At 48.7% G+C, this 71,654-nt stretch overlaps 1 protein-coding gene and 1 pseudogene across 3 annotated transcripts; one reads left to right on the top strand and one right to left on the bottom strand.

Moving 5' to 3' along the window:
- Window positions 1-25,667: 25,667 nt before the first annotated feature.
- On the top strand, window positions 25,668-71,301 carry LOC135919877 (FYVE and coiled-coil domain-containing protein 1-like). Of its 3 annotated transcripts, none has more exons than XM_065453867.2 (20): window positions 25,668-26,085; window positions 46,318-46,399; window positions 51,915-52,034; window positions 52,285-52,403; window positions 53,148-53,254; window positions 53,816-53,959; window positions 54,816-54,900; window positions 54,995-55,156; window positions 55,888-58,157; window positions 59,737-59,995; window positions 61,312-61,422; window positions 61,780-61,851; window positions 62,369-62,523; window positions 62,926-63,064; window positions 63,503-63,576; window positions 64,016-64,182; window positions 64,512-64,611; window positions 66,473-66,812; window positions 67,964-68,136; window positions 70,879-71,301. In XM_065453867.2, exons 2-20 carry the CDS (start codon window positions 46,354-46,356, stop codon window positions 70,955-70,957), a joined length of 4,722 nt encoding a protein of 1,573 aa, XP_065309939.2. In that variant the 5' UTR covers window positions 25,668-26,085; window positions 46,318-46,353; the 3' UTR covers window positions 70,958-71,301. The 3 variants fall into 3 exon arrangements, with proteins under 3 accessions (XP_065309939.2, XP_065309938.2, XP_065309940.2); XM_065453866.2 differs by having other exon boundaries at window positions 61,282-61,422; XM_065453868.2 differs by lacking the exon at window positions 61,312-61,422.
- Window positions 44,152-44,331, bottom strand: LOC135919881 (U2 spliceosomal RNA; annotated as a pseudogene).
- Window positions 71,302-71,654: the final 353 nt, after the last annotated feature.

The raw sequence follows: 71,654 nt of genomic DNA, 5'->3' as shown, positions 1-71,654 counted from the left end.
TGCACCAACTCTGCGTGGCGGGCTCCTGGCAGGCGTTCCGTTTTACCGCGCTCGCGCCCTAACCGCAATAGACCGAGGTATTTATTGTATACGGCGGGAGACGTGTTTTGCGGGGGCGGAAATCTTACAGCGACGAAATGTAAACAACCTTAAAGGACAGAGCATAGCGTATATTACCGTATATACCCATGGTTCGGTGCGCTCAAAATGCACGTGCGCCTGACCTGCCGCAGAGGGCAAAACAGGTGCTGCCGCGGACCTCACGTGATGGTCGAAAACAAGGGCCGCGAGTGTCTGCACCGGAAGGGGGCCACCGGCGAGATGCTAACTGCGCAGTGTTCGGGTCTTGCGGCAAGCATGCAAACAGACGTCGCCGGAGCCGAGCCAAACCGAGCATGAAAAAAAAAACAAGGAAGGCAAAGAATAACAATACGAATAAAAGGAGGCCGTTGGACAGCTAGGGAAAGCGCGTTCCTTCAGTATATATCGACCTGCGGAAGATAAAACTTGGAAGAAAACAAAGAAACATGAGAAGGAGCGCACAGTGGACGATCGGGCGAAAAATGGTGGACTCGTTGGTAAATTAATATATTACGAAGTAAATTCTTCTGTTTCGCGTGTTTTCCTATCTATAATTCGCACTCTTGTATACGAAGCACCTCCTTCTCCCCCCTCTCCCCCACCCAATAACAGCCATCTTTACGAAAATGTTGATATATAAAGCGCACGTCTTATACAAAGCTACACACTTTGAACAGAGATACTAATCAGTTTTAGAATCGCGTTTATCGCCTTACTTTATGCAGGGTAAAGGGACTTACAACTGATTTTTAAGGACCTAGTTTTTCATGACGCAACGCAAAGATTACCCTTGGTAATGTTTATATCTGCATCGGTTACTTCCAAAAGCGCGCGGATATTTAATAAACAGGATTTTTCGATCAGAGCTGCCTCTAGAAAAGTAAGAGTCCCTCCTCCAGCAACGCTGTGAGGTGAGAGTGATGTTGATAGCCCGCCTCACGAGTTCAGAAAGCCACCCATTATTCCGCTTTCAGAGGAGTGAGTATAACTGTGGTTAACCACCTACAGTTTGACCTCTTCAACCGCTTTTGAAAATAAAAACCTGGTGCAATAAGTTCGCGTTGTTGTACAGACATTTCTTACCCTTGTACGGCGTCCTTCCCAGTGGCGTAGCAACAGGGGGGGGCCGGGGGGCCGTGGGCCCCGGGTGCAAGGAGTCGGGCGGGGGGGGGGGGGGGGGGAGAGTGTCATATACGCCTGAAGACACCCCTCTTTCCACCGGCTTGACTGGGCGCAAATAGCAAAAAATGCTCCGGTATCCAGTAGCCCGAGCTCATGTACCCGATGGGTTGCGCCGCAATATTTTCGGTTGCAGCTCTATCAACACCCCACGAAATAATTGCACGAATGTGCGGGCTAAAAAATTTACTTCGCCAAATGGTCGCTGAACTACTCGCCTTAGCGGAACGTTTCATGTGGGGTGCGCTCGTAATTGTATAAAAAAGATTAATTTGTAATAATATTGCCCGATATTCTATGACGTTACTTGTCTTTGTGATTACTAGGTACTCGGTAGCGTATTCTAGGTACTCGGTAGCGACCGGATTTATAGTTCAAAATGCGCTTGACCGACCTGGGACCATATTTCCAGCACAAATAATTTTTACCAAAAATTATCCTCAGGTCAAGAAACTGCAGTTGATGGTCCTTGCCGTGCTGCCTCAATAACGTTAAAATTTCATCAACACCTTCGGCATGAATGTCTCCGGTAAAAAAATATAACGAAATCATCAACATAGCGAAAAACCCTATTGGAAAGTTTAGCAAGGTGGGCCTCTAATTGCCTATCAACACAACCTAGAAAAATGTCGCTAATGATAGGAGCTACGCACGAGCCAATGCATACCGCCGATTTTTGTATATACAGGCCCCCTTTCCTGTGGCGCGACTGCCTCGCTTATCCGGAGATTGCGAGAGGCAGCGCGTGGGTGATGCGTGGGCGCCATTCACAGCAGTCGCCGCAGACAGACGTCTGCTCATGCAGCGCTGTTTCCATGTATGGTACTGGTGGACGCACTCGCCGCGTGCCATCAAGGGCGAAATGTAGTCTGGCCTAACGCGCGCGCGCAGTTAAGCAGCGCCGGTGAAAAGCGCGTAGTCTGCAATCCGGCGTCACGGCTTAGCCGGCCTGCCCAGCTGCGTCTCGTGAGCTCAACGCTGCCGGCGAGCAGATAGAGCATGTTCTATTTCACGCGGCTGCCGCTAGATCAGAATGCACTGCGCGCTGCAGTGGCAGTGGGCAGAAGGGAAAATTCAGCGTGCGGTGCTCGTACTGAAAGCGCGGCTGGGGTTTTTACAACATCCCTGGGTGATGAGAGCGCGTGTGAGGATGCACTGGTTCAGTGCCTGCTCGAAGCAATTCGCAACCACCCATGTGTCTACGATGTGAAACGCATTGACTACCGCGACACAGAGCGGAAGAGCAGCGCGTGGAGGCGACGATGGCGCGCTCTCCTGGCGCCATCTCGTAGCGGTCGTGGCCTCGTAGCCCGTCTTGCACGGTACTGCGCTTCTCACACTTTCGCCATACCTCCTCCCCACCGCCTTCCGCCTCACGCTTTCACCTCCTCCTCCGCTTTCCTCCTCGCCCTCTCATCCTCCGCTATGTGCGTTCGCTCGGTTGGAGGGACGCCGACGCTCAACGCAGGAACGGGCGCCTAGGAGACGCGTTCGAAAACACCGCAACAGACACAAAATGGAAAACATGCGATGTCGACGGCTGTCTACCGTATATTTAGTGCAAGAGCAATTAGCCAACCCATAATAATTTATCTACATGCTCTTTGTTGCGCGTAGCGTTAGTACCCCGCCAATACTGGGCTTCTAAATAAATGTGATCGTTAACTACTTCAACCTTTTGCGCTTAGACACTCACAGTGAAAGCAGGCGGCAGAAAACTGCTTAGTTTAAAAGCGTCTCAAACTCGACATCGCAACAGTTTCTTATGCGTTATTAGCAAACACGTCAACAGCACAGTTTTAGGCGTACATTTACTCTACATTAAGATGTTAGCCTAAAAGATATGAAGTGAGGCCAAGAAACATTAATGCTCAGTCTGCATATTGAACTTTCCCGCAACACTAAATCTATACAACTGTGAAAGTTGCGAAATAACCAGAACAAGCATGGAGGCTTTTTACAGTAGCGTACGTTTGCGGTGAGCGTTTCGATTTGGCTCCATCGACGGTGTATGCGTGTCGATCGGATTCAAAAAAATCAAATCCGACGCGGCCTATTCCAATACATACTTTTCTGAGATAACCGTTGGACCGATTTTAAATAAGTTTACTGTATTTTAGAGATAAAGTTAGTTGTAGTGACTGTTGGAAGCGTCATTTCGATTTATGGCTTGAATTTTATTGAAATAGTTTTCGACAGTTCGAAAAATATAGAAGCACGAAGTTTACCATTAATAGCTCTCCGTCAAAAACAGTTATCGAGGTTCTCTGAACGGAATCCATTACATCGTTCAAAGCGGACAAATCCGATATGTCAATTTATATTTTACGTGAATTTGTTACGTTTGATACAAGCGTTTTGCAAAAGCTGCATTTACACATTACAAATTTTTTTTTAAGATTCACGAGTAACATATCAATTTTGTCCGCTTTAAATGTACTACAATATGAAATTCACAGGATTGTGATATCATTTTTTCAATGTGGATTTACGGAGTTGTGAACTTCCTATTTTTGTTGTCTGAAAATTTGCGATAATTGCCAACTTTCGGTAAAATATTGGCAACCTAAATCAAAAATTCCACACCAACAGTCACTAGATTTTAAGCTTTTATTTTAAATGCAACAAACCTCGTCAAGTTTGGTGCCGTGGTTGCCGAGAAAAACGAATTCTCCTTTAACGACAATCGTCATCTGCCTTGCTTGCGTTTCCTTTCTTAAAAACTCGGTGCTAGCTGCTTTAATGTCGAGTATGCTGTGTCGCGCGCAAGCCTGATAACGCGCAAGCCGTTCGTGACCAGCAAGTACCGGGCTCGCAGCGTTGAAGAAAGGAAACGCAGGCAACACAGATGACAATTATCGTTGTGGGACAAGATAAGCCCCATAGGGTGTAATTTTTAAGAGTGAAAGGAAACGCGGGCAAGACAGACGACGATTACTGCTGTGAGGTAAGATAAGCCCCAAAGGGTGTAATTTTTGTTGAGAGCGCACGCACAATTAAACCCTTTTGGTCATATCTTGCCACACCACAATAATCGTCGTCTGTCGTGTCCGTATTTCCTTTCTTTAAAGCCGCGAGCCCGGTACTTCCAAGTCACGAACGACAGGCACGTTTTCAGCATGACAGAGCATTCTCGACAGGAAAGTAGCAAGCGCAGCGTTTTCAAAAAGGAAACGCAAGCAAGGCAGATGATTATCGTTGTGGGACAAATATACACCCCGAAGGGTGTACATTTGTTTAAGAGTGTAGGTTGCCCATACTAAAGCCTTTATGCGCGATGAAGTCGGGAAGGCGATATATATATATATATATAATGTTACGGTGAAGGGAAAGAAGACGCTGATTTAGACTAGAGGCAGACTAAATCTTGCAGTTTCCTGAACGCCATATACACCAGTTGTAAATATACTATATTTTACACTCGTGGGCCTGCTTTCTTCCTGCAACATTTTGGTGGAGGTGCGTATTTTTGTAAAAAAGACGTATTTTTATCTTGGGGACCACTACAGGCCTGGCCTTCTCTGCCCTGATTGAGAGGCTTACAACTTCCCCGATTCTGTCACACATTGACCTTTCTGCGCCCACTGAAGTACGAACTGACGCAAGTGGTCATGGCATCGGCACTGTCCTCGCTCAGCGTCAAGAGGACCAAGACCGTGTCATCGCTTACGCTAGCCGCCTTTTTTCCACGTCCGAGCGAAATTACTCCATTGCTGAGAGAATGTCTCACGCTCGTATGGGCGGTCGCCAAATTTCGACCGTACCTTTTCGGTCGGAGCTTCCGCGTCGTAAGCGATCATCACGCCCTCTGCTGGCTCTCCGCTTTGAAGGAACCAACTGTACCACTTGCACGTTGGGCATTGCGTCTACAAGAATATACATTTCTATTATGTATAATTCAGGGCGCCTGCATAAAGACGCTGACAGCCTGTCCCGCAATCCCGTGGATCAACCGGACGATAACGATGCAGTCTCGGACATCAGTGTTCTATCCCTCTCCGGCTTCCTCCATATTGGCGACGAGCAGCGCAAAGATCCTGTTCTTCGAACACTTATGGAACCCTTAAGCTCCTCACCCAATGACCCTTCCCTCCGTATGTTCGCCTTGCGCGATGGAACTTTATACCTCCGTAGCGTTCGTCCTGAAGGCCTGGAGCTCCTCCTAGTCGTTCCCAAGCACCTTCGACTCGCCGTGCCCCAGCAACTTCACGACGCTCCTACTGCTGGACATCTGGGTATCACTCGTACTTACGACCGCCTGCGGCGGCGCTTCTTCTGGCGCGGCATTTATCGCTCTGTGCACCGTTATGTCGCTTCTTGCGACCTGTGTCAGCGGCGGAAGACGCTTGCGATGCCTCCCTCCGGTTTGCTTCAACCAATTGATATCCCTACAGAGCCCTTCTTCCGTGTGGGCCTCGACCTCCTTGGCCCCTTTCCAATTTCCATCAAAGGAAACAAATGGATTGCTGTATCGACCGATTATGCCACGAGATATGCCATCGCACGAACGCTGCCAACCAGCTGCGCTACAGATGTCGGCGACTTCTTACTATGCGACGTCATCCTGCACCACGGCGCCCCTCGCCAGTTGCTGACCGATCGCGGCCGCTTCTTTCTATCGAAGGTCGTCGATTATCCGCTCCGCTCCTGTTCTACAGAACACCAACTTGCTACCGCGTACCACTCTCAAACGAACGACCTCACCGAGCGACTCAACCGCACACTAACTGAAATGCTGGCCATGTACGTTTCCGACGATCACCGCGACTTGGACTCACTTTACCATACATCACTTTGGCATACAACTCGTCCCGTCATGACACTGCCGGATTTTCACCATTTTACCTTTTGTATAGCCGCGACCCCACCTTGCCCTTTGACACGTTATTACCTTCCGCAGTACAATCACCCAGCACTGGTTACGCTTGCGATGCTATTGACTTAGCCGCCCAGGCCCGAGATGTCGCCCGTCATCGCCTCACAGTCTCGCAAGCTTCTCAAAAGCGACGCTGCGACCTTCGGCACCGAGACCACCATTTTTCACCTGGTTCCCTTGTCCTTTTCTGGACGCCCTCACGTCGCGTCGGCTTGTCGGAAAAAATTCTATCCCGTTATTCTGGTCCGTACCAGATCTGACGCCAACTGTCCGATGTGACATAGGAGATCGCCCCAGTCGGTCAGCCTTCAGTGCCTCCCAACGTCACCAGCGATGTTGTTCACGTCGCCAGGCTGAAGCCCTATGTCCCCCCATTAAGTGAGGCTTCATAACTTGCACCGGGACGGAGCTACCCCGCCGGGAGGGTGATGTTACGGTGAATGGAAGGAAGAAGTTGATTTAGACGAGAGGAGGACAGTTGCCTGAACGCCATATACACCAGTTGTAAATATACTATATTTTACACTCGTGAGCCTGCTTTCTTCCTGCAACAACATATACATATATATATATATATATATATATATATATATATATATATATATATATATATATATATATATATATATATATATATCGTTTGTTAAAAAAGAAGACATATATACCTCTCGAAAGCGACTTAGTGGAGCCCTAAATCCAGGCTCCACTGGCTTGAGCGGTCCGCCATGCATGGTCGAGGAGCGCTAGTTGCATGTCCCGATCCTCGCTGGCGAGCCAAGTCTCCCACTGCTCCCTTCCGGAAAGTTTGCCGGCTATTTTTGGTGTAATAATTTTGGGTGGCCTGTTTTGGCAATCCCACGTAATGTGGGCTAGAGTTGGCCGGCCTCCGCACCACGGGCAGCGAACGCTGTACAGCGTGGGGTGGATGGCATGTTTGAAATAAAGGTTTGGATATGTGTGTGGCTGTATTCGGCACCAGTCATAAGAGTTCCGCCTCGATAGGGCAGGGTGTGGTGGACTGTATTTTCGTCGCTCGCGCCGTTGATGCTCAAGGGTGTCTCGTGGTGAGAAGGGGTTTTCGTCAGAATCGTCGGCTGCTCGGTTGACAAAAGCACTAGCTGCACCGTCCGCTCTCTCATTGCCCTCGAGTCCTGCGTGACGCAGGCACCAGATGATCTTCTGGTTCTGCGTTAGTTTGGATCCTAATAGGTGAGCGGTGCTGTGTCGTAGCCTGCCGGTGGGGAAGAGTCTACATGCGCCTTGGGAATCTGTAAGAGTTATCGACGATTGTCCCAGAGCGTCCTTAGTTTTAATAGCTAGCGCGATGGCTGAAGCTTCTGCGGTATTCCCAGATGCAACTCGAGCCGTGCAACACGCTCTCACTCTGCGGCCGCTCCTACGACTGCGAGGGCGTACTTGTAAGTACCGCGTCGAGTGACAAATGTGTAGAACATATCGGATTTCCACCGAATTGCTACATTAACTTGCAAGCTCGAGCACTTCTACGACCCCGGTGGTATTTTGGACTCATGTCCTTGGAGACTGGGGCTATGGTGATCCTTTCACGAAGGACTTTATGCAGAGATTCCACTTCTTCCGCATACTGTGGACGAGTAGGGTAACCTACGCGGCAGAGTAATTTTCTGTCAGAGGAGGTTAAACTAAGCCTCTCCCGTTGAGATATGAGCGCCGCTGCCTGTAGCTCCTCGTAGTTACTGTGAATCCCGATGACCAGTAGGCGTTCAGTGGAGGTTCCCTGTGGTAGGCCCAGAGCCGCTTTGTACGACGTTCTGATCAGCGCATCTAGGGCCTTTAGTTCTGTTTTCGTGGGGTCCTGGAAAGGGAGGCTATATGTGAGACGACTTAGCGCAAAAGCCTGAACGAGCCGGTTCGTCTCTGTTTCCTTGAAACCTCTTTCGGTGATAGGTTACTCTGCGAATCATACGGGAGATCTGCTTCACCGTAGTCCTAAGGGTTTTAATGGTGTGGTCAGCTCGTTGATTGCTTTGCAGCCACAGTCCGGACTGGCATTTTGTGGACCTCCCTTATCTGGCTGTCTCCTAGAAAGAGGTTGACCGGCTCGTGAGTTTGACGGCCTCGACCTCGGATCCTGATAAATTCTGATTTATCGGGAGCGCAGCTCATTCCACTGCTGTGAGCGAAGGTTTCAATAGCGGTCGCTGCCGCTTGCAGGATTTCCTTTTGTCCTAAAGAGCCGCTGGTGGCTCATTCTTTCATCCTCCACGCTCGTTCGCTCGGTTACAGCGGAAACGCCGATGCTCGATGCAGCAACGGGCGCTTAAGAGCTGCGCTCTAAAAATACGGTCATGTCATCCGCATAGGTCCCTAAATTTCAAGATTCTTGTGTGTGTACAATGTCGTTTACGTCAGCTACGAACAGCAATGGGCCTAACCTAGAGCCCTGAGAAACGCCTTCTTGCATTTCCAGCTTAATTGAAGTTGCAGATTCTAATTGAACGCCAACTGTTCACGTTTACAAATGCCTTTGAATTGACTTTCCATGCTGTGCCACGTACTCCATATTTTTCCAATTTGTTTAACAAGATATCGTGGTTAATGCAGTCAACTGCTTTATTAGGATCTATGAACAATCCTAATGCAAAACATTTTTCTTCCATGTTGGCAATTAACACAAATTCACTAATTAAATTGTTTATCTTATTACCTTACAGCACATATTACCCATATATTGCACATATTGCACATATAGCACTAATTCTAGCCGAGGTGTTCGCAAGGCGGGTCCACTTGGAACTAGTTCTCAGGATGGCACCAGTTTCGCGATATTAATTTCCGAACTTTGCGGAGAAATGCACTGGCGTTCCAGTTACTTTTGTACTTTGATGCGTTAAGCGAACGTTGGCTAAGTAAGTGGAACGAAAGTGCATTTTTACCGCAAGTTTGATGGCGCATATCTCGTAAATGGTTTCATCCAGACAATTCTTTTCCACTGGACATGCCTTTCAGTTTCAACCGCTAGTAATTAGTTAAAGACTGGTGAATTTTGTTAATTAGACGATTATGCATTTCAATTTTTTATGCGAGTAATGTCCGCCTCTTCGAATATAGACCAACTCGTTGACTATATTTGTGCTATCTGCAGTAGGCAATGTTTTTTTTTAATTGAAAGTGTTCGCTGAAACACCCTGCATATAGTTATGAACGAGAAGAAAGGGGGTTACCCGAGGGGCACGATTTTTATCAATCATATCATAAGAAGCCAACAAACAAAGACACTGAGGACAACACAGGAGAAATTGCTTCTACTTACTAATTGAAATAAATAAATTATAAATTAATGGAAATGAAAGTGGCTGAAAAAATAACTTGCCACAGGTGGGGAACGATCCGACGTTTTCGCATTACGCATTCCATGCTCTACCAACTGAGCTACCGCGGCACTCACCTAGTGCTCTATCCATTAGGTATCAAACGTATTCGCAGCGTAAGAGAATCACTATGTTATCAAGCTCATTTCGTACCGTCTTCAGGGTCGGCCCAGTTTACTTAGTACACAACCATCGAGAGAGAGAGAGAGAGAGAGAGAACAAGCACCCTTTATTCGGGTAATGTTTAAGCGTTGTCTTCGGGAGGGTCTCCCCTTTCCAGGAAACCACTGGGTTTCGCCGCGTCGACGGCCCTCGCTACCATCTGACGCTGGCTTGCCAGGGTGAAACTGGCTAGGGTTGTAAGGCTCTCTCCCAAAACTCAGGCATGCGGTATGGGTTGGGTGTGCTAAAGGATGATTCTGTACAGCTCCCTGCAATGTGCTAAAGGGGGCCCTGTGATTCCACGAAAGGGGCAAAGTGCAGAGGACGTGTAGGAGGTGAAGTGGTAGTTTCTAGACGGTTGCCAAAAGCTTTTAGTTTACCGTGCTCTGAGAATGGTTAGCTTTTTATGCGGGGGTGGGAATAGTGAATGCTGCAACCTATAGCGTATGAAGATTTCCTGATAAGGGACTAGAGGGTGAAGTTGAGGGTGTCAGGGCTGCTTTGTGTCAGGGGCTCGATTAGCGAATCCTCGAGCCGTAAGGTTCGCCGTCTCGTTGCCTGGGATGTCAAGATTCGCTGGTGCCCACACGATCCTTATTTGTCTCTTAGGGAGGTCGCTCGGGAGCATTTGCCAGGAGGTTCGATATCGTGATCGGCCGAATTCGTATAACGGGAAAGGTTGTAACGTTTTATCGCCGGAGTACAATAAATGAGTCGCCGTCGACCATCATCGTCAAACCAATTTCATCGGCGTCATCGTCACCTCATCGTCGTTGTTGCGCCGTCAAGTTGCCGTTGTCGTCATGTGCACGTGCTCAAGTTACACAACACACAATTGTTCCCCTATACACGGATATCTCGCGCCACCTGATAACGCACTGCAGAACCAGAGATGATGCTTCGCATAACATTGACGCCCACAGCGCTGGAGACCTTCATAATTTTTATTCAGATTTTATCTGTTCCGACAGGATTTTTCGATTTTTTCCGTGCGTCCTCAAAGGCCGTGCCGCTTCTTCTCATGGGTCTTTGCGCCTGCGTCTTCAACCTGAGTCGTCATGGATTAGCACGCGGGACAACTGACCACAGTAGAGTCACCGCCGGAGCGCGCGAGCCCACATGAAGCGATAACTACACTAAAGAAATTGAATGTTCCCCAGCTTAAAATAAATTTCTTTTGTTCCTGCGCATCACTTTGGGACTTGAGTTTCTAAAATATGGTACATCGAATAGATACCGCCCATACCTATGCGTTTGCTATGCATATAGTATGTAGTGGAGGGTTTGGCGCGTTGGCGAAACTTGCGAGCGTCAGGGCGCGGAGTTCGCCTATGGTCAATGCGCTGAGTGGGCCATCTCACCGTAACGAGAGACATGACAAGGACGTGACACAACGCATGGAATAATCGCTGGCTTTCGTTTTTCATTCCATTCCCGTTTACAGATTAACGTTTCTGTTCTCGCTTTTCGTATTGGCTTCTGCTTATTTTTTTTGCTTCTTCCTTTCTTCTTTTCTTACATTCGATCGCGTTGTTTTCTTAGAAGCTGCAACTGCAACCGCAGCATCAGTAAGGAAATTTAGCTACCTGTGAAATCAACGATATGCTTCCCGCTCTATATTTTTCTGCATCAGTGTCCTTCGTTATTGCACGAAATGGAAGAGGTCCGACTCACATTCGCCGGGACTGCATTTCTCAACTTGGCATACGCTAAGAAAACTTTATGAGTGCACCGTCTGAACGAATGCACACGAAAATAATATATTTTGAAAGCACGAACGACTTTTTTGTTGTTGCTTCTTCTTCTTCCGCTGCTGCTTCTGCTTCTTTTTTCGTGCCAGCGACCAACGGCACCGTCATATCGTTGCGGGCTAACCCGGGTATTGTGCGTTGGCGCTGCCAGCTGATTGCGTGCGCCTTATCTGTGACCTCATCGCTGGGTATCGTTGCACGCGGCCGTGGTACGCGCAATGACCGGAGCGTCACTCGTGTATCGCGAAGCAAATACAAACGGGAAAGGAAGTATGAAAGGTAATGGCGGACACCGTCGCTACCGGCCAATTTCGTGATCTGGACAGATACAGACAGCAAGCGTGAGGAACTGAGGGCTTGCATCACCGTGCTCCTGCGCGAAGAGAGAAAGGAAGCGAAAGAAGGAGCGGACGACAGAGGGATGATGGTATTCCCCAGGTAATGCTTGGTAACACTTGGATAATTACCAAGATGGTATTTGGAGAATGTTTCCAAGACAGTGATACCACGATGTTCGCCTCGCTGAAAACGAGGTATGCTGAATCAGGAGTACGGTGAAAGATTAGGTGCCATCTTTTCCGAACACCGCGAACAATATACTCCATCTCACAAGCCGTTTGCTGCACCTCCGAAGGTACGAGGCGTGCACAGGCCATATCCCTGCGCAGCGGAAATTAGTTCCGGGCGCAACTGCCAGGTTATTGACAGGATTAGAGAGTTTTATTTTTGCTTGTTACATAATACGTCACCGGGATACGTGACACGTTAAAACCTCCACGCGTGCACTTCGAATACCATGAATTACTGTGGTGGCAAGCAGACGACGAGAATTACCTTCCTATTGGCTAAGGAATCTTACAGCTTCCACGGTGCTGCAGACGACTTGTGGGATGGAGTATCGACGAGGGATGACCAATGCTTCCATGTCATTTCAAGATACTTGCGGGACCGGCTCATTACCAAACCTAACAGCAAAAGAGCGCGCTCGAAGATCGTGGTACAGAGAAGACGGCATACAAAGCATGAACACACACAAAAAAAAAAGACGAGGAGAACAGCACAAACATCGACTGTGAAGTGAAATGTCTCACAGTAGTGGAAAAGGAGAAATGCATGGCAACACTCGATAAGCCTGTTACCTCTCATTTATGTTACAACCCCCCACCCCTTTTTGCTTCTTCTGTTGTTCCTTTATGCTGCGTGGTTTATGTCCGGCTGCAGTGTTGTGCAGTCTGTGCGTTTCGCGTGAACGCCGGCGTTCGCGTTGGTGCTGGTGAGTTGCAAGCAGAACCTGGGATGTCGTCTTTGCTGCAGGGAATAACTGTTCCGGAAATAATGGTAGACGCTTTTTCGTCCAAATATTCGGGTATTTTCGCGGCCAAGAAATGCGTGATTTTTTTTTCAAGCACAATCGTCACTGATTCACCTACGCTCCACCGCGCTAGCTTGTATGTTTGCAATGCCCAAACTTCGTTAGTGGAACTCGTTGGGTTTGTTTTTTTGTTTGTTTTCTTAAGTTTCCCGTATGACAAAAAATCATTTATTGCATGTTCTTTATTACATTAACAAATGTGTCAAATGGAACAACTGTGTTCCTTAGGCAGCGTTGCGCTGTCCATTGTTCTTCGTGGCCACTATCGACACGTGACACGCCTTTGTTTTGTTGTTGTTGTTGTTGTTGTTGTTGTTGTTGTTGTTGTTGTTGTTGTTGTTGTTGTTGTTGTTGTTGTTGTTGTTGTTGTTGTTGTTGTTGTTGTTGTTGTTGTTGTTGTTGTTGTTGTTGTTGTTGTTGTTGTTGTTGTTGTTGTTGTTGTTGTTGTTGTTCGTTCTCTCTCCGTCTCAATGGGATGATCAGGAATTACAACAAAGCCAAGCTGGCTATCGCCTGCCTTTTTTTCGGCGCCAGCTGCTCCCTTTCCCTCTTTAAGTGAAACATACATGCAGCGGACGAGAGACAGAGAGAGCATTTATTTTAATGACGCCAGAGGTCGGTCTCTGCTAGCACGCTCTAGACTGCGCCAGTTTCGGCAGCCCTGTTGGGTAACCTGGCTCGGTAGAGGGAGGATCGTCCAACGCCAAAGACGCACTTAGCTCACTTTGGTACTTCGCGTGTAAAACTATAAGGAGTCGCACTTAGCTCCCTTCCCCTGGTCTACTTCAACAAATAAGTCCATTTAAACATATTATTATCTCTACCTCTGCTCTGCAACTCGGTCATGGCGGCTGCCCGCGGCACGTCTCCCGTAGCAACCACGCGCTCTGTCCTCCTTGACCTCTCACTAGTGGCACGAGGGGCAGACGCAGTAGAGTTTTCAGATACCTTATACGCGCCATGTGACGACGTAACGAAGGGAGAGAGTTACGGAACATGTGTTGTATAACCTTAGTGCGCTGGAAGGACACGCAGAGTTGAGCTTCAGTAGACACTTAAGAGGAAGTACAGGTGAAGGTGAAATTACGATTTTCCGATAACGGAAACGTCAGTCCTACCACGTGAGAAGACTTAGCTGGCCAAAAAAGACATGTAAATGAATCACGAATGGCGACGCCATTTTCCAGTTCCCACGCCACGTCGTGAAGTTCTGACAGCGTCAATGTTTATTGAGAAAGAGGGGTCGTGTTCCGTTCTGAAGGTAAGAAGCAACCTATAACCAGATTTGAGTATTTCTCGAGTAACATAAGATGACCCCAAATTAATTTTTAAAATCTTTGAAGATCGTGACGTCGCAGTGACGTACATCCGCCGCTGGTTTTCACTGCGAAATAAAGGAGAGAAAGAAAGAAGACGGAAGTTGGCTATTTATATTTTCCTGACAATAGTCAACCATGGGCGCCAAAATATTGCAAGAAGAGTTCTGAAATAACACTTTGTCTAAACAAACATAGCGTTGCTTTTCAGCGCGTACCTTTAACAGACAAGATATACGCGCGACAACGATGAATGGCAAATAGAGAAAAGAAAGGATAGCGTGGCCCTCGCTCTACTTGACCTTGCATACGTAGTCTACAGATCAAGCTTTCGATCTAGACTTGAGGATCGCGAGCGTTATGATTAATTCTAAAGATTCAGCTGCTCGTAATCGTAGTGAGTCACGCGGACCAGAATTCCGTGGACTCGATTCTGCGCCCTTTGTTCCCCATTGTGCCGTCCTTTCACCGCAGGCTTACAATCCTATTTACGCCGAGTTCTGCAAAAGGACAATGGGATTATTCCTTTAGCGATTAGATTAGATAGCCTCCTCAAAGACGGGAGGCGTGCCAGGAACGAATGCCGGCTGACGTCACGGGCAACAACGGTGTGACAGGAGCCGCGTTCTCTTCTTTACAAACAGATGCGATATAAGGTCGAAAGCTTGTCGCTCAGCAACGCGAACCACGAACGACATTGGAAGGGGGCACGAACTCATGGGTCACACCGCTCGCCGAGAACCACGGCAAACTCGATAACGCGGTCGCTCATCGCGGACAGCAATTACAGGAACCCGTGACCTCGGTGGCCCAACTATTATCTTCCCTTAATCCTCCAAACAAACGAGGCGGGATTGCGGCCCTGCTTCTTACGATAAAAAAGAATTGCCATATCGCCCTCAAGTTACTGTAGTAACGAATGACTATGAAATACTAACAATTCAATGTAAGCTTGAGATGTTTCGTGTACTGAATCGCCCCCCAGGTTCCTGGTGTTCTATGAAGTTATTTTTTAATATGCTTGGCAATAACAGCTTACACCTGGTTTCTGCAGGAGAGTTCAATATTAATGTGACGGAACAAAGCAATGTCACCCGTGATCAAAACACCCTGTTAAATTTCACTCGATTTATTAACTTAATTACGGCGCCCACTCGTATTCCATGTTCCTCAGCATCGGCACTAGATCTTATTGTGACAGATATTGACAGCATAGTCTACAGCGCAGTTACTGTCATGTCCGGTATTAGTTACCACTGCCCTGTCTTTCTAAATTACCATAACGAACCACTAGATAGAAATTCGCGACTGTAGCAGCTCATTATACAACAGATTACAACTCAGAGTATTGAATTATTCAAAAACGACATAATGAATCAAATTTGACCGTCTGTAAACGAGAAGAAAACTGCAAATGACGCTTATGATGACTTCATTAAACTTTTTCTGCGCATCAACGCAAAACATTTTCCTTTCAAAGCTTTTAAACCTGTAAAAAAGGCCAAAAAACCTTGCGCCACCCGTGAGCATCTGAAAATGATAAAAAGTAAAAATATCTGTTATCATTCATTATTGCGCACACGCTCTATGTAAGTGTTGAAAGAATTTTAGGAACTTCGAAATGAATCAATGCCGAAATAAGACGCACTAAAGAAGCCTATTAGAGTCGTCTTCTTCAAAATGCTAGTCGACAACGATCTAACGCCGCATGGAAGCTCATCAATAATATACTTGGGCGTGAAAATAAAAACGCTCTGCCTTAATCCTTAACACTCGGTGGTCGCCATTTAACTGGCTCATCACACGCAAATCACTTCAGCAACCACATCTTAAACGCAGTGACTCCATGGAAGAAACATGTGGGCTTGGTTGCCGGATGCGGTAATATGAAGCAGAACATCTTTCTTGATCCAACAGATAAAAATGGAGCGCATCACACTTTTATGTGCTTAAATAATACTAAATCACTCGAGGCCGGTAATTTGCACATCTCTCCAATAAAGCACGTAATACACTTAATCACAGAAGTTCTCGCATATATATTTAACTTAATTATCGAATCTGGACTTTTTCCAAAAGCTATGAGAAGAGCTAGAGTGTCAGCCATTCTTCAGCCATAGTCCGTACATATATGTCAGCCATAAAGTCCGTACTTCGATTTCGTACAACCTATAAGTATCAAACTTTGGTATACAACGTCCCAACAACACTAAGCACATATGAAAACACAATCCGTTGGAGTTGCGTTTTCATGTGTGTACAAATAAACACATATACAAATAAACAAATAAACAGTGCTTTGACACTGTTTATTTGTACCGTGTACCCATTCCTAAGATAGCCATGCTAAAGGGCTGCAGTGCTTAAAAATAGATGAACGAATAAATTATGTAAGCAAATAGCAGGGCCTGCTGTCAACGAGAGTTCGCCACACTCATTTGGTGATGATGATGTTCTCTTTCTTCGGAATTCTGTGAAACTTGATGATGAAAGTTGATGTCCTTCCTCGGCGCGTGAAAAGCATTGAAAGAACACTGTGGTTCACGATCTGCGTAAGCACGGTTACTATTCGGAAGGCTTGAGCTAATAACGCTTCGGAAAGTGATCTGTTCGCTTGGCTTCGTTTGGCTTCGTTTTGTATGACATGCTGTCCAATACTGAAGTGAATTTCCTGGCCGCATTTCATTGATAATTCAATTCAGTTCCTCCATTGAAGAACACGTCCAGGAATTTCGGACATTGCCCCTTCGGCCCCACGCAGGAGCGTCTGCGTCAGCAGGCGTTTGGTGTGTTGCGATACCATGTACCCGAGCACACGAGGGTTGGCCCCTCCCCCGTGTAGCCGTGCGCGGCTTAGCCGTGTCTGCGGAAAGAGGGATCCTGGGCGTTGAGCTGATGTCGGGTGTTCGGACCTTCAAGGCCCCCCGGCGGAGTCAGCCCACCTCTTTGGCTTCTGTTTCACATCGACGGCACCTCCAGACTGATCCACCTGGAGGAAATCGGCAGTCGCCTCTTCCTGTCCTTCTCTTCACTCTTTATCTTTCTCTCTCACTCTGAATTCTTCCTGTCCTCTACTCACTTTTTACTTGTGATTTTTTGGGTGGCAAGGGTACCCCTTGTGTGGGTAGACAACCTCGGGTATACCATATTTGGTTATAGCAGTGGCGTACAGCTGGCGTTTGCAGGACCTTTCCGTTCCTGGACCTACAGCGTCCCCACGTTGGGCTCCATGGTGGTGGCAGGCGTTGCTGCCGAAAAATTCACCTCTGCTTATGGCAAATTCATTCCCTCCCCACTCCCTGATCGCCCTCAGAAACGAAGGCGCACCGAAAACGTTCTAAAGTTTTTCGCCATATATATTGAAAATTTCCCACGATTTCATGTAATACTCTCTGAGAAAACAAAAAAGGCAGCGAGAATGACCTCACCTTTTCTGGTTGCAAAAACACTGACTGAAGCTTTTGTTCCAGGTTATCAAGTATTTAACCTGGCAAGCGGTTATCTCCTTCTGGAACTCCGCGAAAAGAAAAAAACATGGAAAGCTGTCTAATCTGGCGTCATTCGGGGATGTCCCAGAGACAGTGACCCAGCACCACACTCTGAACACCACCCGTGGAGTCGTTTCCGATATTGATCTGATGGAGCTGGCTGAAGCTGAACTACTTGAAGGCTGGAGTGATCAGAATGTAATAAATGTCGAAAGATGAAGGCTGATGGCAAAGAGATCGAAACAATGCATTTAATTCAAACTTTTGAATTGAGTATGGTGGCTGCGACCATTAAGGCAGAGTACATAAAGATCCGGGTCAGATCGTACATCCCCAATTCACTCCGATGCTTCAATTTCCAAAGATTTGGGCGTAGTTCACAGAACTGCCGAGGACGCAAGACTTGCGCTAAATGTGGTGTCTAAGAACACCCATCTGACAAATGCAAGAGTGCTGGGGAGTGATGGGGAGCACGCCGCATACTCGAAGTCCTGCCCATCCGGAGAAAAGGGAAAGCAAATTGTAACAATGAAAGTAAAGTAAAACGTGTCACTCAAGTAAGCACGCAGGCAGGTAGCGTACCTGCCAAAGAACAGCTTTGCCGAAGTGGTGCGTCAGAGGGCAGCGCCACAACGGCCTCCAGTGGCTTTCCAGCCCACACACAGTGAGCCGGGACTGACGCCATCTGCCTCCCCCCCCCCTTCCCCACGGCGGCTGCAGCTGGGCTGCTCCGCCGTCCCAGAAGAAGGGGCCATCGACCTCCGGGCTGGTGGCCTCAAGGGTCTCGTGCCCTGAGAGGAGGCCTTCTCGTCAAACACAACGCTCGCAAAACGCGTGTTCAGCGCCTCTGAAGAGGTAATTGGCACAACACTCAACCAGAGGGCACCCTTAGCACCTAAAGAGCGATGCGGATCTCTCGACCGCCCCAAAAGCGACAAACTTTGCATCACGGCGGCAAACTTCTGCAAGCAAGCACTTACCCGAGCCCGCGGCGCTGCACACAATGTACCCCGAACGGTTCCCAAGCCCGGACTGCCCTCTGTGCGGTGATTATGTGGACTTCGAAAATGTTTCTGGGGCTGCGCCTCTGCCGGTCCACCTTTCACCCAAGAGGAAATTATGAAGCTAATTAGAGCCCAGGATCTGACCTCTCAAATCCTGGCAGTCCAGAGGGCTCGCGAGAGGGCCGTCAGGTTTCACCTGATGGTCCCCGAATGGGCATAGCCAGGTGACGTTGAGTTTGCTTGCGTCTATAGTGGACCAAATAAAGTTGTTTCACTCACTCACTCACGGCGGCCGGAAAGGTTTCTGTGAGCTAACTCGTCTCTCTTGAACAAATGTCACAAAAATCACTTTCACCATGTATACGCACAGATTACAGTGGAACGTCAGAGTATTCCTCCGCAACCTCGATGATGTTAGAGAAATCCTGCGCAGGTTTAATCCAAAGCTGCTGTGTGTTCAAGAGACAACCTTAAATCTACACAAACAAGCTTTCTCTGGCAAACGCCATTTTCCGGAAAATCCGAGATGACGCTCTCGTGTCGTCCGGTGGTGTAGGAATAGTTGAAGACAAGTCTGTAGCTTGTCAACATGTGGCCCTTCAACGGCTCTTGAGACAGTGTCAGTTCGATCAATTCTTATTAATAATTTGGTCACTGTACATTCCGTATATATACCCCCAAATATTCATCTCAATAAAACAGATTTTTTTATAAAATCAGTGATCAGCTGCCGGAACCAACCGTATACATACTTCTAGGTGACTTTAATCCTCACAACGTTCTGCGGGGTGATTCGCAATGTGACGCGAGATGTCTACTCATACAAAACTTCCTTGTGAACTCTTTAACACTGATGCGTGCCTGTTCAATAAGAAGTTACCAACATATTACAATCTTCATCATAATTCATATTCATCAACAGACCTGTCGATTGGCTGTGCCTCTTTTTTCCCTAATTTAGAATCGTTTGTCATCAAAAATCAATTTGGAAGTGACCACTTCCCCGTAACTCTAAACGTAGTGGCAGAACACGACTCTCCTCCGCATATCTGTCGCTGGAAACTAGCCTCGGTTGTTTACCAATATATTTACCACCACCAATATATTTAGGCTTCTGTCCAGCCGTGTTTCATCCACGTCTCAATATTGCCACATCCAATACGCGGCACGTAGAGGAAGACGAAGGTCTCGCACATTGCGGAAGAGAAGACGAAGTCCCTGCGCGATCGTTTTTCAGCTGGCCTGCAACTAAAGTGCCCTGCCCTGTTTTATCAGTCTCTGCTGCTTGTGAATCGTGGCACTGGTGGAGGCGCTGGGTAAATGTTTGGGTCGTCTGTCAACAGCCCCACATCAAACCCAGGACGTTTTCCGCGTGTCGAGACACCCATTCACCACGCCAGCCATCGCCTACTAGGCCTACGCCCAGAATTTGGCCCCTGCTAGGAACGCTGCCTGTTACCACGAGTGCCCAAACCATAGCAGAGCCAGGCCCTGCACAGGTGACTCTTTTAACTCCTCTATCTCCCATGAGTTTCCACGGCGATGCCTTCGAGGATGCAGAAGACTGGCTCTACGAGTACGAGCGCGTAGCCAAGTTTAATGAGTAGCATGCTGGACAGAAGCTATCCAGTGTGTATTTCTCTCTTGAATACGGAGCCCACACGTGGTTCGTAAATCGCGAGGGAATCTGTCCAAGCTGGGATGAGTTCTGCCGCCAGTTCCTCCATACGTTCGGCAGCACCGAAAGGCGAGACCACGCGCAGCGTCGTCTCGAATCACGGATTCAAAAGCTGAATGAAACTGTTGCCATGTTCGCTGAGGACATGGCTCGTCGTTGTCGTCGTGCAGACCCCGATATGCCCGAGGCAACAGATCTCAGCCACCTCATGCGCGTCGTAAAAGAGCAGCTGTTTGCCGGCTTTCTGCGGAACTCGCCGACGAGCGTCGATGAATTTAACAAAGAATCGACGGCCATAGAGCGCGCATTACACCTACGCAGTCACCAATATGATCACCTGACCAGCACTGGACCGGCAAGCGCCGCAGCAGTGACGGTCACAGACGAGAGTTCCTTGCGCCGGCTGATACGCGAAATTGTTCAGGAAGAAATTAAGAAGCTCACTGCCACACCAAATGAATGCACAGCTGCGTCGGTGGCTGAAGTTGTGGGCCAAGAAATAAACCAAGCGTTTGCAGCTCCCGAGCCAAATCCCCAGACGTGGCAGCCCAGCTACGCAGATGTTGTCCGTCGACCGCAACTTCCGATGCCGGCGAGGCAGTATCACCAGCAATCAGCACCGGCATCACCTTAGTACCATAGGGAACAACCGACGCGACCACCGCTTCACCGAACCGACATTTGGCGCACATCTGACTACAGGCCCTTGTGCTTCCACTGTTGGGAAACGGGCCACTTCTGCCGTCATTGGCCTTATCGTGTCGAAGGGTACCAAGCGTTTCCATCCACTGCTTGTCGTCGTGCTTTTGATGGCAGCCGAGCGAACATCGACGTGAATTCAACGAGCCAGCAAGCTGATTCTCCCGGTTACCGGTCGCGCTCCCCTTCTCCGGGACATCGTTTTCCAGCAGCAAGACGCAGTTCCACCGGCGTGGTCCGAGGGCGATCTTAAAGCCCACACCGGGGAAACTGAAGCCCGCGACATCAGGGGGGAAGGTTGCCGCACGTCGAAGGGCTGAAAATCCCCCATTGCCGTCGAACGAGAAGCCGATACAGCCGGATGATTTGACGAGATTGTTATCGCTGATGTTACTGTATCAATTGGCGACCACGACGTGACGGCGCTAGTAGACACTGGCGCGCACTTTTCGATCGTAACTGAAAAACTGGCGGACAGACTTCGCAAAGTGAAAATGGAAGGTCAGGGACATTAGAGGTGCTGGAGGCCAGCTACTGACACAGACTAGCAAGTGTACTGCAAGGGTCAGCATAAAGGATTCGTCATTCGTCACAAATTTTGTTATTCTTCCCGACTGCTGCAAAGATGTAATCTTAGGTATGGACTTCTTACGCGAGTACGGCACCGTCATCAACATACCAGAACGTGTACTAACCTTTTCTGTAGACGAAAGTGCAGAACTAAAACGCAAGTCTTTGATCATCATAGACGACGTGACCGTACCACCGTTATCTTGCCGTCTTGTCTCCGTCAGGTGAGACACAGAGTACGATGGGGAAGGTATTGCCGAGCAGATAATTACGCTTTTGCTCACTCAAGGTGTTGTCACACCCAGAAGTCTCGTCAAAGTAATGCATTGGCAAACAGAACTACTGCTGACAAACTTCAGCAAGCAACAAAGACACACAGCGAAAGATGCAGCAGTTGCTTACCTCGACGAGATTGCGGAATTTGGCGAATGCTTCGCATTACAACAAGGAGAGCAAGACGCTTCGGCACCGTTACCTGTTCTTGACGTGAGCGCGAGCTTATCACCAGCGGAAAGGCAGCGCCTTGTGAACCTGCTTGACCAGTTTCGCGATTGCTTCTCGTCCACATCCAGAGTTGGTCAGACGCCACTGACGAAGCACCGGATTATCACGGAGGATACAGTGAGACCGATCCGACAAAACCCGTACCGTGTAGCACCAAAAGAACGCGAAGCGATCCGAGAGCAAGTGAAGAAAATGCTCGACGACGACGTCATCCAACCATCAAAAAGCCCGTGGGCACGGCTGGTAGTGATGGTCAAAAAGAAAGACGGCAGTCTACGTTTTTGTGTCGGCTACCGTAAGCTGAACCGGGTGACAAAAAAAGACGTATACCTATTACCGCGTATCGACGATTCTCTCGACAGGCTGAGGCATTCCCGCTACTTCTCGTAGATGGACCTCAATAGTGGCTATTGGCAAATCGAAGTTGACGAGAGAGAAAGAGGAAAGACTGCTTTCGTAACGCCTGATGGGCTTTACGAATTAAAGGTCCTGCCTTTCGGTTTATGCTCAGCTCCAGCAACTCTTCAGCGACCCATGCATAAGTTCTGTCAGGCAAGTGGCAGACATGCCTAGTATACCTCGACGACGTCATAGCATTTTCGGAAACGTTCGAGGAGCACCTGAGATGGCTGCTGGCGGTTCTACAAGCGATACGGTCCGCCGGCTTAACACTGAAAGCAGAAAAGTGTCACTTTGGTTTCGAGGAACTCCAGTTCTTAGGTCATCTTGTGAGCCATCAAGGCGTCCGCTCTGACCTCGACAAGATCACGGCCGTCGCAAAGTTTCCATCGACTACAGACAAGAAGGCAGTGAGGCGTTTCCTAGGTTTCTGCTCGTGTTACCGAGGATTTATAGCCAATTTTTCACATATAGCTTCACAGTCAACGCGCCTTACAAGAGAAGATGTTGCCTTCGTATGGGGTGAAGGACAACAAGCAGCGTTTAATGATCTCCGACAGTGCCTGCAAATACCTCCTGTACTGGCTCACTTTGACGAGGACGCTTCTACCATGATTCATACGGACGCTAGCAACGTAGGTCTAGGCGCTGTGCTCGTGCAGTGGCAAGACTCAGCCGAGAGAGTCATTGCATGCGCAAGCAGGACGCTCTCACGTGCTGAGTCTAATTACTCAACCACAGAAAGGAAATGCCTTGCGGTGGTATGGGCAGTTATGAAGTTTCGCCCGTATCTCTATGGCCGTTCCTTCAGTGTTGTCAGCGATCATCGCTCACTTTGCTGGCTGACGAATTTGAGGGATCCGTCCAGTCGACTAGCGCGTTGGAGCCTAAGGCTTAAAGAATTCGATATGACAGTGGTGGACAAATCCGGACGAAAGCACTCCGACGCCTACTGCCTTTCAAGGTCACCAATTCAGCAGGAAGTCACAGAAGATGACGAAGACATAGCTTTTATAGGTGTTCTAGACACGGCCACTATTGCTCGTCAGCAGCGGGAAGACAGCGAACTGATTCCGCCTATTGATTTTTAGAAGGCCGGATTACAAGCGCGCCCAAAATATTCGCAAAAAGCTTGCCATCATTCTGCTTCCGTAATGATGTTCTCTACAAGAAGAACTTCGCTGCAAGCGGAACCAGCCGCCTACTTGTCGTCCCAACGTGCCTGCGTCAGCGTTTCAGTCGGGACTTTGTTCAGTTCGAGGCCCAAAAGACTTCAGCGGAAAGTCGCTGAGTGATGATGATAAGGACGATTACGCGTTCTGAACTTTTCTCTTTCCGGTGTTTTAAATGCTTAAAAAGTCGGCAGTCGGAATGTGAAAGGGGAGAACGACCCCCTGTTTTTCCGCTGTTAAAGGTCTCACGACTGTACTTTGCCTAAATAAAGCCAGGTGGCTCACTAATAGGTTGTTCGGCGTGGCCTCCTTGATGGCAATGGCGCTCCTTCTCCCGTATAGCGCTCTTGGAGGAAGCTCTTCAGTATGTTATTTAGAATTAGTGGCAAATGGAGGTACATATTGTCTCCCTTGAGGTAAAAGGTGGACGACGCATCGAATTCAGCCAGTGTACTTTTAGAAATTTTACCGCCGGCAATTTACGTCGCTAAATACTCACTAAAGAAGTCGCTAACACTTAAAAAAAGGCAAATTTGTCGTTAAGGTTACAAAAAGGTTCGCTAAATAACCGACACAGCCATAGAGTGGACGAACGTTAAAGAGTGGCGGAATTTGCCTCGTAGCAGACTGCAAAGCCAAACTCGTCTTGCTGTACCGCTATTTCTCTGTTTGAAAGCGCATCGTCCAAGGTGAAATCGCTGCATCCTCATAACCGAAGCACCATGCACTCCATGAAATATCCTTATCTGTCTTATTACGTCATGACACTTGTATATCTTGAGAACTTTAAACCACTTTCCGCGGAAAAAAAATGGCTGTGGCTTAGCTAAGGTTAAGTCCAGGATGCGAAGCATACTAGCCTTTATTTTAACGCGACAGCGTTAAGGAGCTCGTGTCGCAGAAAAGCCGGTGTCGTCGGCGTCGGCTCAGGCGTGCGGCGCTTGCTCAGGCGCACATTTCGTTGTCGCGCCGAACGCTGCGTTGCTCGACGCTCACCGCGTCCGATGCGGGGCGCGTAGTCGCTGCGCCGTAGCAAAGCCACCTAGAAACAGTCTCTGTAGCACGCCGCAACCTTCGCTTCTCATTCCAACGAGCAGCTCTGTCTCCAGGAGGCATCTCACCTCGTGAGTGTCTAGCAGAGGCAAGCGCCGCTGCTTATATACCGCCGCGACGCCGCGAGCGACGGCGCGAGTTGGAGCCCCGTTTCTCCTCTGTCGTGACGTCACGGTGTCACGTGGTCAGCCTTGAAGGTGTCGTTGGAGCCCCGTTTCTCCTCTGTCATGACGTCACGGTGTCACGTGGTATCGAAGGCGACACCGCCGCGCCTGAGGAGCTGGGTTGAGCCCTAGTAATATGCTTCGCATAAAAAAAACTAGCTACAAAATAGCGAGTTTTACATTAGGGGCACGCAAGCGTTGGGGCCTCCTGGCGCTTGGGGCCACGGTACGGCGCATGCGCAGACCCTTACGTAGGGGTCTATGCAAGCGCAGTGTCATGGCCCCAAGCGCCAGCGGGCCCCTATTCTAAAACTCGCTAATACATTACTTGGTTGCCGTGGGTCACTACTGCATTGAGATTACCAATGAGTAATTGCGGTAAACGAGGAAAACAATATCAAAATTTTAGCGCCGGTGCTGGTGGCCTTCTGATTTGCAGAAGGAAAAGAAAATGCAGGCGCCGGTGATTTTTACCCTCCTACTTTCGCGTGCTTGAGCAGAGCAGTTGGAACCAGTGACTAATCCGCGGTTGCGTCGTCGATGCGGGATCGGAAGCAGGACCATTGTTGCCACCTCTCTTCGCAATGACAATAATACCAGCAGCCGCGAGGGGAAGGGCAGGGATCGGCAGGAAGGGGCAAGAACTGCGCCTCGGGACGAAAGACAGCTGCACGCGAGCAGCTGACGTCACGGGCAGAAAAAAAAAGAACCAAATAATAAAGCTGAACGAGCACCGAGACCCTTGTGAGGGGGGGGGGGGGAGTGGCTGGGAGAGGGCGATTAGAGTGGCAGAGTAGTTTAGGGAAGGGGGATGGGAAGCGACGAACAAATAACAAGAATGAGGCGGCCGCGGCAGCAGCAAAAGCGCGCGGTAAGGCCCGGCCGCCTTGACGATAGAGAAAGGCTGCCGTCGGGAGGGAGAGATCTATTCCTGGATAGATTTCGTGTGGGTTCTTGGCCCGGGCCGCCGCCGTCGTCCCCCGGCCGAACTGCGCATGACGCAAGCACCCGCTGGCCCGTGTGACTGGCCCGCCGTGGGGCGCATCGCGGCTCACAAGAGAAGCACCGTCCACCCCGGAGCGGGCCACACTTTGCCGTTTGCTCGTGACCGGTGCGGTACTGCTCTATCGGGATCTCGTGCACCACTGATTTGAGCCCGCCCGGAAGGAACGTGGTCGAAGCCGCCCTGCAACACCGGTCGCGTGTGTAGCTCACCTCGAATCCGCGTGCTGCTCGCCGGCTGCGGATACCCTCGCACCTTCAGACGGTAAGCAACCTCGTGCAAAGCGCGACGGCGACCATCTTGGCTGCTCGCGGCCTCGCCTATGCCTGGTGGCGTTAGGGAAGCAGGAAACGGCCGCTCTCGCGGCTGACACCGTAAAGTTGTAATGGCACAGTGCACGCGGGAACTCGGGCGCATAGAGACACGCACGCCGTTCTTTCGTGTCTGGTGCCTGTGCTTCCGGCATGCGCTGCTGTTATACCTTACGTCGCCATGCGAATGATGCAACGCTGCACAACTCGCCCATCGATAGCTTGAGACTCAAGTCGGCTATGGGATTACGGTTCTATTAGCTTGGTCCACTCCGCCGTTAGCACCATCAAGGACGCCATTCTTTGTTATCCGCTGGGCAGTGTAGTCGTCTGAATAAGTGATCTTCACTGCGGCAGTGAGTGAAACTGTATTGTGCGCAGATCCATGGCTGCTTCGTCCCAAGCGACTGTGATCGGCATTGCCGACATTTTTGTTTTGAATGCAACACGTGTGCACTCGACTTTTGGGAAGGTTTTCACGCTTAATGTTAAAGAGAGCGTATGCCTTGATATCTGTAGCGTTCGTCCTATAGCATTCCGAGTTCTTGCAACAACCATTAGGCCTAATAAGCGACGCTCGAAAACTGCGCTCCTATGAACATTGATTAGTCACGCGATTTTAGCACTACGGGTGAAATGTTCTAAGAGCATTACGCCTACACTCACCTTTGTGATTGTCCGGGCAATCAATGAATGGACAAAGTTATCAAAGTTCGTAGAAATCCCACAATACTAGCGCTAAGGGCGGTTATCGAAAAGAGTTCATAGTAGGCCCATTGTCTTACAATGTGCATGTTCCACAAGTAGTTTGCTTTTGTTTACGTTCACGGTGTGGTATACAAATTGTTAGGTACAGAAGTCATTTCAGAAAGGAGCTTGCTGTTCGCAGTGCTGCGATTGCATTGTTTAGCGTTTATGCCTCGTCGTTAATGCAGTTTTAAACGTTTGATAACAGCTGATAACTCGACTGCACTAGAAGCGCACCACTAATCGCCAAGGAGCTCCGGCCTTTGTTTTCAGCAGCTTAAAGTGGCATCGTCCAGCTGCTAATCGCATCGGTTGCAATACAACAATCGGCCCACGCCCCCTTTGCGTGTCCGAATATTAGACCTTAAGGTTTCATTGTGCACTTGATAGGGTCGCATGTCAACGGTTCGCGTTGTTGCAACAGGTGCTGAAACAGGCAGGCAAGCGAATAGTTTGCGTGAAAACCCAGCGCGACGAAGACGAGGATAACAGATGAGGAACATATATAAGACTGCGGATGTTTCACCCTGTTTAACCGATAAGTTAATGTGGTTATCGGTCGTCTCGAATTCATACGTGACCCGCCGCGGTTGCTTCGCGTCTATGGCGTTTGTCTGCTAAGCACGAGGTCGCTGGATCGAATCCTGGCCACGGCGGCCGCATTTGGATGGGGCGAAATGCGAAAGAAACCCGTGTAGTTAGATTGAGGGGCACGTCAAAGAACCCCCAAGTGGTCGAAATTTCCGGAGTCCCCCACTACGGCGTGCCTCATAATCAGAAATTGGTTTTGGCACGTAAAACCCCATAATTTAAGTTTTAATTTATGCGTGTTCTATATTTCGTGAACGGGTGCGCTAAAATTCAGCTTTGTGACGTAGCACAGATAACGGCAGCAGATAGTTATTCGTTCTGGCCTGACAAAAGAGCGATCCGTCCCGTAGGTCGGCGCGTCCTATACATGCAATGCCTGCGGCTCGTGCTGAAGGTTTAGGTGAAAGGCGGACGCTCGTGTAGGACGCTCGACAATCTACAGCGCGCGTCATTTTCCGCGCGACCATTCTCTCTTAATCGCCGCGGATTCGCACTTTATCGCGGCAGTCACGCGCGCGCGCGATCTACAGAAAAGTGAGCCCGATAGCGCGAGCCTGTGTTATCTCCGACGCCGGCCTGTCTGTCCGTTCGCGTGGAGGGCCTGTGCCGCAGCATGGGCATCTACGCCGAGTTGTGCTCGACTTCTTTGCGTGCATCAGCGATTCGGTCGTGTGGCGTGATGACACCTCCCCCTTCCCCCCCCCCTCCCTTCCGCCGGGATAAGCTTTTGTTCTGCGGTCGCATTCGTGTGCCCGCACGGCCCGCTCCTCTTAAACCTAGTATCGCGTCCCGAGTTCAAACTAATTGACGTTAGGCGGGAGGCACTCGCCGAGTATATGGACGATAAAGCCGACGGCACTTGAGGCCTTTCTCATTGTTCCTTTGAGTAACGAACCCTGTGTGTTCCTGGAATGTGTATGTGTAGTAGCGAACGGGACCTTCTTACGGCAACTAGTATCTCTACATTACGAATGTTGTGGACGCGAACGACCTTCGCCGTCCCGCCAGTGGGGCCTAATATCGCCGCAAGGGGGTTTGGATTGCTGTTTGTTTCTGTCGCATTGCTATTGTTTGAGCCCGCTGCAAAGGGAAGGGCACCGGTTATCATCGTGTACCTGATTCTCCAACGTAATTTCCGAGGTATTTGCACCGAAGGAAAGTTCGTTGGCACTTCACGGCGGTGTATTCTGACACTTTGATGAGCGGTAATGATGAGCGTTGATGAGCGGTAAACGTGCACAATGAGCACTGCATGACTTTTAAACTGAGCGCGGTCGTTCTACAAGCACGCGTAAAAGCGTTATAGGGGTCTGCCGCTAGCGGATGTCACCGAATGCACAAACACCTAGATTTTTTTTTAAAGGCGCGGACAGTATGTGATTATTTGTCTCGATAGTTGACCTATAAGGCTAGATGAAGCAAAATAAATGCTAAGGAACCGGAGTACAGGTAATTCCCACGTATACAACTGCGTTAGCACTTGCCGCATGTGCGCATGACCCAATGACGCTTATAAAACGAAGTAATGTGTCTAAACTGTCGTATATGTATCTACGATGGTTATCTTCGATTCTTTGTCACTGTCCGCCAGTGAAATGCGACAACACAGGAGTCATTTATCACGTATACCCGGGCATTCCCAACGTTCCAACATGACTGAGCTTGTTCATTGAAACCCGGCCGCCAGCAAAGTGACAAAGGTGCAGAGGGGGAAAAAACACAAGTCGCTCTTTGTCTACGTATGTGTACGCGTTTGTTTTCCGTGTGTCCTTGCCACTTCAGTAGCACATTTCACAGATGTAGTTCGGCCAACCTCAACTATATCGTGCCAACCACAAATCTACTATCCCATCCAATCGCTACACGTTAACAATGAAACAGCCTAAGCACATAGAGAGGGACATGGCAGCATTGTTTGCCTTTCATCCTGTTTGCCACATTTATCGCTCCGTTTCCGTTCAGAACATGTACCAACTAGCCTAGCACCAGACGCTCCCTATTACTGGACTTCTAGGTCCCCTTCGGGCGTGAGTGCTTGGTTAACGGACACGCCAAGTAATTGGGCTCACGTCTCACTGGCGAAAAAAAAAAGTTCCCGCTGCATGCAGTTGTAAGCCCACGTGTCGGGTGCGACACTACGGTCCTCCTGCCTGCGAGAAGATTTCAAAAATACCCGTGTGTCTGTAACTGAGACGTGGGCCACTCGCGAGGTATGAGTCTTTGTCCTGGAAAACGTGGAGCAGCCCGTTCGCAGTATTGCGCGTTGGGACGACGCCAGCGGCAATCCTCTGGTCGGTGTCTACCGAGACCTGTTGCATTTTCGAACGCTGACGCTTCTCGGTCGTTTCACGTCGAGATGAGTTCTCTGGCTCCGTCGTCTGTAGGGACGCTGGTGAAACCTTCGGCGTCATCGTTACGTTCTCGTAGAACGCCAAAGCTCGAGGAAAAAAAAAAGAAACGTACGAGATCGGAGAAGGCATAGAGCTCAGTTAGACGCACGTGGTACTTCCGGTTCTGCTGCGCACGGCACCACTCCTGCATCGTGGAAAGGCGCCCCTTTTTATGCGAAGCATATTACGAGGGCTCAACCCAGCTCCTCAGGCGCGGCGGTGACCATGAAATCACGTGACACTGTGACGTCACGACAGAGAAGTGGCTTTGGCTCAACTCTTGCAAGACGGGCTGGGTGGGAATCGAACCAGGGTCTCCGGAGTGTGGGACGGAGACGCTACCACTGAGCCACGAGTACAACGCTTCAAAGCGGTACAAAAGCGCCTCTAGTGAATGCGGTGTTGCCTTAGAAACGCGCTGTTTCTAAGGCGTGCGTCTCTTGCTCAGGCGCACATTTCGTTGCCGCGCCGAACGCTGCTTTGCTCGACGCTCACCGCGTCCAATGCGGGGCGCGTAGTCGCTGCCCTGTAGCCCATTGTCTTACACCCCTTGGCGGGTCGACGGGAACGCTGTCGCGTTCCACTCTTGAAGGCGAAGAAGTAATGCATGAGTTGTTTCTTCGTCTAGCCGAACCAAATATAGCCAAGCAACAGCAGTTCACCAGGCTAAACAGTGGTTCAACAACTAAAATAAAGGCTAGTATGCTTCGCATCCTGGGCTTAACCTTACCTAAGCCACAGCCATTTTTTTCTAGTGACATGCCGCGCGCTTGTGCGACAAGTCGGGTTACACAAAAAAAGTGAAGGATTCAAGCCAAATATAAATTATTGCAGCTTCGCCTGACGCGCGAAGCGCACTGCCAGTGAAAGCAATGACGGCTTTTATATGCTCAGCCTTACCTGCACTGTACCAACCACGTGACCGACGCGTCTCCGGGTTCGGCCCACTTTTAGTATCTGCTCGAAACCGACCGAGCGGACACGCCAAATCCCGGGACGGAAAGCAAAAGAAAGTTTCGCTTTAATAAACAAATTATGCACTTGAAGATGGATTTGTTGTGGAGTTCTTAGGTACCGCGATGGGGATACTTGGCGCTTGTCGAGTTCCTTATCTCTTTGTGTCCGGGCGTCTTATTTCACGCTAGGCTGAATCAAGAACCTTCGATGGTTCTTGATTCAGCCGCGAGTCAGGCACTTTAAGGTGTGGTCAGCCGGCTTTCCTTTTCTCCGTCGACCAACACACACGCACGTACACACATAATCGTTCCTTGATCTTTTCAGTTCACATTTAGTTCAACATGCCCGTTGGTTAAGCGCAAGGTTTTGTTTCTGAAAACTGGCGCACGAAATTTTTTCTATTGAATTGTACATTCTCAACATGCCTACTAAAGTAATTCATTTGTACAGTTAACTCTACCTATTCTGTAAATTAATAATTGGCGATTATTACTTGATTAGCCAACACGTGTTCTGATGACCCACTTTAACGCGCAAAACGGGAACATTGACATTCGTTATGGTGTTGCAACTAGGTGCGCATATGTTGTCTCAATTCGCATTATTCTCTAAATTGCCTCTGTGTGGTTACTACGTTAAGAGCTAGATTTAGCTCATGGCTAACAGTGCCGGTGCCATTTTTAAAGTAGCTGCCCGCATGTTCGTTTATAGTAGACCAGTGCACTCCCCTTTCACTCTAGCCTGGCTCCCCACTCCCCTGTCGCTCGTGTTCTGATTGACCCGCAGCAGATGAAACTTCCTCTTTTACGGCGACGAAAATCAGTGTCACATTCACCAGCCCGACGAACCGGTTTTCGGCCAAGGTTTTTACACCTTTAGCTTTGCGTGATTCTTGATACGTTAAGAGGACACTTTAGCTCGGGCCCAACTCCTATGCTGCCTATTCAAATACATGTAAAACGCAGAAACTCTTTTCTGAGATAACCACTTGGCCAATTTCATCGACATTTGTTGCATTTGAGAGAGAAAGTTAAATTCTATTGACTGTTGGAAGCGGGCTTTCGATTTAGGACTTCAATTTTTTCAATGGAATTTTGGAAACTTCGTATCTTTGAAAAAAATATAAGCATGGAGTTTACAAATTTGTAGCTCTGCACCTAGAACAGATATCAGTTCCGTAAACTACCGCTATTAGAGCATCCAAAGCGCACGAATGTGATGTATCAATTTATACCTTTCGTGAATTTATATTGTTTACAAGGGTTCTGCGAAATTCCTGCTCACAAATTAGTGGTCGAATTGAGAGCCATGTATATCAATTTTGTCCGCTTTCGATGTACTATTAGGTGAAATTTACAGAATTGCGATATAATTTTGCATTGTTGAGTTATAGTTCTAAGCTCGATAATATCGTTCTGAAAACTTGCGCTTTTTGTCAGTTTTTATTTTAAAATAATTGGCGACCAAACTGAAAAATTCGTGACCGACAGTCACTAGATTTTTTTAACTTTTTCATTTAAACGGCGTCTCACCAGGTCTAGCTCGTTTTTAGCTAACAAGCGCAGAGAATAACGATCGTGTCTGCAAAGTATTAAATCGCTAAGCGCTGCGGAAAGATTTGAAATTTCCAACTGAACGCCGCTTTCCCTTCTCCTCGCGACCGCCGCGGAGGATGACGTACACGTGCTAGTGTGCCTACGTACACGTGTTCACGCGCTGTGACATCGCTCGTGGTAACACGCGACTTCGAAAATTATTCCAGCCAACGTCTGTTGTTTGTGTAATATGTTGCTAGAATAGACGAATTAAAGCTTAGACAAATAATAAAACACGCAAACCGGATGTCTGCATGTTATTGTTTTACCTCGCGCCGCAGCAAGAGTGCCGCACTTCCGTTTCGTCTGCTAGTTCTCACGTCGTACAGTCGCGCGCGCAGACGCCGAAGCTATGTCATTGGGCGCGTTAAGTTAGCGCGCTCCGAACTCCAAGGGAGCACGCTCGAGTGCGCTCGAGTGCGACGCCTTCGGAGCTTAACTTAACGGCCATTTTCGCCGACTGTTTTCGGGTGCACGAACGTGCCGTCTGGCAAATGTTATGTTGCTTCCGCATCCGCTATTGCACTTCGCGCGCTTCTCGAAAATGGCCCCGCCGACCGTACTTCTGCAGCCCTTGTTTAGACGATGAAGAGGTAGAAGAACTTGACGCGCGGCGACGGAGGCAGCAGCAGCAGCTTACGATGCGATGCAAGCTCAATGCGCGCCAACACGTTGCCGATCTCGCCTGACAGCAGCTTCAGACGGCCGGCAGCGCGGCGGCGAGAGGAACGAGTGGGCAAGGAGAACGGACTTGCATTGGTGGAAAGAGTAGGAAAGACGTCATTTTTCCGGAAGCCGTAGCAGGTGCGCGCTCTCGCGCACCGTTTCCAGGATGGTGCGCGTAGAGCGCGCTCCGCAATCACGCACCGGAAGTCGCTTTTTAGTCGTTAAGCTTAAAAGAGCGCGCTCTGCTGGCTAGAGCGCGCTCGAGCGCCTTAACTTAACGCGCCCATTTTCTACGGTGTTCCAGTGCGGGAACATGCTCTGTGATCCGCTTGTGTCTGCCTCTGTATTCGTGTAGCACAGACGTATAGCGCTAGTCAGGTATCCTCGTGCACAGCGCGCAAAATCGTGTGCTGCGCGAAATACAGCCGCAACAGCTTGCACGCGGCGCCGTCACGTGGGCGCCGTCAACGGACGTGCGCGGCGCCGCAAAAAAGCGAGGAGAAAAAAATATGTAGGCGGGGCCCGTGACGTATGCGTGACGCAATCCTCGAGCTTCCGTATGGGAGAACGCAGGGAAGGAATTTCGCTTGCGGAGGCCAGACGGGGCGAGTGGAGAAGAGAACGTCTGTTTGCGGTGAAACTCGCCTCCTGAAATGATGGGTTCGCGACAGTTAAATATTTATATCTCGACTATTAATGAACCTATTTGAAAACATTTTGCTGCAGAACGCTCCCTAGAGTAACAACTTGCAACGTATAACCTAAATTCGCTATGGGGCCTGGTGAGGGGCCCTTTAAATGCAACAAACCGCATCAAATTTGGTGCAGTAATTGCCGAAAGTAACGATTTCTCCTTTCCCGTGTATTTATATAGGAAGCGGTAATCTAACGCTTCCTCTTAAGTCCACTGCGCATGCGCGTCTTCTACCGCTCACTACCGCAGCTTACCGTGAATGCGCAACATGGCAGCTTCGACCCGGATTCTCACTTGCTATTTGTTCTCCACTCGGACAGCAGCAATGGCGTAATCGGGCACCGCTTAGTCCCATGTCACGTTGAGTACAAAGTATTCGCAATGTTTTGCCGTTATTGTTTACATCACCTGTTTGCTTTCGCGCCTCTAGGCTTGGAGAAATGGTACCGAGCCCGGGAAGTATTTTGATTTCCACTGCAGCAGATGGGCACAGCAGCGTTGGCGACGCGGGACGTACTAGAAATCAAATACTTGACTGCATCATTAATTTGATCCTGCACGCTGACGCTATACCCAACGACGGTAGGCTGAAACGTTGGTCTCTCAGCATGACTACAGTGGTTCCGCGAAGAAGCCGTGAATGCGCAAAGAGCCTAACATATCACGTTAACCAGTCGCGTATCACGCAAAGTTAGAATCCCCCCCCCCTACGGTGTGCCTCATATTCCTGTCATAATTTTGTCACGTAAAACCCCAGAATTTCTTTTTAAACAGAAGTAACATGACAGGCGGAAAGAGTTTCTTTCTCTGTGTGCTTGCATTTTTACATATTGCGCTAAGAGTATACGAATGCGAGCACTTAAATCCCACCTAGCCAGCCTTAACGCTTTCACCTGTACCGCAGGACACGTCCACAGCCAGCCGATGACGTCACAGCGGCCGGGTACACAGTTGCTAGAGGCTTTTCGGTCGCGTCTCGGTATCCGTGTTAGAGGACATCGAGCGGCGTTAGAAGCAGGTCACTTCAAGTCTCTTGAGAGTAAATTAGGTCTGTAGGCGTATTCAGCAGTGTGACTAAGGGGAACAAACGGTTCAATAGATTCTAAAGATGGCTGAACTACTCTGCGCGCACGCACTCACACGCACGCACACACAGGTCGACTATAGTTACTGCACCTTGTTCACGCCACGCCTACACATGAGGAGCGATATAGTATTTTTGACAATCACTTGATTGAGGGCTATTCAGTCTTAAGTGTGTTTGGACATAGGATAAACGAACATGATCCCGCCTGCATCACGGCCCAGCACACACAGGCCCGCAAGCGTGCTCGCGCAACCACTTCCAATGTTCTTGGGGCTGAAAAGACGGTTCCCGTTCTCTCAACCGCCACGTTAACGCAGCTATGGTGTCTTGCTGTCGAGGTTGCAGGTTCGGTTGCCACCGCGGCGGCCAGATTTCGATGGGAAGAAACGCAACAACACTCGTGAACTTTGACCTGTACTAGCGTCACGTAGATTTACACGATGAGGGAGACCAAACAGAAAAAAAAATCTGTCATAGCTTGCGGAGCCGCCCCCCTCCCCACCCCCCTTTTACTGGCAGAGAGGCCGCGCACACGCAGCGTGCATTTAGGTGCTCGTTAAAGGACCTCACGGGGTGACAAAGAATTTGTAGTCCCTCACCACGGCATGCCTCACAGCCACATCGTGGTTTTGGCACGTAAGACCCGCAGAATTTTTAGTGCGCGTCCTCAGCCCCTGTACTATTACTAAATTGGAGCGCCGGAGGCGCAACAGGCGGAGAGACTCGCTTGGTGTAAACCTTTGTCGCACGCTTACTTGAACTTCAAATAGTTTGACAAAGCGCTGGTTCGGTTTAGTTACGATTCCATGGTAACATATTAGCAAACAAAGGACAGGGACACAAAAAGTGGCAGGACGCGCGCTGACTTCCGCCTACATTTCGAAGGTGAGTGTACATATATCGTAGTTACAAAAGAAGCATGAGATCTAATGACGTGTAATCCCAAAAGAACCGCTTGCTCCATGAGCAGAAGCCAGAAAAAGAACAGCAAGAATGTTACCATTTGACAAAACGCGAGTGCGGGTGTACAAATGCTCAGGCACGGACGTGAGCACGACAGGACACAATTTTTACCCTTCCGTTTTGCATTGGTCTATTTCTTTCTCTTACTGTGCGGTCTTTCATGTTTACTCCGCACTGCAGCAGAGTATACGGCAGCTTGAGCGCGCGCTCTTCTTAATTTCGATGCGGTCAGTTTACGCCAAAGCTACTACAATACTACAATATCGCGACCTCGCGAAACCATCCACAGGAGATAGATGAATCTCGCTTGCCATTTCTATGTGGGCGTGTGCTGATAGCAGCGTTAGGCATCTTGGGCATTGTTCGATTAATATGCAGCGACCTCGTTATCGATCATTCGAGCGCATGGAAACTTTTTTCGTGCAGTGCCCCTCATCGGGGCCATCGCTTCATGTAGCGATTCGCTTCAGCGTTTTCCGGAGTCCCGTGCTTGCTTTATCGAAGTAGGCCAATTTTATGGGGACAGTATGTTCGCGTGGGACTCGCGTCCCGATAAATTCGGCAAAGTGCGCAAAGCGTGTGTTACGGTAACGTCGCGAATTTTTTGTTGTTGTTGTTGTTGTTCCAAATCGCTTCACGCGTGACCTTTCTTTAGTGTGCGTGAGTTTATAACGCTACGCCATCACTCTTTTTTTTAACCAAGTAGGATGTTGGCACCAGGGAATTTTGCCGACTACTACTTGTGGCACAAGAAAAGTAGTGATACCACCATTACAAATCAGTCAAAATACATCATCGCATGATATCAAATACCAGAACGCATCTAATACTCAAAGCAAGTAATTTCCCGTTCAAGAAGGAAACCTGTATCATAAAATTTCTTAAACGCAGTGAATATTCAAAGTACAGGGTCACTAGAGATAAATACGGCACACCATTGCGTGTAAATGAAAATGAGATACCACGTATGTCACCTCACGGACCAAAAATGCAATCTTTCTTTCTCTCTTACTTTCTTTCTCTCCTCCTTTTTCTTTTTTTTTTATCCTGTAATGCCCAGTACGTCATTTATATGCTACTCTGAATCTGATGGCTAGAAGTGTTCATTTAAGCGCCGGAAGCTTAACATAAAGCCCGTATTTGTCCTCCTGATATGCTTGGGTGAATTTCAGCTGGGAATAGTTCGACAAACCAATTTACAGTAAAATATTGGACAGAAATCAATTAAACATAATTGCCTCTTAAACGGAACAGCCTTATGATATGTTAGTTTTCCATTAAGACAAACAACAAAAAATGGATAAATGGATTCAAATATTTTACGACTTCCCGGTAAACGGAGCTAAAAAATTACCGGAAACGAAATTGATCAGCTAATCTCGGCGGCAGTCACTGCTTGCACATTCTCCTGCCTTTGGCTAACGATTAGCTCAAACTTTCTAGGTGCGTAACTGTGTTTGGGCATTCTGGTTGTAAACAGCACCTCTGCAGCTGTCTCCATTCACGGACGCGCTGTGTCGGGCGATACACCGACTGCGTCGGGAGCGCCAACGGGCGCAACAACGAGCTGCACAGGAGGAGGAGACCCTCCTTCGGTTCAGGAGGCGCGCCCGAGCCGAGACAAGCCGGCGGCGTGGCTTCCTCCGCCGCAGCGTTGGCATCCCACGAGACGCATTTCAGACGTCACGGCGACACAGTCGCAGCCCGCTGGACCGCGCGCGACCTCGCCACTGTCCCCACCTCTCGGTCGATCCCGCCTTCTCAAAATAGTTCTTTTCCAACGCTGTATGCTCGAGTGGCCGCGCCAGCTCGGTCGTTAGTCTCGTAGCTTGTCTTGTAGTTCCCGTCTTTGGGGACATCGCAACACACGAAGACTGCCCCCCCCCCCCTTCGGTTGCGTCGTCTCCGGTTGTCTGCTATCGGCCGCACCGAAGTATGACCCGCTTTGTGTTCCCACTGGCTGTTGTTGTTGTTGTTGTTGTTGTTGTTGTTGTTGTTGTTGTTGTTGTTGTTGTTGTTGTTGTTGTTGTTGTTGTTGTTGTTGTTGTTGTTGTTGTTGTTGTTGTTGTTGTTGTTGTTGTTGTTGTTGTTGTTGTTGTTGTTGTTGTTGTTGTTGTTGTTGTTGTTGTTGTTGTTGTTGTTGTTGTTGTTGCCCCTGGTGGGATGTGTCGTGGATGAAGCGGGCTCCGTGCCAGCGACGAGCCGTTCAGGTTGCGTAGCCTCTGCTGTCTACAGCCGCCACGGTGGCTCATTCGTATGCTCCTAATCAGGTTACACATAAGTTCCAGCTGTGGGTACTTTAAAAATACGCTATTAATTACTCTGCTATTTGGGCTATAACCCAGGTGGCATTTCATCGCTTTCTTTTTGTAGAAATGTACTCCTTCCAGCGTGACCAGAAATAAAGGCGAACAATTTGTTCCTATTTCTCTTGACGTGGAACTGGGAGCAGCATTAGAGGGTAACTATATCTACGGGCATATGTCGCATCGCATGCTTTTTGTTTTATTAAGCGAGTCTCTTCAAACGATAGATTGGCGCGCGATTGGCCGTCGTGACATAATGCACGCAGCGACAAATACTTCAAGGTAATAAATAATAATTCATGGTATAATTACTCGAGTAAGAATGTTCAGAAATATTTTGCGCATTTGAATATTGCTGTATTTCTGAATAAGGCATGGATAGGTCCCCTAGCTTGAACACCAGTAGAAAGTGAAACAGACTTGGTAATCTTGCTGCGCTTATCTTGTTCCTCACAACTTTCAGTTTCCCCGGGAAGGTATACGTCATCCATCGAGATTGTCGTATAGGAACCAAGCCAAAGTGCTCAATGAAGTTGGAAGGCGGTGCTGTGTTAGGCCATTTACATGTTTTACCTTATTTGTTCGAGCAGCGTTTTACGCTGCATTATTACTGGATATGAAAATGGGGGTTTATTTAAAGTTTGACGGCTTTTCATTTTTTAATGCTGGGGTTTTAGATGCCAGAAACTTTGCCTGCTTACTTACGTCATCCCTATCGCTACTGTATGTGTAGCGGCAGCTTTTGGAAATTAGCTGAGCGATGGAAAAGGAAAGGAAAAAAAAACTGCACCCTGCCATGATGAGGAAGAGCGTGTATGAGTCTGCAGAAAAGCGTAGATATGAGACTTCAGTTCACATTTTAATGGCGCGTAAACAAAATGGACTTTCCCCGCGTTCTTATTCCTTTCCTATTGTTCCATTTGCTTCACATCAACTGAAAGCTAAGTTGTCATACAGGTCTGCCCAGTCCTGCTCCAAAGTATCTGCTTTGGTAGGCTGACGAAATATTGTATTCACACATTTTGCGTTAAAAGGAACAAAGTAAGTTAACCACCTATCCGTAAGGTGCTTTGAGGAAGTTTCCTGAAAGGGCAGGATTTTCAACCCCCGGGAGCATATTTGTAGCTACGTGACGATTTTTGCTTTGAGTATGAAGCACTGCAGAGAAGCCTTGAAGGTCGCCTTTGAAGTAAAGGCTAACCTTTTGTAGTCTTGGCGTCGAGGTCACACTGTGCAGGGAATATTTCCTTTCGAAACAAGAGGAACTTTCCATGGGCGGCAATTCAAACTTCCCAGCCTGTTACTTTAATTGAACTTTAAAATGGAATGGCTTTAATAGAACACAAAAAAATAATGTTCAGCTGTGTCAAGTAAACGATTATTCTACAATACCGAGAGAGCAACCTTTACTGTGTGAGGAATAAGCGAAGAGTTGTTCATGGGCTAGGTGGAAATTCATGGTTACAGCTTAGTAGTACTGCATGCTGAGGGAGCTGCTATTCCATACTGTCGAAGAATAGCGCGATAAGCAAGAGGAAAAAACACGGTCCGAGCGCTGGCTATTATTAACTGGGGTTTAGTGTCACAAACAAGAGTGTATAGCGTGTCACAACCGCGTGCAAAAAGAACCTAGCGACGAAGTTGTCAATCTCCAATTTATGGAGCGTCACAAAAGGACTAACAACGCCGCACAGTGAAGCTTTCTTTATTCGTGATTGCGTTATCAGCGCCGAACCGTTCTTCAGTCACATGTCCGGTGACATGTGCGTTGACAGGCCGTCTGTGATGCTGCGTAAGTTGGACAATAACTTAGCCGCTAATCTTAGCTTTTCTTTTTCGTGTTCGTGGTATTCTATATATTCGCGTTTCTGACATGCACTAAACCGCAATTGTATTATTTCTTTCTCTGCCGATCCCTCGTTTATCATGCTATCCCTTCGACAGCAACAGATTAAGATATTAGCAACCAGTGTCCACATTTGTGGACTTTTTTTGTTTTCTAAAGCCAAATACTCCTGAGCAGAAAGTCGCGAGGCATTAAAGTCGCGCGCATTTCTCAGCCTTGACCACGGTTTACCCAGCTTACAAAGAAGGGTGCCACATGCCTGCTGAGGCGGTCGTTTAAAGAATGACTGCGAGCAGCTCACGAGATGTTTTCGCAACTCGTTTGCATACTTGCGGACACATCTTCGCGGGTTTAACGGTTTTTTATTTCACAATTCCTTTGTTGTTGTTTTTTTCGAACTCTGGAAATAGTGTGAAATCAACTGTTAAGAACTCTTACTCAGTTGATTGTGCACATTTTTTTTTTCGGTGGTTAAATAGCTTAACATTGCAAGTAAAAAACGAAGAAGCGATCATTATGCTTCCTTTGCCCTCTCCCGTTTACTTGTGCTAAACCTAAACTTGGTGAGCCAGGAAAGATGCAGGGCCGAAAGACGGGCCTTAATGTGGCCGCACCACAACCTCGCCGTGACTTTGTGGCTTCTGATAGCATTTGCTCGGCCGTAGGTAATTTTACATCGCTAAGTGCGGACAATACTGCATTCTAAAACAGCTAGCGGCTGAACTTAGTAAGTTCCAAGAAATTTTTACTAAATTACGACCACGTAAATGAGAAAAACAAGAAAGCATTAAGATCCGTAGTCGCACTTACATACAGGCGCCGGGGTCTCGGCGCTTAACTAAAAAAAATACATAAATGGAAAATAACTTGTTCTTGGGCAAGTTTGTTGATATTTGGCGAAGCTGTCGTAGAACAATGAAACAAAAACAAAAATACGGAAGAGCGGTAGCACCCCTGGTAACCGGACTTTCTTTTGTTTTCTCTTGGAACGAACGACCTATGATCACGAAATTAACCGGAATCGATGCTTTAATCGGGCTAAACTGACACGTTGTTACCATTCAGTGCCTTTCTAAACAACGACGAGAGCTAAAAAAAAAAAAAGCGGTCCAGCGCCATTGAACTAACGATTCCGCAGCGTCCTCGCGCCTTGACCACGCGATCGGTCTCGCTTTGCCGCGTGTGTACTCTTCGACATTGGAAAGAAACCCAAACTGTCGTGTCGCCGCTATCGGGCTGGTATACACTATTGTGGCCGTCCTTCTTCTCCTTGCCACTCCCTTTCATTTATGTTGCGCGGCCAAACTTTCACTTGGCTTTCCCCTAGCCCGCCTCTGCCGGTCGGGCAACCCGTTAACTCCCCTCCCCCTCGCGGGAGCGTGCGAACCGCGCACACTCCTCTAATCGCTGTGTACAGCTTTCTCCAGTGGCGCAAACATCCTGCCTTGCGAGCGTCGCGCTTTCGTTTTCTTTTCCCCTTTTTTGCTCCTACTCCAGAATTTTCCGTTCCTAAAGTATGTGTAGAGTGAAGCAAACACGCTCCTTCCGATAGCGCGCAACTTTATATATGCATATACGCCGGTTTCACTTGTTTCAGTCGTTTTGAACTCCCGAGTCGCTGTGCGCGCGTCTGCGATAATGCGCGCGCCTGCGATTCCACAAACATGTTGATTTGCATGTGAAAGTTAGTTATAATTTATGAAAATCTAGTTCTAATTTTAAAAAGACACGTATTCTGACGTTGTAAATGTAACGGAGCCTGTTTATTTTAAATGGTGCTAGTTTTGACGTTTCGAATATATTCCGCTAATTAGACCTAAAGTTGGCCTTGATTGAAGTCGTAGTGGCCTATAATGGCATACGGCCACGGCATGTGCCACTTGGCACCGGAAGTCAGCACAACGATTCTGCGTTCAGAATAACCTAACACCGAAACCTGTGCGACTGTTATGCAGGGTGTCGAATATGAAAGTAATGGCGCTGTCTTTCTTATTATTTTATTTATTATTATTATTATTATGTGGTACTTAGGAGGTTATGTCTCCTTTAATTGGCGCCGGCTAATCCTTTTTACACAAATATTAAACATAAAGGATTAACTTACACGCATTAAAACTAAGTCAACTCCAAATCATAACAGTCCAGTCACCTAAGTACACAAATTCCGCACTAAAACTGGGCTGCTATGCACAAGGTCGCGGAATCGGGTCCCTGTCACGGCGCTCGCATTTCGATGGGGACGAAATGCGAAAACACCCGTCTACTTCAATTAAGGTGCACGTTAAAGAACCCCAGGTGGCGCAAATTTCTAGACTCCCCCACTACGGTGTGCCTCATAATCGGATCGTGGTTTTGGCACGTAAAACCTCATTTCATTTTTAACACTGAAACTGAAAGTCAACTAGAAATCATGAAAACACAGTCCAGCCACAGTAAACTAATGTCATACTAAAAGTGAGCTAACTCAGGAACACAGCAACACAAAGTCCAGTCACACAGGTGCACTAAAGTAAACACAGTCTGGTCATATAACTACACTAAAATCGGGGCACATAGACGGGGATTAGGTTCAAATGAAGGTACATGAATCCAGGCAGTGAATTGGCCAAAGTCGGGTAAAAAAAAATATCCCATAGATGAGATTATTGCATTTCAAACACTCTGCTCAATAGCTTCCGGGAATATTGCTTGCTTCTAGAAATCTTTCAAGGGCCAGTAACGCCCGTCCTTGCATTGAGTGTATTGGCCAAGCACCTATAAGGTCTTCCTGAGGCTGGAGGGCATGCGGTCTAATTCTGCTAAATCACTAAGTCGCTAAATCGCTAAGCGTTATCTGCGTGTGTCGTGTCGCGGACGTTCTACCAGTAGATACATGTACAGTCACCCACAAAAGTTTACGGGGCGCGGCTTTCACGACAAATGCAGAAATCTGCTCTGTTAAGGCAGAAATCTGCTCTGCTCTGTTAATTTATTGGATCACAGTATAGTTAGCACTAACTGCTACGGATCGAAGCTTTAATAAGATGCTACGTGCACAGGCTTCACGGAAATTTGGCTCTTTCGCAAATCCCGTGTCTCGTAAACTTTTGCGGGTGACCGTACGTCCTCATCCACTTGGCTCCTTCGCAATCTTAACGAATAATTTCCCACCGGTAAGTGTTTTCGTCAGTTAAGACATCAAATAAACAGCAATTTTAAGGGGCCATCTGCGAAATTTTTTTGTAAATATGGGGTTTTACGTGCCAAAACCACTTTCTGATTATGAGGCACGCTGTAGTGGGGGTCTCCGGAAATTTTGGCCACGTGGGGTTCTTTAACGTGCACCTAAATCTAAGTACACGAGTGTTTTCGCATTTCGCCTCCACCAAAAGGCGGCCGCCGCGGCCGGGATTCGATGCCGCGACCTCGTGCTCAACAGCCCAACGCCATAGCCACTGAGCAACCACGGCGGGTATCTGAGAAAAATGAAACGGCAGCCCGAGATAAGACGCGACTTATGGCGCGGAGGTTCCCGCGCAGAATCTTGTATGCATAACCTGTTTTCTCCCTGTTTAACTTCATTTTCGAATGAGCACGAATAGTTTATGGGTATTAAAACAATCTAATATTCAAAACTATAGTGTCTGGTAAGCAAATCGGAAGGAGATGGATGATAAGGAAATGTCGTCACTGAGGTGCTACTCGAAATAAATGTATAGCTTTCAAAACAACGTTCATCCATCCCAGAAAAGCGACTGGTTGACCGGCCAGGTCTCGCCGCCCCGGCTGCTTTGCGTGGCTTACGAGTGCCGGGGCAGGGTGAGAAACTCTGTCGAGGAAGTCGCTCCACCAGCGAGCTATGGATAACTCTTTCCCTGTCGCTCTGTTGCATACTTGTAAACGATCTTCTTCCTTCTATCATCTCTTCTGTTAGGGTCCCCACCCGGCAGGCTGATTTTTTTTTCTTTGGGGGGGGGGGGGGGGCTTATTGTGAGGACAAACGCCGCTCGCGCAAAACGCTTCGCCCGAGGCACACGTCTACCCTGGTTGAAGAACCAACCCGACGAAACGCGATGCGTGCGCTCCAGCTGATCGGAATAAGAAACACAAACACGTTGTGATTACCATATCCCGTATTTTTGTTTTTGATCGATGTTCTATATGGCTAGTTTCCAGCAGGTCGATGTCCATAGAGCAAAAACCGTGGGGCGATCCCGAAGACAGTGCAATACCGGGCCGACCCGCGGCGAAGGTGAAGGGTGCTTCAAGCACTCCACCAAATTGCAAAAATAAGTTTAAGATATAAGGTCCAAATACAACCCGTATCGCATGTTACGTTGATAAGAACAGATACTACACTTTGACTCGCGTCGGCCATGTCAACGTTCGCGCCGCCCTCTCTTTGTCGGCGTTCCAAGCGCTTGCGTTTCTCCTTTCCTCTCCTTCCGCTCTCCTGTGGCGGCGCTGTCGTCGTAACCTCACTAAAACCCCTTAAACTTCGTGAAGTAGTGCCACGCTTTCAAGAATGCCGCCTCCTCCTCGCGCGCTCTGGCCGAAGCCGACGCCGCGTCGCTATTGGTCTAATAGCATCACGTGGGCCCTCGCGCCGTGCATCAGCGCCATTTTTGCTCGAGAAGCGTCTACGGAGTGGCGAGGAGCTAATGTTGGCGCCGTTGCTACGCTCGAGCAATGTAGGCGGCGCCACGGTCGAGGAGGGAGCGTGAAAAAAGAGAAATGAGGAGTGAAGGCGGAGGAGGAGAGTGTGGCTACTTTACGAAGTTTAAGGGGTTCTAAACCTCACGCGTGTCTAGTTTCTTTCGGCTGCTCGGGCTGGCGGTCCCGTCGTTCACGCGGATGTGCATAAAAATCACGTTAAATCAGTCCGTACCTATGTTAAGAATTCTGCGTCACCTCTGCGTCATATGCTAAACAGCTTCGCTGGTCATCCATCTTCATAGAGTGGAATGGTCGGTGATTTTCTTCCTTTAGTTCGCCAGGGCCATTTCAAGCATCCATTTGTCAAAGCAGGTCACATCTGTCGACATCCTCGGCGCTATGAGTGGTAGCGTAGCGATGAAACCACGTGACATTGTTTGCTACTGAAACATTGGGAGCGCCACTTTTCGTTAAAGAGGCTCGTTGCAACGCTTCACCGGTAACGCGCGAGTTGCAGGGGTCGACGATATTGCGCGTGTTGAGCGGTGGCAAAGTTCACGGCAGATATTTCCCACCGGCTAAGCGAGGAAGTTGCCAAGACAGAGCATTGTAGAACGCCTGGTGAAGGGGCGGCTGAAACTGTACGGAAGTGCGCCTTGCTGTGGGGCTGCGAATTATCGTACGAAAACGTGCCTGAGCATACGGTGCGCCTTCCAGATGGCAAAACCGGACCATGTGCATTCCTGTATTTTTTCTTTTTTTTTAATATCACGTGCGTCTCGACCGCACGGCATGCCTGCGGACTTCTAGCGATGAGGAGTGGCTGGATGGGCGACACCGTATCTTCGGACGTGCAATGCGGTTTCCAGTTTTTGTGCCTTCTGCTTCGCTGTCTGCTTCAGGAGTGCCCCTCGCCACTACAAGGCCGCTGACACGCAGTGCGGTCTACGCAGCGCAATATTATTTCTCTTTAATTAAGCACAACGTTGAAACAAGTTAGGCACTACTGAGTTTCCGAATAATTGCGTGCTACGGTACGGTAATTGCCTTGTAACGGCTCCGTTTCGTTTTACGGAAACGCTTACTGTATGAGCAGGTGAACTCGTGTTTTGTTTATTTCGCACAGTAAGACGGCATGACTAAATGTACTTGCTGTTCTATTACTGGGCCGTATGGTAAGGCACAGTGGCGCCACTCCGTGAACTAGACTGAGCCAGCGGTGCCATGCATCTGTGCGACCGGAACGGGACCATCGTATCACCCTCGCCTCCCGGGTAGGTGAATCACACCGCACCCATCTCGCAGAGACCTGCGGTTCGTTCGGGCCGATGCCGCGAGGGGGCGTGCCCGCCCCTCACCCTCGCCTTCCTCTCGCCGGATAACCAGTATCGACCTTAGTGCTCCACATGTATCAGCACGCGCGCCGCAAATCGCGCCCGCTGTTGTCAGGAATGTTATCGATGCCCTCCCGTCGATAAGTTCCGGATCGCGCCGGTCGCAGTGTTTCGCAGCAGCCTGTTTTTTTTTTGTATTTTTCGCTGCCTGCTCCATTGTCTTAGGCGAGCCCGCTCGCTGTTGAGGCAGTCGACGCGGAGCCGAGCTCAGCGCCTGTTGTCCAGTGCTTCTTTTTCTCTCGACTGCGAGACGCGCGAAAAATCTTTGCAAGAGCCGGCGTTCCTGATCCATGCTCCATTGCCCCGTCTTCCAGGACGAAGCCAATGATTGCTGCGCTACGCTTTCTTCTATGGCATCTGGAGTACACGTAGACCAGGCCTTGGCCCAGATCAAGCGTGAGTCGTTCTTACCCGGAAAGCCCGCGGGCTTTCCCGTTTTGCATGCTTGTGTCTGTCGCATGTGCCCAGCGATCACGCGCCAAAAAAAGTTCATCATGTGCGCGGCGCGGAGTCCAACTTCAATCTATTTTTCTTCACCATAAGCGAAGATTCCGGGTGCTAACAGCACTCGTAATCGGACGTCTAGATAATGTGAATAAGGCAAGAGAAATAAAATGCAAAACCGAAATGCTAAGAATATCTTTTTTTCCCCAGGATGATTTCGAACTGGAACAGGTTACCGCAGGACTCTGTAACAATTCTGTCAAACGATGCATTTTTTCTTCCTTGTTATAACATGTTATTTTGATGAATGAAGTTGTGCTCTAAGGACCAATGCTGTCTGACGATGTATCTTTCTTTTTCTTCATTAAGATAACATATTCTGTTATTGCCTGAAGTTGTGTTTCTCAGGATGTATATGTTGTGCCGTAAATTATTTTGCATTTATTATGACATGACTTGTACTGTTTGTTGATATACTATTTGACCCCCCCCCCCGCCCCCACTCTAATGCCACACTGGCGCTGTGGGTTCTGTAATAAATAAATAAGTTCAAGTGCCAGCCAGTAGGCTTTTTTTTTTTTTCGTCCAGATAGCGTGCCCTGCAACTGAAAAGAGCATGCTTAGTAACTCCCGTATTTAAAAATGCATCTTAACTTGACGCCCATATTTGACTTCATATAAACGACGCCTGGTGCGAACGCCTCAAGACGCTCATTGCGTGGTGCGTTCACCACAGGGATCATTTAAATAAAGTCAAGCGTAGGCTTGAAGGTGCATTTCTGAATACGAAGGTTAGAATCCATTGCAAGCACGTATTTACGTGAACAAACGGAGCTGTCAAGATAGCGTGAATTTTGCCTAAAGTGCTCGCTAAAGAAGTTTCAAGGAACCGTCGCCGGGAAAAGTCATTTACGGCGTGGAGGGTCCACATCGCGCTTATCACACGCAGGTAGGCGCTTTCTGAACACGCTATAGGCGCTAATATCCGTGCCTGCATTCGGCTCAAGCTTGCCCCTGGTACGCTAAGTTAGCACAGGCCACCGTATGATGTGCCTTTGACGGAACCGTGTTGTTTGGCAGGGTCCGAGTGCAGACCCTATAGCGTAAAGTGCGGCACATCTTTATTTTGCCCGTTCGGAGTTTCTTCGCGCCAATTGGTGCCAATTTTGTTTAGGCTATGTCGAAAAATTCACACGCCGCAGTTTAGCGTGAGCGTTCAAACGTATGTGACGCGTAAAAGTGTGCAACGGCATTGTCGCAGAATGTTAAGCACATTCGCGGTTTTCGCTGTTTAATGAAATGATTCTTGCATTGAGTGCTTTTTTTTTCTTTATCCAAATCGCGTCTAGGTCATTCACTAAGACACTGGTTGTCTTGCTATATCAAGGGGGAAAAAATCTGCACTGCTTCAATGTGTTGACGCAGCGGCGAGGCTTAATGTTTATCTGTAGTTGATTCGATTCCATTTCATCCATGTTATTTCGTGACTTGAGCACCGAATAACGCTTCACTGTTTTTCTTCTTGGTTCTATCTTTCTGGCTTTGTTTCTGTCAGCCAAAGATGGCCAGCGCGATATCGGTGAACCAGAGCGTGCTCGAAAGCTATAGCTGGGGACTCCGCACTCGGGTCTACCGCGGAACAATTGTCCCGCTTATCGGGCATGCATGCATGTGACGCGCACCGCTGCGTTGTCAGGAAGCGATTTCCCCGAAATTTCGCCGGGGGCGTATGCACCAATCGCCTTGTGTGCGAGAGAGAGAGACGGGAAAGGCAGGGCCTTGCGCGAGCTCAGGAGGTTAATCTTCGCGAAAGCTTTTTTTTTTCGATAAGCGCAATCTTGCTGCCATGCGATCGGTTCGATGCTCTGAATGAGCTTAACCTCGTGCATTGTCGCTGTACGAGCGTTTGGTCGTATACGAATGGCTCCCGTCCACTGACACCTTTCTGAATGACGCCCAGTGGCTTCAAGCTCGCTTATTCTGTAGATGATCTTATCACATTCCTTCGGGGCGGTGACTAATAGAGCCCCTAGCATTCCTGGCTTAATCGAGTATGCTTGGATGGATTGATATTACGAGCGTCCCCTTTACAACGGGGCGGTGGGTTGCGCCACCAAGCTTTTGTTATTGTACTGCTTAACGTCCTACCTAGGTTAAAGAAGAGAAAAAGAAAAACTTTAGAAATTGCGCCACCTGGTGCGTATTTCTTGCAGCAAATTTGTGAACAGCTAACACAAACTGATTCCGTATATCTCGTCTGCACTAGGACTGTGAAAGTGTAGTAGAGGACTTTTGTTATGTAGTTTCGATGATCGCCGAAACGTGCGCGGTATGAACCAATCGTCAAACTAACTTTTCGATCAGTGAGTTTCAGAGCGCGTGTTGTCAAAAGGACCCCTCGCTCCTGCACACCAACTATACGTAGACACGCATTTTGAGGGCGGATATGTGGTAGCTGGTGACGCTGCTTCTTCGGGTTCAAATATATATAACGGGCATGTCGTGAACGCCAGCCTGCTTACTTCAAACGTCTGCCCCAACTCTTTTACTGAAGAACCTGATTACATTAAGCCTCGCTGTTCCGGCAGTTCACGCGCGTCGTGGTACTGCTGGCGACCATCGTGATCGGTGCTTCTGCTCGGTGGTCTTAAGAAACTACTTTGTTTCTTACTTCGAGCCTGGGTGCCAAGTTTTAAGCAGGAGTGGGCATACATATTTTTTTTTTTTTTTTGCTGACAAAACTTGCAACATGCAACGTCAGGAAGACAGTGACTTAATAGAAAAATAACAGAGAAGACTGCATTATCTACAATTAGATGCACCACTATGCAATAAATGCAATCCCTCAACATATTGCTATTATCATTTTGTTTAACCACGCGATGTCATGTAACTGTTGTGAGGAATGATTCCCCGCGCGACGTTCTCGAATCAATGCATTGCAGTAAGCGCTGGTCTTGCCCTCAATGCACGTGCTTCGACCAGGCCGCGAGGCTGTCCCCGTTGCCCTTCAGCGGGGGTGGGGGGGGGGGGGGGAGGCGGCGCAGTCGGTTGCGTGACGCGAGCGCACGGTAGGCCCAGCCGCCACGATAAGCGCCGCACCTTCAAGCGCGCGCGCGCGCCTTCGCCCATCCCCCGGAAGCTGGTCGGGCCAGCAGCGTGCGAGCCTTTCGCCGAGGTAGCGAAGCACTGGCGACGCAGCGCCGATAGCGGGCTCGGTGCCGTCTGCAGCGTCCCCGCGGGATTTCGGGAGCACGCGACCGCGCAAGTGGAGGGAAAAAGCGGGGACGAGGAGGAGGAGGACTCCTTTGAGACCTTATCGGGTCTGTCGCGCGCGCGCGTGGTTGCCCGCGACCGCATATCTCAACGCGCACTGCGTCAGCGTCGACAGCGCGTGTGCGTGGGTCGCAGCATTACACGACGCGGTGGGCTTTCTCCCCCCGCATACCCAAAGGGGAACTGTGACCTACGTAGGACCTGTCCTCTGTGCTAAATCTGCCACTACAGCCACTTACAAAGTTTACGCAGCGCGGTAAGCCATACGCTTGCTCGTGCGATCTGTCCGCCGCCTGTCGCTATGTGGCGTTCTGTTGTCGAGCACGACGTCGTGGGTTCCACACCCTGTCGCAACAGCTGCGTTTCTATGGGGGACGGAGGCCTTCCTCTCGGAGCGCTCCAATCCGGCGTTTCGCGCACCTGCTTTGCCTTGAGACGTTGGGCCCCATTATTCGTGCGACGGGCGTACGATACTTATCTTACAAAGCTGCGCCCAGTGCACGATGAGATTGCTCTTTGTAGAAGTTTTATAGTTTTTTCCGGCGCACAAATGTCGTCGCGCGCGAGCCAGCTGTAACTGGACCGAATCAAGATTCTGCACTTTTATTTCGCAGTGATTTTGAATTAAACGCTTACCTCTGAGAAGCTATCGCCAAACAAGCGATTGAGATGCCAGTGAAGGGAACGTTGCACTGCGAAGTCCCACACACGTGAAACTAGATACGTGAGGCACAATTTTGAGGCAGCCAAGTTGAAAAATCATCTCTGTATGTTGCTACTAATGAACTCTTGATTCAAGATTCACACCGACACCTCTCCCCGCCCTCTTGAATTGACAAACAAGCGCAACACCCCCCCCCCCCCCCCAATAAAAGGGAAATGGCACACGAATGTGATGCAACAAATTCGACCTTTAAAAATGCTGAACAAAACCTGTATTGTATGCGAGGTTTTAAAAAAATATATTGGAAGCTTTAAACTATCTGCAACACATCCTTGTTCTATGTCCTTGCGCTTGTCTTGCCTCAAAAATTGTGCGCCGATTTCCGTTACTAGTTTTTCTCCCTTGCCATCTCAAACTTTTTCCTCCCCTTCTGAGCAACTGAGGCACTAGAATCGGTAGTAGCGTCAACGGTGCCCTCGAACGCCTCGCAGTTCGCATCCCGTGGTGCCGTCGCACGAACGTGGGAAAGAAAATGCAAGCGATAAGCTGCCAGTCACACTTGCACTCGCTGCACACCGCACACACACGCCATATCAGATTCACATGGCGCGCCTTGTTTGTAAAACCAACTTCTCTTGACCTCCTCTACCCAAGAAAACAAGATAAAAGGCCAGTGGTGACGCTTCGAAAGCGCGTGGTTCTTGGGGAAACAGAAAAAGCGTGACTAAACGATATATCGCCGGGCTTCTGCAGTCTTCTGTGCTGATTAGAACGCGCTAACGCGGCATAAACAGGTCCCACGCGAGCCGCTTGGGAAACAAACATCGCCGTAGCCTTAACCCTGCACGTTGTCGTTTATCCTGGCGCACTCGAGTGTAACACTGCAACGAAGCGACGAGCGATGCGTAAGTGTTCGCTTCCCCTTCGTACTCGCTACACTAATATAGCGTGAAGAATCAGTTCCTGCCCTACACTAAATCGTACATCTTGCGAGTCTATTTATAATACTCAGTTGCGATGTATACCCGACAGTTGCTTGCTGTAATCGCACACACCAACAAACTGGTTTTGGTCACAGTGCGTAACAATCTGCTCAACATTCGAAGGCATATATTAGTGCTCACTTGCTAAATAATCTCGCACTTCTGGACAGTTACATAACAGCAGGTTATTTCTAAACCTGAAAAGCCCTGGTCTGCCTTCAGCCGTTTTTATAGGTGCTAAAAACGTATCCCAGTTCAACTTCGGTACTCAAATATTCTATCGGTCAACTATGACTTGGCATATGGCGTTAATTTGACAAATTTAAGACTAAATTTAAGAGCGTAGTTTTCTTTTTTTTTCGCGGGTTCCTATTTTTTGCTTTATTCCTTTAGGCCAGGCGAGCACACTTTCCTTTCTCAGTGAGTCGTTTGTTTTTCTTTACGCTGCTTCGAAATTGTGATTTCAGAAAAGAAAAAAAGAGAGAACGCTTGCCCATAGCGCTACTTTTCGTACATAATCATTCTTTTCTTTCCCCCCGCACAGAGTGCATTCAAGAGCTATGTGAAGAGTTCAGGGCGAATAACGAACCAGTGAACGACGACAACACCACGCTGCACAAGTTTTGCTCTGAACTTGAACAGATTCTGCAGCATGGCCAGACAGGTACGCCGCTCGTAACCTTTGAATAACGAATTTGTACACCTGCTGTAAGCCGTTTTACATCCTTCAAAATCGTTACGGGTGCGAATCGCTCGAGCTCGCACCCTTACACCCTAAAGGGTGTAAGGGTGCGAGCTAGACAAAGCACCCTTAAGGGGGCGAGTCTGTTTGGCGTAACTTTTCTTTACAGATTTTCCCCCTTCGCGTTCGCTCACCGCCTTTTCTTTTTTTCTCGTCCCTTCTGTTTAAACAGACAGGGCGCTCGTTCTCAACGTCTCCAAGGGCTACTGGGGCTACTTCTGCCGCTGCCTCCTCAGCGAAAAGAACTTGAAGGGCTACAGCGCGCTCAAGTACGCCAAGTCTCTGTCCGAGGTAGGTGTGCCGAGGATGTTTGTCTGAAGTGCGCGTAGCCCTCTAACCCAGAATACTGTTACAGCGATCTGCTCGAAAAGTCTCAATGAAATTCCTTTAGTTAGATATTTTTATCTATAAATAAACATTTAGTATGTTCTTGTATTATTGGATTGACGTTTGTCTAACCGCACAAATCGTGGAACTTGCTGCTGTTGCAATTTTTCGTTATCGACACTTTAAGTGCTTTATTGCCGGAACACTTTTTTCCCTGTATCATCCTCTTTTTTTTCCTGTTATTCTTTAATCATTGAACAATGGGGCTTCAAGAAGCCGGCGACACAATAGTTCCCAACATTTCCAGTGTCATCCAAATAACCAATTCCATGTCATCAGCCGTGCTATCGTGGTATCAGGACGTGGCTGACTATAGTGGCTTTGGCAGCGACGCATTATGGCCTCACATTTAGACTGTTGTTGTAGAAAAGGCTTATGCTCTGTAACATCGTACTAAAACTAAAAGAACGAGGCTGCTTCAGTGATGTTAGCCTCACTCCAGCGCGTATGCCGAGCAGTCGCACGTCGCGGCGAGAGCTCTGCATACATTGGTTCAACATACTGTCGCTAGATGTCGCCGCCAGGGCTGCTTTTTCGGCTTACTCCACACCATGGTAATACGGTAACGCTAACCTGTACAACGTTTACCCAAAACTGCCCTGTCGCTTGCCACTGGGAAGTCTGACAGAGTGCTTGCTTCTGACGCAGCTGAAGACACACTTGGGAAGAGGACGTGCGGTGATTCGCTACTGCCTCGTGCACCAGTGCCTCGCTGATACGTTGCAGACATGCGCGGTCAATGAGAAGTCGACAAGGTGAGCTGGTACAGTACAGTCTAATCACGAGGTTTCGGAGAAAATCACCACAGTCGAGCGATCCAGACGACGACAGATGTTGGCGGGGAAAAAGTGCCTTACATTAAAAATGGTCCAACCAATCGAGTCTCATGAAAGTAAAAATTAACCTAATCCCGTAATTATCGAAGTATTTTATACGAGTGCTTTCACCAAATGCTTCAGCCGTGAAGTAATGTTCACGAAAAGTCGAACTTGCTTTCTGTGAAGCGCGCTAGCTGCTACAAGTTTTTGTTTCTCTCGATGTATGGTTCTAGTATGTAGCCGAGTTTCTGGAATGCAGTGCTTTTCTTTTCCTTGGGTAAACCTCGTTTGTTTGCCTTTGTTTCGTCTGGTTTCAAAACCTTGTGCTCTTTTAGCATTGCACGTAGTGCGCGGGCGTAGTCGCGACACGTTGCGTTATTTTGCCTTTGTGGTAAATTTCACGTAGTTTCCCTTGCTCGTGCTACAAGCTGCAAACACGTTCACTGGATCCGACGCCATCGTTCATTTAGAAACGGATGTTGGTTTCGCCTTTTCCAGAGACCACTACCATGCGTGGGCGCTCCTTCGCCAGCCCGAGACTCAGCAGTCGCTGTTGTCATCCCTCTACGATCTGAACGCCGTCCCCTTCGACCTTGCTCCCAGTGGCAATGACCTGGACTCTTCTTGGCCACTGTTTGCGAGGTTCGTCCTTTGTCTAAACACAGTGCGATTAGTTGAGACTTCTTGGCAATGACAAGCTATAGACTTCTGGCTGCAGGCACGGAACAGCTTCCCACTAAAATTGCTAAAAATTTTATCTAGGTTTACTGTTTCCTGGCGATACGCACAGTTTCAAACGTCAACATTTGTTAACTTGCGTTTACCTTGTCATAGCAACGTTGCACCGACAAGCGACACAGTACAAATATCTGGTAATGCTAGGACGTTAACTAGTTCGCTCCCAAATTTCGCGTACACGTCGTATTTCACGGCCGCCTTAATGCTACGCATCGTCGCAGTACATGCCTGGTTTATCCGAATAATTCGCAAGCAAATGTTGTCTGTGGCGATTACAGACGAAAATGTTTCTTCCTAAGAAAGCACGGCGCCGTCTGTCACTGGGAAAGCGAAACTCTTCCGCATTCCATCGCCTTACGTGCCTTTCGCCCTCTTGGGTCACACGGCGTCGCCAATTCCTTTTCCTGAGACAAATTACCTTTCCGGCAACAATCATCGCACACACCGTGTGTATACATTGGTATTACGGATGAAACAGACAGCTAATGCATCCAAATATATCAAACAAAGCCACGATATGTTCGATTTTTTGAAGCAAATTCAACGCAACCCATCGAGTTGTTTAGCCAAGAGAACTATTTATAGCGGGCTTTCTTATTGGCACATCTGTGTACACTTCCTTCTTAGCATTGTTTCTGACAACTGCCGCTCATGGAAGACGGAGCATACGTTAAGCTTTTAACTCAATTAAATGATTTGAGCGTTCATTCCTAACCATTCTGGTTGTGTCGTTACAATTTACTAGGACGTTTACTCGCAGGAAAGTCTTTGGCGAGAGCTGGCCGACGTTGAGCCGGTGCTCTAGCATTTCAAGCATGTCCAGCCTGAACAGCACGCACTCTCAGGTTAGTTTCATTCTATGTCCAGCGTTTCCGCTACAACAAGTACTTTACACAATCTCACTGTTGCCGATCCCTTTCTTCCTTTCCTTTCTGAAAGATGGACTTGACGTGCTCATCCGTGCCTGATGAAGGGCGAAGCACCGTACCAAGATCCCCCATTCTTCGAGCTAGCTCGCTCCTACATTCTCCCTCCGTGGACGAAGCCACGGAAGACGTCTCTCGGCGATCCGAACTCTCGAGTCTGCCAACCGTGAGAACGGTTCGTTAGTTTATCTCGCATTCCCTATTTCGTTAGCTGTCTATTATGTGATTTTTTTGTGTGCATTCGGGCATACTCACCAAGCAAAGATTTCCCCTGTGCGTGCGCAAATAAGTCTCCAGAGAGCTATGCAGCTCTAAAGTGAAATAACGTGCTTCGTAATGAACGTCTTGAAGATAAATAAAAACAGACTTTGGGGTTTTACGTGCCAAAACTACGATCTGATTATGAGCCACGCCGCAGTGGGGACTCCGGATTACCTTTAACGACTTCGGGATGTTTAATGTGCACGCTGTGCACGGTGCACGATGGTTTTCGCATCCCCCCCCCCCTTCGGAGTGCGGTCACCGTGGCTGGCATCTAGCCCCTGACCTTGTTCTCGGCAACGCCATAGCCATAGAGCTACCGCGTCGAGTCCTCTCGCAGATATCTCCTTCAACAAAACAGAGCGAGGACCATGGAACAGCTGTCAGTGTAAAAGGGGACAGAAGTAGGGAAGTGGTCTGAACTTTAAGACTGTATAAAGGAGCAATAGTGAGAAACAGTGAGTTTGATACAGTGGTTGATATGCATGCCCACCAGCCGTACTGTCCAAAACTTGAATAATGCTCGTTATAACTAGGCATGCGCGTCCTTTCTGCAAGTAAGAGACAAGTCTTTCGTTCTGTTTGTGTTCTTATTCCTGCAAAATATTTGATGCTCACGCAGAATAATTTCTTCTTCTCTTGCAGCTGAAGAGCAGATCTCTATCTCCGATTGTGTTCAGAATATCGTCTCCAGAAGCTTGTGGCGAAGTGCCTTCGCCAGTCCAGACGGCCGCCTCTGCTTCGCAAACGGAAAGTTGTTTGCCTGAAAGACTCGCTGAAGAAGCGAGAGCTGCGTTATGCTCCGAGAAGCTAGAGAAGATGGCCGAGGAATGGCGCGTCAAGGAGGAAGCCTGGCTGGAGAAAGAAGCGGAGTTGCGTAAGGAGTTGGAATCGCTGAGAGCGTCTCAGTCCGGTGAAACCGCGTGTGTTCAAAGTACCTGCAAAACATGTGATGATCTGAGCGCGTCAGTGCAGCGTCTGAGCGGAGAGAAAGATGATCTGACTACTAAAAATAATTTCCTCGCGCGAAAGCTCAACGAGGTATTGGAGAAGCTCGAAGATTCCGAAGAAACCGTCAAAGACCTGAAGCGCTCCGAAACGGACCTTCGGACGAGGACAGAGAAGCTCAGCTTCGTCAACGAGGGACTGAAAAATCTCGTCGACGCGGTGAAAGACGAAGCAACGATTCTTCGACAGCAAGTGATCATCATGGACAAAGAGGTCAAGAGTAGCCACGAGTTGTTGGAGCAGAAGAAGATGCAGTGTAAGTGTCTGGAAGACCAGCTGGTTAAGCTGCGCTCAAAATGCTGTGAGAGCATCAACGCTAGCGCCATGAGGGACCGCGAAATTGAAAGACTTGCTAACCTAGTGCGCGTAGCGCGGAGAAAACTCTTCTCCAAGTCTTCCGCGCACCATGCTGGTACTTCACCCGAAGAGTCTCCCAAGCTTGCTTTGGAGAACAATATGTCCGATGAAGCGCTGTTGAAGATGTTGTCCTCCGAGGAGACGGAGGATTCGCTCATTCCAACCAAACAAGTGACGAGAACGGAGAACTCAAACTGTGAACTCTTCGAACACTGCCTGAGGTACCTCGGTTCCGCCATGTTACACCACGAGTCCCTGATCGACAAGGCGAACGCCCGAGTTCGGGATCTCATTTCCACAAGCCACAGTATTAACCTTCAGCTGCATGTGATGCAAGAAGTGCTCAGCATGCAACATCTAAAGGAGGACGGTGCTCCAGACGAAAATGACATTTCCCTGAGCAAGGAAGTCGCCGGACCTTCGGAAGAGTTGGTGCCACCACGAATAGAGGGTTGTGACTTTGTGACCTCTCTGTTCGAGACCATGTGCAGGAATCACTCCAAGATGCAGTCTCTCATGCAGTCCGAATCTCAGCTCGAAAAAGAGCTCGCCGACTCCAGGGAGCTCAACAAGCTGCTGTCCAGCAAGGTGCACGAGCAGGAGCGCAAACTGTGCGGCTTCGTGCAAGAACTCGACCGCACCAAGACCCTTTTGGCGGGCATGGAGGATACGCACCACAAGCTTCAGACTGCCAAAGCTGTCATGAGGTACGAGCTCCAGGAGAAGAAACACCTGCTCCACAACCTGCGGCAGCAGCTGGAGAGCACGCGGGAGAGCTGCGTCAAGGTGATGCGCTCCAACGCCGAGTCCGAGATCGAGTGGAAGAGCCTGCGCGAGGAGTTCCAGAGCCGGAAGAAGCAGGACAGCCAGGACAGCGGCGTCTCCGACAACGGCCAGAGCACGCGCGAGCAGACGCCCTCGAGCGGCGAGGAGTGCTCGGAGCGGGACGACCCGGAGTCCGTCGAGGACGACGACCGCTCCGACTCGCTCAACGTGGACGAGATTCCCGAGGAAGGGGGAGCCCAGTGCATTCCAGACACGGTGGCCGACATCGAGTGCAAGTACCGCGCGCGCTCTCAGCGACTCGAGTACCTGGAGCAGCAGTGCCAGATCCTGTACAACAGCCTGGTGCGAAGCAGCGAGCGCAGCGACAGCCTGCAGCGCCGGCTGCACAGCCTGCTGGAGGCCGGCGCCAGCGGCAGCGGCAGCAACGAGCCACCCGCGCAGGACAGCGCGTGCAGCATTCCAGTGAACTCTGAGGATTCCGAGTCACGCGAAGTCGTGGCCGAAGAGTGTGATGTGGCGTGTGACGATGTGCCGGATGTGTCCGCCATCTGCGGGGACGTGTGCGACGATGGTGCTTTGCCCGAAATCCGGAAGAGGACCTTGGGCACCATAGTGCACAGGGTGAAGCTCGAGAGGTCCCAGAGTGAGGAGGTCATCTCCAAACTGCGCGCTAAAATTGCCAGGCTGGAGGAGTCCAACGAGAGATTGCAACAGCAGGTGGCCAGCCTCGCTGAAGAAAAGGCGCAGAGGGAAAACGAAATGAGGTAAACCATCCTCTCTCTTGTCGTGATGTTCCTTCGTAAGACCGAGTACAAAAACTAGTAATAAGTTTGAAACAAGACGACGCGCTGATCATTGAGCTTGGAACGTAACACCTTTGTCATGAATGCTATATTCACAGCATGTCAGTCAACCCGAGATGCTCGGTGCAGAGACATGTGCCCAAGCACAGTTTTGCGCCTATTGCTGGGAGGTTATACAAACACTGACTGCACGTCACGCCCTTTTTGTTTATTATATCGTCAGCGTTTTGTTTATTCAATCTGATAGCGTGCTTGCATGTTAAAACAGCAGAGAACCAATATCTTCTACGCAAAACAACGTACTTTCCAACTGCCGTCGAGTACAGAAACTTTCTTTTGCGTTATTTCCCGATTGGCGTACTTTCTCATCACAGTGTGCACAAAGAAACGAAGGTTAATGTGCGTAAAACAAGTGCAAATTGCTTTCTAGCCAAAAAAAAAAAACCGTAAGGCCATAAAGTTGTACGGGTATCACACGGTTCATTTTCCATGGCGATGGAGCCTGATCGGGATCAAATTTCTCGATTCTGATTGGCTGATTTACGCGAGAAAGGGAGCTAATCGCGGTCGAGAAATTCGATCCAGGTATGTATCGATTGCGATGGAATGTGTACCGTATGACGCCCGTGTGAATTACGCTGCAATTCTAGCATTGTTACGTTTTCTGTCGAATCCAGAATGGCTGCCTGAACACGCTTGGGCCTGCGAAGTATTCAGCATCGTGGGCAACACTTCATGTATTCGCGTGTAGCTAAACGTCGCGCGAGTGCATGGATTGCCGAGTCACTAACATTACTACAGCGGAACTGCCAGATTCAACGTGTGCTGTCTGTCACGAAAGGACGATCAAATAACGCAAGGGCAACCATGTGCGGTTAGGTCTTGACTCAAAAGGTCTTGTTCTAAAACAAGGTCTCACGTATGATATCCGGCGGTGGCCGAATTGCGACGAGAGCCGCATGCAAACACGTCCGCATATGTATGGTTAAGTCTATGCGTGCTATACTCAAGTTAGTCAAAATTATTGTGAGCTTGATACTGCAGCGTCCCTCCTAATATAGTTAGATTCCCTGGCAGCCCAGGAAGCGTGAGACTAAAGTATCTTACTTCGCGCATCACGCACTTCAAAGATCTCCGTAGTTCGGTATTTAGCTTTGATTTTCCTTTTTAAGTGTGATAACAATTATACGGACACTCCAGGCCCATTTTCGCCGTCGTCGCCGGAATAATCGCCTTCCGGGCGAAACTGCAACCTACTGCAGGCTTAGTATGCTTATTTCTTCGTAGTGTGCGTTATGCGACGCAGTGGGTACCCTTGATTTCTTTGTTGGCTTGGGATAGCTCTAACGTAGCCTGTATACCTTGCCGTTTGTCTATAAACTTGCGGTACACCGACGAACCAGTGTAGGCCCCACAGTTGGCTACATTGACTTTACGTTAGCCAATATCAGGCCAACATTGGCTTCACTTACAATGGTGCTCAAGCCGAGACCAACGAATCCCGATTCTCAGAGGTCTTGTCTCAATCGGCGTTCCGCAGGCAGAGGGCAAGCGGGATGCTGCGGACGGAGCGCAGCCTGAAGAGCGTCCAGATGCAGGAGATCTCGCGCGAGCGGGGAGAACTGTTGATCAGGAACAAGGAACTCGAGGAGCAGCTCGAGCAGAAGGATCTTCAGCTCACGCGGATCGACGAGAACCGCCGCGAGAGCGCCGAAAAGCAGCAGATGCTCGAGAGGGAAGTCGGCTCGCTCACCGAGAGGCTCCGGGACCAGGAGGCCGCCAACAGCCACTTGTACAGGGTGAGTGTCGAAACGACTCGCCTCGCGTTTTTTTTTTTTTCTTGAGCTTCGCCACTCTGGCCAGCGCGAAAAAAAAACATTTTTGACCTTTAAGAGAAAAGTCTTTGCCTCACGAGCTCCCATCTAAAGACGTGGAAGCGGAGGAGTCGTTTTGCTATAGGCATCCACTGCACCGAATAGGTGGTGTTCAAAACATGGTGGACGTGTTTCCGGCTTTGCAACTTCCGGCGCGTAAATCCCGCAAAAGCATTGCCTTCGAGATGTGTTGGTTACTTCGAGGAAGGGGCACTGGGATTGGGCACCACCTATTTGACGCCGTTTGTTGAATGAGAATAAAGTTTAATATCTACCCACTGTACGCAGTACTTTTCAATTTAATCAGCGGTTTAGCAAAACAGGATTACCTTTTTTCGACATTTTATAGGTTTTTAAGATTTGTGCTTCAGGGTTCCTATTGCTAATTTTTCGACAATTCTGTTAGGAGTTGAGGCCCCAACTGAAAAGTTCTGCTTCATATACTAGTTGTCGGTAGAAGTACGCATTTTCTCTTAAATGCAACAAACTCCATTCAGATCGATCGAGACACGTGTATTTGGACACCGAAATTGGAGTAGGCCCCAAAGTAAATCTCCCTCTTGAAACGGATAATTCGTCATGTGAACGTAACAGGTCCAACCTCACCCCCCCGCACCCAAGAATGTCCTCCTTTTTACAGACTGCTCGAAGTTCTGTCAGTACTGCACGCAATAGTATAGTCAACAGTGGGCGAACAAGCAGTGCCTCCACTTGGAGCCACGTCCACACAAATCGGCGGAAATTGCGAAAATAAATCCCATTCGCTGAAACGTTAACTCCACGCTGATCCTTTCCTTGTTTGAAGACTCTTGGAGTTCAAGCCTCCAAATGCCTGTGATCACTGTTTGCACGCTGTAGTGTACTTTATTGCCATGTGCATCCCAAACTGCCTTGTGATATGCACGTGATTTCTACGGAAGAACGGGTGTGCGGCCTGTCGTTCATGAGCTATATTTGCCTGATAAGCCTTCATTCACCACTACTTGTGTAGACGTTATTAGCATCGTGAAAGCAACTCTCGAGCAATCTACTCAACTGTAATATTAAGCGTAACGTTCTGTCTATACTGCCCTTCGCACTCGTAGTAAAGCGCATGTTTGAGTGACGTACTTTATTGCATGGATGGACTAGCATCAGGTGTTTTCTTTTTTTTGGCTACCGAGACCTCCTGCTTCACTAAACCGCCTGCCACTAACTCTCTCCACCCCTAGAATTATGTGACACAACAGGCTATCATCCAGGAAATGCGCGAGCGGCTGGAAGACCAAGAGCGTATGATCGGAGAGCTGGAACACTGTGTCGAGGACCTCAGGGAGGACCAAGTCACAGAGCAGACGAAGTTCGCGCAAGAGGTGAGATGTGCAGCACTAAACTTCGCATCGCACTAACGCGCAAGCAACGGAAATTAATGCGTAGTAGTAAGCTTGTAGTAACCCATATCTGCATCGTTACTGCTAGTAACTCTGTTCTAACCAATATGCAAAAGGATCGCACAACCAACGGCTTTCTGTCGGGCCCCAAGTTTGGTCGCCAGAACTTGAGCGTCTGCAAAACTCGAGGCTGTGCATGAACTCGTCGAATGCGTGTCTGTAAATCTAATACAACCAGACACTTATCGCAAGATGTATCATTCATTGTGCAACTTCACCCTTTCGCTTAAGCGGGCCCTGAAATGGCGAGCGTGACGTTTTCAATGTTCGTCTTTTCAGATTGAAAGGCTTCAGCTGGTGATGGCATCTCGGGAAGAAGAGTGCTCCATTCTCAGCGACGAACTAAAAAGAGTAAGTTCTGTGCACCAGGTTTTCTTTAGGTCTACTCTCGCTACCCGCCTTGAACGAGCCCACTTAATCTCGGCCCCAGTTGTCAGCACGGCCTGCTCTGGTACTGCGGGTTCGATGACGCAGCAGTTGATGGCTTGCAAGCATTGGCTGCAAGCATGCGACAAGAGCAGGCTATTGCGGTCATTCGTTCGCCTGTTGCCGCAGTTCCCGGCTAGATAGCTGCACCTACGAGCAATTACAATTAAGACCTGTCCCAAATAATTGCAAGCATATATGGCGTCACGCCGACTGAAGACGGCAAGCATTTCATTTCAAATATTTTCCGATCAACTTCACCTACTTTTGACATCCAAGAAATATCCCTAAGTTTTTATGTAAGAGCACACGCTTGTTTGTTCTACTCGAAACTGCTCGATTTTGCGTTCATGTTTCGCGATAGGCGTTAATTTTGGCCACCACGACGTTGCAGTGAGGCGAATAGCCTAACATTAGTTGTGATGCCTCTTCCGTCACTCAGCTTCGTGTGCAAGCCGATGTTGACAAGGAGTACGGGGATCAGCTGAAGCAGCAGCTGGACCAGAGCTACGCGCAAGTCACGTCTTTCGAAGAGCAACTAAGCCAGCTGAAGATGGACACCGTGGAGCTCAAGAAAAAGATTGTCAAGCTGGTCAAGTAAGTGTTCCCGAAACATCATCGCGGCGGAGAAGCGAAGCGCGAACTGTGACCTAGCCCAGCAAGTATGCCATAGTGTGTAGCAAATTGCCACGCATGTCCCTAGCGTCGACATCGACTTTTCTGTCGTGTCGCTAAGCTTTACAGCAGCGCGGTTCGCCATTTAATCGTACTTAAACTGGGTACTCTTTCCGCCCGCAGTTTATACGCCACGTTGAAAGGGATAGGAAACTAGCTATAGTACGAGGCCCTCTCGGCGTTGACCTGTCATTTGTTGACCTGTCATTAGTAATGTAAACGATTTAAAATGTCTTCTTGCTTCTTTACTGAAGCAGCAACACTATAAAAGCAGTTGAAAAGTTCACGCTAACTGCACGTGCACTTTTTTCTTTGGACCTCCAGAGAAAAGGACATGCTCTGGAAGCAAAACGACAATCTGCAGTTCCTGCAAAAGCTGCAGGCTACCGACAAGTGGATGGACAACAACGAAACGGACTCCTGCCTGCAATGTTCCTCTGCGTTCACGTTCACTTTGCGGAAGGTGAGTGTGGAAAAACCAGAGGCTACTTTTTTCAGGCTGAATTTTTTTGTAATTCGTTTAATCGCTGCGGTAGTACAGCAATTCAACCGTTCCGCTGCTCAGCGGGAAGTCGCGGTTCTGACCGCGGCGGTCCCATTCCGATGGTTATGAAAACGCTTACGCACGGCCCCATGCAGTCAAAATTAATCTGGATCCCCGGTAATACGGCGTCTCGTCTAGGACCCGTATTGCTTTGGACGTTAAATCTCTTTCATCAAAATAACTTACTCGTCGTATGTAGTAAAACATGTCGACCTTTAACTGCTCTGCCCGTCCGCTACTTTCTTGTTTTCAGAAATGTTCAAAATGTTGCATGAATGTAAAGAAACGTATTCGTGCTCTTAGTAGCATTGTTGCATCTTGACTAATGCTCTACGTGGTTATGTATATATCTTCCAGCACCACTGCAGGCTGTGTGGCCGAATCTACTGCCACAACTGCTGTAGCAACTGGCTCATGACAACTGCAAGCAGGTGAGTTGAGAGGAGGAGCTATTTTATCTTTAAATTTAACTCAATTCTGCCCAATGAACTTGCAACACTGCAGCAAACAAATTGTCAAATGTGTGTCACGGTGGGTACACAATAAGAAGTTCACTTCAACGCAGCTCACAGAATTGTTCGTTTCTCATATTTACAAAATTCATGTCCGAGCAACTTCGAATCGAATTATTCCATTCGAATATGTAATGTTAACTTAGTTAAATATTCTTTCGTGCATAAATGTTCAGGTCGAACCGGTTAACTGGTGGTTGCCAGCGGGCAAATAACATCATTTTATAACTGCTCTATAAGATTGCTCACGTTAGGGCCTGCATTGTGCCCACCCCCAACACCCACCAGCTGCTCCCGTGTACAGTATTTCGTGCATAATAAACAGCTACTCACTAAAGTGCTGACGCTTGTCGTGCAGTCGTCCTGCGAGGGTCTGCAATGCCTGCGCATTCCAACACCAGCAGCTGGAACGGGCCGCCAGGAACCCTTCTGTCTGCTCAAACGCGTCCGCGGACAGCGAAGATGATGACATCGGCGAGCTTGCCGTCAGCAGGAAGAAAGAGCCGTCGGAAACGGACACCGTCGGTAATACTCCACGCTTTCGCATATGTGTTAGAGTGCGTAGCAGTAACGGCTCACACCTTGCAATGTTCCTTCTTTGAGACCATGCCGTCAAGCAAAGGGCACACGGCACGATTCCGCTGCGTTGCATCGCAGCTGAACTGTCGTACAAGTGTACGAGAAGCCATGCATGGCCGTACCTTGCGTTTTATGTAATAGTTCTGTGCGGATGCAAGCTCCTATAATAATCTAGTAGTAATCTAACAACCGGCACTCGCTTTGCCAGGCGAAGCTTATACAAATGTAGGCTATGAGCAAACTTGTCCTTACAAAATCTTTTTTTGTTTCTTTAGACTCGCCAAACAGAAGCTCTTCCGACGAAGCCGTCTGCTGTTCGGCACCAGCCCAGGGAGCGCCGCCCAGAACCGAGGTTATGAAGATGACTCGAAACTGGTAAGAATTACATCTAAATGACCCGCAGCTGTCCCCTGTTGACGCCCAGTATTCGGTGGCAAAGTAACGCAATTAGGTATCGGCATCTAAGCTACAACGCTTGGATGATTTATACTTAATAAGCCGAAATGATATATCCAATTGAAGTACGCGTAGGCATTCGAGTGATGATCGAACGATACCGTGCGCGTAAATTCGATGACCTGATGTGACGACGTGATCTCGGACCATGGAATCTGTTGACAGTGCGGCGAGCTTGAGAAACTCTAGCGCACGGTTTATGACGAAGCTCTGTAATTGCCGTATAAGAGGGACAGCACTGCGGTTGTAAAGGGGGCGTCGGAAGTACGGTGGTTTGAGCATATATTGTTTCTAGAGGTATGACATCCAAAATGGCGAACTGGGCGAGTTGGTCTGTAGATTCACGAGAAAGTGCGAAGAGACAGCTGGAGAATACGGGCCAGCGCTCGCTCTCAATTTCCGCCCCGTGTTCCGGGACTGTTTAGTCTCACCGCGCATTGATGGTACCCTGTACTCTACCAGTGCGAAGTGACCGCGGGTGACCCTAGACGGCTCTCTCAAGACGCAAACTTGTGCTCGATGTTAGAGATGAAGAGGGATGACTTGCCTTTCTTCTACGGTTGCCCTTACAGTGCGTATCTAAAAAGCGTCCGGAAGCACGGATGTGTTACGCTGCGTTGCAAAGCTCTGGCGAAGCTTTTGAATGACTGTTTCCGTTAGATGAACCATTTTCGTAGCACTTTTAAGCAGTTTTATGGCACCTTGTGAAAGCGCGTTCCAGACAGCCAGGACCACCTGTTCAGTCGATTCCGCGCAGATTCACCATTCATCTGACAAAGGCATTGCTTTCGTTCTCTAGCTCTGGCATGAGACCAAAAGGCGCGCACGGACAAGGAATTTGGTACCGTTCGACGCAATAGCGCGAATACGCTTAAGGGCACCGCGCTGCGTACTTGTCCTTAAGAGGAAGCTTTAGCTCGGGTGCTCCTATCTAAATACATGTAAAAGGAGAATTCGTTTTTCTCGGCAACCACTGCACCAAATATGACGGGGTTTGCTGCATTTAAAAGAAAAGCTTAAAATATAGTGACTGTTGGTTTCGAATTTTCGATTTAGATCGTCAAATTTTTATAAAAATTTGGCAAAAATCGCAAATTTTCTGAAAGCGAAACTATTAGGTTCACAACTCCGTAACTCAGGACGAAAAAACGATATCGCAATTCTCTGAATTGTACCTGATAGCACATCTAAAGCGGACAAAATTGATATGTTACACGTGAACCTCAATAAATGGAGTAATGTGTAATTACAACTTTTGCAGAACCTTTGTAAACAACGTAACAAATTCACGTGAGATGTAAACTGACATATCAAATTTGTCCGCTTTGAATGGTCTAATAGATGCCGTTTACAGAATCGCGATATCTGTTCTTGATGCAGAGCTATTAGCTTGTAAACTTCGTGCTTCTATTTTTTTCAAACGTCTGAATTTTTGAAAATCCTTTTAACAAAATTCAAGCCCTAAATCAAAATTCCGCTTCCAACAGTCACTAGAATTTAACTTTCTCTCTCAAATGCAACAAATTTCATTAAAATCGGTCCGGGGGTTATCTCAGAAAAACGTTTTTGCGTTTTACATGTATTTGAATAGGCCGCGTCGGAGTTGGGCCCGAGCTAAAGCTTCCTCTTAAGGCGCGCTCTGTCCTCGTGCTCTGCTTCGCCACGAGGCGCCAACTATGGCTCACATTTTCGTCCGTCGTGAGAGCGAGTGCCCCCCTCGCTTTCTGCCCTCGTTTCTGGAGGTCACACCTGAGCCGCTCGATCGTTCCGTTGCGCGCAGGTCCTTCCCTCGACTGCGAAGGCCCCAGTTCCTGCAGAGCAGCAGCAGCTTCACCGACAGCGGCAGCAGCTCGGCCAAGCAGGAGTTCGACATCATCAGCGACGAGGAGATTGCGCGCTCGCTGCTCGCCTGCAGCCCGTACAACAGCTCGCCCAGGACGACGCAGGACCGCGCGCTGTTCCACGTGGGATCAACGCGCACCATGGACGAGATCGCCCAGTGCGGTCGAGCGGGTCTCCGTGGCGAGGTGTGGGTGAACGCCGGCGGACGCTACAGCATCCCCGTGCTGCTCCCGGTGACAGAGACGGCGCTCTTCTGGCAGTTCTATTGCGAGCCCAAGGTGCGTTATCCCTATTGTACAGTCATTTTCCGTAATGCAGAACGCTTTCCCATTTTGGACGCTACGCCTCGAGGCAGGAAAAGCAAGGTTATGCGTGTGACCTTCGGGAGGGTGTGATGGATCTTTCACCTTGCCGCGCACCCCGTGCCGCCCACTTTTCGTGACGTAGCCCCCATGCGTACAACGCGTAGCCACCCTGATGTTGCCAGCCGCGGCGACCCGGTGCAGACGAGCGTGCGTCTCGCCCTCTAGCCGTGGCTGCGCGCGAGTGTCCGCGCACCTGAACGCATGCGCGGCCCGGGTAATCTTTGGGGTGATCTGCAGCAGCTGCAACGTCTGGGCGAGCCGAGATGGCTGGTCGCTTCGCGCGCGCTGTCGCCGGCAATTGGCGCGCGGGTAGGTCGCGTAATCTGGAGTGACGGAGACGCGCTAAACCAAGAGGCAGGCCGGAGCGCTCGCTCCTAGAGGCCGACGCACTTCGCCACGTCAACGTTGTGACGGCGAGTGTTCGCGGTGATCGAGTAGATCGGTGCGTGTGCCCGTGTGACACCGTGCCTATTAATTAAATTAAGCGAATGTTTACTGCAATTTATACGGCCGATACAACTACGAACCTCATTTCGTGTAGTTGTCTAGATTGCTTTCGTTATCAATGCTTCGCCTTTCTGGCGAAAGTGTTACTTTTATGGATTTCGTTTTCTTGGTGGGAAAATGCAACAAAGTAGCGAAAAATATTCAGCCATTTTTGTTATTTCGCGGAGAGACAAACTACGCCTGTGACGTTTTTGATTTCGTAGAATTTTCTCGTATTTGGGCTACTTTCTGTGTGCAGAAAATCCCAACTAACGTTGCTGCTTATTTTCGAATGCAATGTACGTTTTATACATACGCCTACCGTCGACCCAACATTGCCGCAAACGATACATACACGTCACGGGGAACTAATTGAGAAATGTTAGGGCGACGTCGGGCCAGCACTTGTTTCTCGGTGCGCCAATCCCGGCAGAACTTCCAGAAGTGTAATACGCCAATCCAGGTTATATTTCTTTGCCGTCTATTTATAACAGCGTAGCTTCTTCGCGAAGGTTACCGCTTACGTGTGCGCGCTTAAACCCATGGCCCGTCTCTGATTCGGTCGTTTCTGTGCGCAGAGCATATCGTTCGAGCTGCGGTACAAGCCCCTCCACAGTGACACCCAGCTGGAGATGATGGACGTCATTCTGCCTTCGGTGCGCGTACAGGCCGACGTGCAGCCATTCGAGGGCAGCCTCGTCGTGAAGAACGTGGGCGTCTACGTCCTCGTCTTCGACAACCAGCACTCCAAGTAAGCCTTGTCAGCGTCGTTATTTTAGCACCTATATATTCTACGCCACCTACAGCGACGGGTTTTAGGCCCTTTTGCAGCCGTGTCACATTTGCCATGATGAATTCATTGTGCACGCCATCCTTAATACATCGTTAACGTTACCACTTGTCATGGCGCTCTTTGGCCAAACCTGGCCCTTGCGCCATAAAACACCACATCATCTTCATCATCCAAGTAGCCTCCTTCTCCTCGCAAAACCGACTCCGCTGGCTCGGTCGTAAACGCTGCGCACGGCAAGGTGTACAGACGTTTTCGATGTTGCACAAACTTCTAGCACTTGTCTCTCGCACTTAAGAAAGGTGACTTGGCCAGTGTTAAGGTTAGGAAACACTTAGAGCCGTTTTACTTCGATACCAAATCAAACTTCCAGGTCCAGCGTTCGTCCTGTGTTCTCCTCTTGCGATTAAGTCTTTTGGCCTGCTGGAACCTTCATACCCTCAAGTGTTAAATTTTTTAAGGTGCACTGACACCTTCCATAATTGTTTTGCTATGTTTTATTATAAGGCTCGGAGTTCCATCAACGCAGCAGTATGACAGTTTTTAATGAAGAGGCAGGGGACACGTGGCACAGGAAAGATCGCTTCGCTCGGCGTCCACTGCGTTGAAGTTGATTGGGTTTGTCGCATTAAAAAGTAATTAGTCCATCTTTCAAAGGGAGCCAATTTCTTATTTAAATTGGCTCTTTTTTAAGCAATGTTGCAGAAAATTCGAAATTTACAAAATGAATGGAAGCATCAAGTCCACAAATACATACGTCGTCAATAAAAAAAACTAACGGAAATCCGATATGTCTACGCCAGTGAGGTTCCGCTATGCTGGAATTCCTTAGAACTTGACGTGGGAATAATCTATCGGACTTATGCATATATGGAGCAGTCCCCTCTTATAGCAATCGATTCGTGCGCTTGCCGCAATTTCTACACTTGGGGACAACACAGTGTCATTTCAGTTTGCTCACACATTCATACCGTGCGTCTGCTCCTACCTAGGCAGCAAATCCTACCTACAATACTACCCGATAAATAATTTGAATAAGCGTTGATAGTACACAGTATCCGTAATGTAATGGATTCTTTTCGCTCATTGAAAAAGCTCCCTGCGGAATGGCGGAGGCATCTCCGAATGCAACCATACCTGGCAGTGAAGCAAGCTTTGCAGGACAAAACGAAGTTGCTCTTTCGTGCTTAGTTTTCGTGATTAAAGGGACGCTGAAGGCGGTTGCAGGACTCAAGTAGTTTAGATTGCTAAAGTGTTTCGAATACTTCGTTTTCATTCGTTTCGGTAAAAGTGGTTTATTATTGCCGCAGAAGAGGAAAGCTTAACTTCCGCCTTGTGCCGTAACCCCAACGCCCGTACTCCAGGGCGACGTCACGCATATCAAAGTATTTCCCCGATTTCGGCTGTTCCGTCACAAAAGACTCTTAAACTTGCCTAGTTGACTCTAGTTCATCTAAACGCTTTTTTGGTGAGTTCATAGGCGCTACGATTAGGCAGTAATACGATAAATTCCTCAATTTTATATGCGCGGTGACGTCAAGTTAACGTGGTCGTAAAACAGACGGATTTCAAACATTCATTTTCATGCCTAAGAATTCACCGTCGTACCGCGCACTGGCCATTAGAAAACACCTGTGTTAACAGGCCATGACGGCGGCACTTCAACATTTTCGCAAAAATGGACTTTATAGACTGCTGTGCGGACCGTTCTTACTGACGAGCATTCCCTCGACCCGCGCAAGCTTTGGCAAAAATCCGCGACTTTACCGTTAGCTAATACTGGAACGTGGGGCGGCGTCATAGCCGTCTTTCAATCTTTCGTGTTTTTTTTGTTGTTGTTGTTGTTGCAAAGCCTCCTCCTCGCGAAAAGAGATAGTTTTGCTGAAAGTTACGAACTCGGGACCACAGCGGAAGTGTTGGCCCAGTGGTCTGGTGCTCTACCAGCACTAGAGGGGCCCAGGCAAGGAGGCGACGTAACGAATAACGTTTAATTACACCGCCACGTAAGGAGCGGCCAGCTCAAAAAAGAACAAGAACGCTCAAAGCCTGTGCTGAAGGCTGTCGGCGAGGGACGCTTTTTGTTTATGGCCCCTCGGGAACAGCGACGCCCAGGAGAGGGAGGAAGCAGATTCGCGCCCCGCTGGCGGCCAGCGCTGGGTACACGAGTGAGACCAACCGCCGAGGAGGGGAGAAGGCACATACTCGCGTATACAGGCGCTAGCGGTTTCCAACCGTCGAGGGCGCCGAGGAGGACACGCGCCCACATGCCAACGGTCTCGCTTATCCCCGAGTCGTTTAGCGTCCGGGCTTTCGCCGTGATGTTAGCCGCGCGACACGCATTGTTCGTCACAGAGCCGAGTCGTTGCATTTGTAAAGCGTAGTGTACTAATTCATACAGTCTGATAAATGTTATTGTGTAGTGTCGAAAAACAGCTTTAAGTTTGGCAGCCAGTCAGGCGAAGTTGGTTACCGGCTCTATGTATTAGCGCCACCATGCGGTTTCCCCAGTGCGGTCGGGAGAGCGTCAACCTAAGAATGCTTGCAACAGATAGCATCTCGCTTTGCTCAAGAGCAATTTGTAAAGCATTGCCCTTGTGATGTGGCCGCTCGACTGGCACTGTGGAACTCGCCACTGACGGGGCCTTCCTGTGAACACAGTAGAGCTGCATCCGATTAACAAGCCCGTTTTTATCTTGTGCGCAGGTTCATGGCGAAGAAGGTGTCCTACAAACTGCACCTGCACAAGCCATGTGCTTCGGACAGTGAAATGAGCAACGTGTAAATACACCTCCAGACAAGTCTTGTGCGGACTGTTTCTTGTATAGACAGACTCCCGTGCTAGCGGGATGATGTGCTTTATTTAGACTTGTACATTTTATGTATACGTTTTAGCGTGTTGTACTATATCTGCCATGACCCGTAGGCTTGTGTATCATAGTGTTGTGCATTTTCATTAAGAGCAAAGTGTCCTTTAAGTTATTTGATGACTGAATATTACCTTAAATGTCCATTGTGTGTGCTGCTCTTTTAAGTCAAGCCTTGCTAATTTAAATAAATTCTTTATTTAAGGATGTGGCAATGTAATAAAAGATGTGGCAATGTAATAAAGGATATTTTCCTACTTGTCTTCACTGTATGTTGCATTACTCCATGAGATGGAACACTGCATAACGTTTTTGTGAAGTGAATAGAATACTTTATTCACCGAGATACACAAGAAACAACTCCTCAGCAAAAACTAGAGCCATCAAGTTACTCTTACTGTGCACCACCAAGATAAACTTCAACATGACATGAACTTCAAGACATGAAACTGCAATATGGTATATAGTAAAACGCTTTGAGAGCTAGTAAACAAAAACACTTAGTCAATGTCTAAACACATGGTAGAGAAGAATCCATGAATTCTGCAGGGATAACACCAACGACATCACGCACATGTGTGGCTTACCCTTAGCTGCCTCTCCTGAAACTCGATG

The sequence above is a fragment of the Dermacentor albipictus genome, chromosome 4 (assembly GCF_038994185.2).
Source record: "Dermacentor albipictus isolate Rhodes 1998 colony chromosome 4, USDA_Dalb.pri_finalv2, whole genome shotgun sequence".
In the NCBI taxonomy this organism is placed as follows: Eukaryota; Metazoa; Arthropoda; class Arachnida; order Ixodida; family Ixodidae; genus Dermacentor; species Dermacentor albipictus.
Note: the sequence above shows the minus strand (reverse complement) of the source record. Positions and strands in the feature narration are given on the sequence as shown.

Bases quoted from the DNA above. Each gene is read 5' to 3' on its own strand.
- LOC135919877 (XM_065453866.2), top strand. From the start codon at position 46,354: ATGGCATCTGGAGTACACGTAGACCAGGCCTTGGCCCAGATCAAGC. The intron at 61,423-61,779 runs GTGAGATGTGCA...TCGTCTTTTCAG, and splicing joins AGACGAAGTTCGCGCAAGAG to ATTGAAAGGCTTCAGCTGGT. The intron at 64,612-66,472 runs GTAAGAATTACA...CGTTGCGCGCAG, and splicing joins ATGAAGATGACTCGAAACTG to GTCCTTCCCTCGACTGCGAA.